This window comes from Perognathus longimembris, chromosome 25, assembly GCF_023159225.1.
Source record: "Perognathus longimembris pacificus isolate PPM17 chromosome 25, ASM2315922v1, whole genome shotgun sequence".
Classification (NCBI taxonomy): domain Eukaryota; kingdom Metazoa; phylum Chordata; class Mammalia; order Rodentia; family Heteromyidae; genus Perognathus; species Perognathus longimembris.
The window spans coordinates 10,485,522-10,546,469 of record NC_063185.1 but is presented as its reverse complement, the minus strand read 5'-3'; the positions used below and the strand labels follow the sequence as shown (position 1 = coordinate 10,546,469).

General features: G+C 40.6%; 1 protein-coding gene and 1 long non-coding RNA gene across 2 annotated transcripts; one reads left to right on the top strand and one right to left on the bottom strand.

Annotated features, from left to right (window-relative positions):
* Window positions 1-227: 227 nt before the first annotated feature.
* LOC125341793 (protein Largen-like) lies at window positions 228-57,438 on the bottom strand (the record flags this gene model as incomplete). The annotated part of the gene is made up of 2 exons (XM_048333879.1): window positions 57,145-57,438; window positions 228-947 (listed from the first exon to the last, which is right to left on the bottom strand). Coding segments are annotated over exons 1-2 (879 nt in total), but the record flags the coding sequence as incomplete, so codon positions are not given.
* On the top strand, window positions 25,789-55,345 carry LOC125342140. Its single transcript, XR_007209147.1, has 3 exons — window positions 25,789-25,996; window positions 26,410-26,688; window positions 55,156-55,345. It is a non-coding gene; the product is annotated as an uncharacterized LOC125342140 (long non-coding RNA).
* Window positions 57,439-60,948: the final 3,510 nt, after the last annotated feature.

Sequence of the window (60,948 nt, the reverse complement as noted above, 5' to 3'; positions counted from 1 at the left end):
GTCCGTGGTTTTGGTGATGCAAACGTTGGGGAATGATGTAAACTGAGGTTCCAAGCGAGGCACGGGCGCCCTCACCGCAGGATCCCCACGGGCCCTCCCTCCTGTTATTGCTGGCGTGGAAAGTGCTCGCGGCACGGCGGTGGTGATGCGGGAGAGCCCGGGCGCGGGGAGAGAGGGGAGGAGGGGGGCGCGCGCGGCGGGGGTCACACGGTGGTGGTGGTGGTGGAGGTGGTGGTGGTGGAGGTGGCGGGGGGCTTCCTCAGGATGGTCCTCGGCGGCGTGGGGGTGGCGTGGGGAGGAGGCACCGTGGCGGGGGTGGTGGGCGCGGGGTCCCCGTTCTCCAGCGGGAGGGCGGCGTGGGGGAGGAGGAGGAGGCGCGGCGCCGGCAGCAGGAGCACGGAGCGCGGCGGCGGCGGCGCGGGGCCCGGAGCGCGGCCCGGCTCGCCCCGCACGGGGACCCGGCCGCCGTGGTACAGCACGGTCTCGCTGAAGCGCACGCGCTCGCGCGTTGCGGCCCGTTCCGCGCGGGCCTCCGCGGCCTCCGCGGGGCCGCCACCGCGGGGGAGCAGGCCGCACGCGTCTCCGTTGGGCGTGAGGTTCGGCACCCCCCGCAGGCCGCCGGCGGTCCGCAGCAGGGAGCCGTTGGTCTTCACCGGGTGGGCGGTGGTGGGCCCCGTGCGCCCCACCGGGGTGAGCCGCGGGGGAGGCGGCGGCGGGCGCGGTCTCCGCAGGACGGTGAGGATGGCGCACGGGTGCGCGGGGGGCGCGCGGGGGGCGCGCGGGGGGCCGCCTGGAGGCTGCTGGCCCCCCCAGCGTCCCTGGGGCTTCTCGGCGCTGGAGGCGGTGGCGCCGCTGGAGCTGCTGTCGAGCGAGTCGGTTTTGGAGCTGTCGGTCACCTCGTCCTCCAGCCGCAGGTCCGAGGTCAGGGTGTCGATCTGGTCCACCACCTGCAGTGGAAAAGCAAAGGATCGTGCAGGACTTTTCATTTCAATCGATAAATAAACACACGGAATGGCTATCACTGTGTGTGTGTGTGTGTGTGTGTGTGTGTGTGTGTGTGTGTGTGTGTGTGTGTGTGTGTGTGTGTGTGTGTGGACTTGAACTCAAGGGCCTGGATGGAGGCTGTCTCTGAGCTTTGGTGCATAGTGCTGGTGCTCAGGCTCTGCTGCCGGGTCTTTGGATGGTTCCTTGGAGATAAGTTTTGTGGGCTTTGCTGCTGGAGCGGGCTTCAAAACGCCATCCTCAGATCTCAGCCTTCTTTGTTAGGCTTGCAGGTCTGAGCCACCAGCCCTTGGCTTATTTCTTGTATTTAAAGATACAAGTCGGGTGCTTGTGGCACAGGCCTATATAAATCCTAGGTACTCAGCAGCTCAGGGATAGTACCCAGACCCTGAGTTCAAGCCCCATATACATACGTTTTTAAATTATATATTGTGTATCAATGTAAAGCAGGCCCTAATCTCAGAGCACTAGGACCCTGAATATGTTTTCCTATTGTATTCTGATAAACAGGCTTTTAGGTTTTTAGACAGTATCTGTAAAATAAATGTCTAGAGGGTTATTTCTTGGGTTAAAATATGTGTGAAACCATTTTCTTCCTTACTTGATTTCCCCCCCCCCCCCCCCCCCCCCCCGTCCTGGGGCTTGAACTCAGGGCCTGGGCCCTGTCCTTGGGCCTCTCTGTGCTCAACGGTAGTGCTCTACCACCTGAGCCACAGCACCACTTCTAGCTTTTTTCTGAGTAGTTTATTGGAGATAAGAGTCTCACGGACTTTCCTGCCTGGGCAGGCTTTGAACCATGATCCTCAGATCTCAGCCTCCTGAGTGGCTAGGATTTCAGGTGTGAGCCACCAGCGCTCGGCTTCCTCACTTGATTTTTCAAGATGTCATTCCATTAAGACTTATTCAATTATTCATATCCATAAACGACCAAAGAGTTGGTGGCACATTCTGTAGTTTGAATTGCATTTGTAGAAATTAAAGTGGGAAGATATCTAATGAATGTGAGAGGTAGAACATTCGTGGCTCCTGGGTACAGTCTACTATCTTATCATATTAAATATCTGCATCAAAGGAAAAATGCTTGCCAGCGCTGAGAGATGTGAAGCTGAATTTCAGAAGTGAAAAATTACAATGGAAATATTGAACACTGTCATTATGGAAGAGGGAATTCAGTGGGAGAGCTGGGCCTTCACTAGACACACCAACAGGTAACAATGCAAGTCCAGCTGCTAAGCTCTCTGGATCACACTTGTGTTACAAGGGGGGAGGGAGGGGCAACTTGAGGAGGTGGCAGAGCTCCTAAAAAGGAAGCCTGAGTGGCCTGGTTGAAAGCAGATGGCGTCCTCTCAGAGCCTGAGAGTCCATTCATAAGAACAGCGCCTCCCCCCCCCCCCCAGGCCAGTGGAAATGATTTAAAGGACAGGGGGCTACCCAGTAAGGCTGCAGACTAGCTTCAGTTCCTGGGAGTGTCATGATAAAGCACCACATCTTTTAAAAGAATGTCAATGTGGGTGAAGCCTATTTAAATAAAACACTGTGGGGTTTTGTTTTGTAATGATTGTGTATTCTCGTGAAAGCAGGCAAGAGATTCAAGTGAGAAAATATGAACCCTCAAACATACTACCGCGAAACTATAGAATATTGAAGAATAATGATCAAGCATTTAGAGCATCAAAAAGGAATGTCTAATTCTTACAAAGTAATAAAGAAATTAGGCAAACAATCATTACACAGATTCTACATGCCTTAAGATATTTTAGAAATATGTTTTATAGTGAATGAAAACCACGAACATGGTTCTATACTTTCATTTTATGTTTATGTGAGAGAGATAAAACTTTCATCTGATAAAGACTGGGAGAGTATACTTTTTACAGTGTGGTATGAAAAACATTAATAAAGGTCAATTCGGTTAAAAGTAAACATTTGGGGGGCTGGGGATATAGCCTAGTGGCAAGAGTGCCTGCCTCGGATACACGAGGCCCTAGGTTCGATTCCCCAGCACCACATATACAGAAAACGGCCAGAAGCGGCGCTGTGGCTCAAGTGGCAGAGTGCTAGCCTTGAGCGGGAAGAAGCCAGGGACAGTGCTCAGGCCCTGAGTTCAAGGCCCAGGACTGGCCAAAAAAAAAAAAAAAAAAAAAAAAAGTAAACATTTGGCAGGGAGGATGTAAATGGAAGCATAGGCGAATATGAAAATTGGTAATTAGATAAATGAAAATGTAATGCAAACAATAAGAATATGTGGTTGAGGGCCAGGTGATATTTGAGGGTAAGCAGGAACATGAAATGGAAAGGCCAGATAAATGAGCAAATCAGTAATGAAGATAAACCTGCCATTATTAATGAACAAAAAGTTTGTAGTGAATCAGCTTAATATATGTAAAGAGGTTCCAGAATTTAGCTATAAAAATGAATATTGTTATAAAATGGTCAGAAAATAAAGCTATTCACATTATGAAATACAATGGTTAAATAAAAAGAGAAGATTGGTGATAGGTTGAAAGATTAAAAATAAAATCTAAGAAATAGCCGGGTACCTGTGGCTCATGCCTGTAATCCTGGCTACCCAGGAGGCTGAGATCTGACAATCGAGGTTCAAAGTCAACCCAGGCAGGAAAGTCTGTGAGACTCTTATCTCAGCAAACTACCAGAAAACCAAAAAAGGTGCTGTTTTTTTTTTTTTTTTTTTGCCAGTCCTGGGCCTTGGACTCAGGGCCTGAGCACTGTCCCTGGCTTCTCTTTGCTCAAGGCTAGCACTCTACCACTTGAGCCACAGCGCCACTTCTGGCCATGTTTTATATATGTGGTGCTGGGGAATCAAACCCTGGGCTTCATGTATACAAGGCAAGCACTCTTGCCACTAGGCCATAGTCCCAGCCCCAAAGGCGCTGTTTTATTTATTTTTTTTTACTATTGTTAAACATTTAACATCATTTCTATCAGCATATATTTGTTGTACCAGGGGTCACTGTGACATTTCCATACATGGATGTAATTTGCCACATTCAAACTTACCCCTTCCGTTACTCCTCCCTCATTTCCCCTTGTTAATGTAGTGGCCTATCACACAGGAGTCCAGGGTTCAATTCCCCAACGAGGAGGGCTTGTTAACCTTAGCCTGGCTGAGATCTAAGAATTGCAGTTGGAAGCCAGCCCAAGCAGAAAAGTCCATGAGATTCTTATCTTCCAAAAAAGCCCAAGTGGAGCTATGGCTCAAGTGATAGAGTGATCGAGTGCTAGCCTTGAGCACCAAAGGTCAGGGACAAAGTGAGCCCAGGCACCAAGTTCAAGCTCCAGGACTGGATGCGTGCGCACACGCGTGTGCACGCACACATGTCCAACAGGATTCACAGTTCTATGTTCATAATGCCTACAGAGAACTTTGACCATACTTACCCTCCTTCTCTATGGAACCTGCTCCCTCCCACTAGTACTGCCTGCAACAGCGATGTCTTATTTTCCTAAGGTTTTTAATTGTTCAAAAGCGGTTCACTATATTTCACAGTAAACATGTTTTATTCAGCTTATCCCCTCTATTTCTTTCCCTTTCTCTGTTCCCTCCATCACCCTATTGTTTTAAGCTTTCACTGAGTTTTTCTTATGCCATCTTCATATGTGGATACAATACTATTCAGTAGATTCAGTATTAGTCATTTCCCAGCACTCTCTTTCACTTGTCATTCTGTCATCGATCATTTTAATTTCTGTTTTCCTGGGATTTCTTTTTTTTGTTTGTTTGTTTTTTTGCCAGTCCTGGGGCTTGGACTCAGGGCCTGAGCACTGTCCCTGGCTTCCTTGTTGCTCAAGGCTAGCACTCTGCCACTTGAGCCACAGTGCCACTTCTGGCCATTTTCTATACATGTGGTGCTGGGGAATTGAACCCAGGGTTTCATGTATGGGAGGCAAGCACTCTTGCCACTAGGCCATATTCCCAGCCCTAGATTTTAAAATTTTTATTTATTTATTTTTGCCAGGCCTGGGCCTTAGACTCAGTGCCTGAGTACAGTCCCTCGTTTCTTTTTTTTTCTCAAGGCTAGCACTCTGCCACTTGAACCACAGTGCCACTTCTGGCCATTTTCTATGTATGTGAATCCAACACAGGGATTTCTTGTTTTAACAAGCGGTGTGCTCTACCTAAAGCTTCCTGAAGTGTGGGGAAAGAAAGAGACTCCATCATAATTTCCTTATCAGCCTAATCAATGTATACAGTCCGTGTAGTAGCATTTTGTGAAAATATATCAACATGATTCCATTATGCTAATCAAGAGGAGGCTGTAACTCAAAAGAATGGAATTGTATATAATGATATAGCTCTCAATCAATCTTCTTGCTTTTATATAAATGCAAATGGAAAGCCTCCTAGATTGTCTCTTATTTTTCCTGTCAATATTAAAATAACCAAAAAAATGTATTTTAAAAGCACGACTAGTAAGGTAGCAAAAGTAAAATTCTATAGCCAACTCATTATCTTCTGTTCGGTCTGTTGCAATGCATTTAGCATTCTTCAAGTGTGTATTTATTGGATATTTATAAAAATACACTATTAGAATCCTTTCAGCAGTTTCTCATTTCTCTTAAGATAAATGCAAGGGCTGAAACAAGACTGCAGTAATAGCATGATCGAGGTCCTGCGTTTGACGCCTGTTATTCATGGTCACAAGCTCTTGTCATTCCTCCTACTGCTCAGATGATGTCAAGCTCTCGCTGTGGGTTCTTGTAGGAGTCATCCTCTTCCTACGTCTACTTATGCCTCCCTGTTTGCTGGCACAACACGCACACACACAGGCATGCACACCTGCTTGTTAACTCTTGTCTCTTTCAGGAATTATCTCTGGGATCTTCACTTCAAAGCATCTTCCTGCATGCTTCGTCCCCATTACACTACTCCTGAGCTTTCTGACTTTGCCTCCCACCCTCCCTAGGAGAGAGTATTAATTACTTAATCAGTCCTTTAAGGTTTTTCTCCTTGGTGGGAGTTTAACCTTCCAAATGTCAGAGAATCCTGTACTTTTAGGGCCAGAATAGGAAAATATGCTGAACAAATCAATAACCATTTAATCAACAAACCAAAATAATGCTACAACAAAGTATCTTTGACATGAGATTGCCATTGCATGTCTACAAACTCTTGAGGTAATACATCTGGCTTTAAAAATTATAACATTACTACCTTTTCTCTCTCTTTTCATACACGTGCATATATATATACATATTGATTTAAAATTCATAATACTTTCAGAAGTAGCTCTATTGTAATAAAAATGTTGAAATGACATATCAACACAGACTTGTAAGTTTATGCTAGCATTTTATGATGGATGTGAAAAGAAAAATTTACATTTACATTATAATAATATTTCAACATGATTTTACTTTCTATATTTTAGATATTAAGGTAAATGTCCAGTGCACCATGTAAAGAAAGAATTTTGGTAAATTATTACATGTCCACTTTTGTGAATGTTTAGTTAATATAGGAAGAAGATAGGAAAAAGAGGAAGCATATAAAGACAAACAAAAAGAAATGGAGCTAAGGAGATACGAAAGCACCTAAGGATCTTTTGTACCATCCTAGTTAGTTTGGCCTTTACCAAAGGACATGAACCTCCAAGGACATGATCAAGGACATGAACCTCCATAAAAAGTTGACAGACAAGTGCTGGCAGAATTTAGGCTTGTGCTGTAAGTCAGTAAAACATTACCTAAAGCAAGTCAGTAAAAACTTTGCCATTACAAACAAACCCAGGGAGAATGATGAAAAATGAAGCTAACAGGGAGGCTGTATGAGATAATTTTGGCATTAGTGAGAACGTTTGAAGACTCTCAGAAGCCTGTCTTTAGCATATTTTTTGTCAACTCTAACTTAACTATGATGGGAATGTACTTAGTATGAATGAATGTGGAAACATTATCTTTGCCTTAAGTATGCAAGCACTATGATATTTCTTTCTGGGTTTGAATCCTCCTCCTTCCTTCCCTCCCTCCCTCCCTCCCTCCCTCTCTACCTCCTTCCTTCCCTCCCTCCCTCCCTCTCTCCCTTCCTCCCATGCAAATCCTGGACCTTGAACTCAGGGTCTGAGTACTTGTTCCTTAGCTTTTAACTACTTAAGGCTAGTGCTCTACCAATTGAGCCACAGCTCCAGTTCCAGCTTTTTGTTGGTTAAATGGAGATAAGAGTTACAGGGTCTTTTCTGCCCAGCTGGCTTCAAACTTTGGTTCTCACATCTCAGCCTCCTGAGTAGCTAGGATTACAGGTATGAGTCACAGGTGCCCCAATTGGCTGTAATATTCTTAATGGAGTAAGAATAGTCAAATTTTAAGAATGTGACTTTTATATTAAATTTAGGGAATCAGACTATATTAGATGAAAAATATAATTTTTAATTCGGAATTCTCATAGCATAAGCTTTCCAAGTATCTGTCTTCACTGTCACAGGGCTCAAAAATATTTTATTTACTTATTTATTTATTTTTTCCAGTCCTGGGGCTTGAACTCAGGGCCTGAGCACTGTCCCTGGCTTCTTTTTGCTCAAGGATAGCACTCTACCACTTGAGCCACAGTGCCACTTCCAGCTTTTTCTGTTAAGGTGGCACTGAGGAATCAAACCCAGGGCTTCATGCATGCCAAGCAAGTACTCTACCACTAAGTCACCTACCCAGCCCCTCTCCACATATTAAATACAAAAAGAAAAGCCCACCTCACATACAAAACATCAGACACACTACATATTTGGTTTATACTATCAATAACATTATTGATTATTTTCTATAATATCCCTTTTGAAAACTTTGGTAGCCACATAAATGGCATTGTCTATAATTTTACTCTCATTTGTTAAAGCTATTGAAGCCCTCTAGTGGTCAAAATTGTACATAGTTCTACTGTACCAAATGCAATTAGGCTGTCCCTGAGCTTGCTCCCTCTCTCTGTCTCTGTCTCTCTGTCTCTGTCTCTCTGTCTCTGTCTCTCTGTCTCTCTGTCTCTCTGTCTCTCTGTCTCTCTCTCTCTCTCTCTCTCTCTCTCTCTCTCTCTCTCTTTCTCTCTCTCTACCAGTTGAGCCACAGCTCCACTCTGGGCTTTTTGTTGGTCAGTTGAAGATGAGAGTCTCACAGATTTTCCTGTTCAGAATATCTCTGAACCCTGATCCTCCGATCTCAGCCTCCTATGTAGCTAAACTGCAGGCATAAGCCACCAGCACCTGGCAAGATAGTAACATTATTAAGAGAGGAATCTTAAAACACACCATAAAACACCAAATTATAAGTGTGGATAAAGTGTTTTGAAATTAAAAAAAAATTAGTAAGTAGAGGATTACTCACATGGACTTTAGTACACCTTATTTTCACAAGTGGGAAAAAGAATTAAAGGGTCTGAGAAAACATGGGCAACTTATAACATTTACCCCCTAGAGTTTGTTTTTGGAAGGCTAATGTTACACTTTTACCTAACATGTATGTAAGGAACTCCTGTAAAGTCACCTGAAAGTGGTTTGACTGCTTTTCAGACAGGTCTTGTGTTTTGCCCTGGCTGGCCTGGGTTTAAATAAATTTCTCCATGGTCTTCTGCATAGATAAGGTCACAGGTATATATGCTTGAGATAGGCTAGGTCAGTAACTTTTAACCCAGAATGTCCCCAAACAGTCATCTTCCTGATATCTGCCTTCTGAGTTGCCAGGATCACAGACAGGAGCCATTGTACCTGGCAAGAGGTAAATTTATTTAAAAAGATTGAGCCATTACATTTGGCAATTTAAAGTGCAAAATGCATTGGTGAACAATTGCCACTAGGCAATAGCTTACACTTCAAGGATGGCATCAGAGCAGGAGGGGAGTACAAGGAGGAAGGTCAAGCTAGTGTCTGACTTTCCCAAGGCAACATCAGATGACAGAAGTAGGAACAGCAGTGAGTTCCAAGTTCGGAGGGAAAAGGTGGCCCAAGGGCTGGGAATATGGCCTAGTGATAAAGTGCTCGCCTTGTATACATGAAGCCCTGGGTTCGATTCCTCAGCATTACATAAAATAGAAAAATCCAGAAGTGGTGCTGTGGCTCAAGTGGTAGAGTGGTAGTCTTGAGCAAAAAGATGCCAGGGACAGTGCTCAGGCCCTGAGTTCAAGCCCCAGAACTGGCAAAAAGGGGGAGGGGCCCAGCAGAGTTGCTATGAGGTGTGCAGACATATGCTTCCAGACTGTACCAAAGAAAACACTCACACTCCAAATGCACCTATCCAAAAGATGAGCTTAAAGCTGTGATGTCTGTGTCTACATATTCTGAGGAAAACACATGATTTCATTCAGTCCTTATTTATATTGCTGTTTTCCTTCAGTGTGGTAACAACTGACAGAAACTCTCAAGGATATGAGCAACCAGAGACTGTAAGATCTCTTGAACATTCTAGAAACATTTGATGTTTTTTGCTCAAGGCTAGCACTCTGCCACTTGAGCCACAGCGCCACTTCTGGCCATTTTCTGTATATGTGGTGTTGGGGAATTGAACCCAGGGCCTCACTTATACAAGGCAAGCACTCTTGACACTAGGCCATATCCCCAGCCCAAAAGCAGTCCTTTTTTTTTTTTTTTGCTAGTCGTGGGTCTTGGACTCAGGGCCTGAGCACTGTCCCTGGCTTCATTTTTGCTCAAGGCTAGCACTCTGCCACTTGAGCCACAGCTCCACTTCTGGCTGTTTTCTGTATATGTGGTGCTGGGGAATTTAACCCAGGGTTTCATGTATGGGAGGCAAGCACTCTTGCCACTAGGCCATATCCCCAGCTTCTAGAAACATCTGAAAAGGAGCATACAAACAAAAATAAAACACATTTCTTGACAATGTGCTTGACAGAAGAGGATCAGGCCACACATGAAAAAGTATTGCAAATCTACTTTCATTTCCTTTTATGTGGCATAATCACTAAGTAATAAAATCATCATTTAAAGTCAAGTATCAGTGGCTTACTCCTGTAATCATAGCTACTTTGGAGGCTGAGATCTGAGGATTGGGGTTCAAAGCAAAACCAGGCAGGAAAGTCTATGATACTCTTATCGCCAATTAATCACAAAAAAAGCCAGAAGTGGAGCTATGGCTCAAGTATAGCACTAGTCTTGAGCAAAAAACCCAGGAACAGCACCCAGACCTTGAATTTAAGCCCAAGGGCCAGTGCATATGCTTAAACACTTTAAAAAATCATCCTTTAAAATAAATTCAGAGGTCTGGGAATGTGACTTAGTGGTAGAGTGCTTACTTAGCATTCACGAAGCCCTGGGTTCGATTCCTCAGTACACATAAACAAAAGCCTGGAAGTGGGGCTATTGCTTAAGTGGTAGAGCGCTAGCCTTGAGCACAGGCTCAGAGACAGTGCCCAGGCCCTGAGTTCAAGCCCCAGGACTGGCGATAGATAGATAGATTCAGAAATACCAGTTATGTAGATTCTGAAAGCAAACATATTGTCCTAAGTAGCTAATTGTCAAAAGTCCCAGGGAGAATAAGCAGAAATGAGCTTCAGAAGAGGGAAGAGGGATAGTGAGCCCCCAGGACTGAGAGGTTGAGCTGTACAGGTATGTGGTTTGAACTGGAAAGTTTCTTTAGAAAAATATACCGGGGCTGGGAATATGGCCTAGTGGCAAGAGTGCTTGCCTCCTATACCTGAAGCCCTGGGTTCGATTCCTCACCACCACATATATAGAAAATGGCCAGAAGTGGCAATGTGGCTCAAGTGGCAGAGTGCTAGCCTTGAGCAAAACAAAACCAGGGACAGTGCTCAGGCCCTGAGTTCAAGCTCCAGGACTGGCAAAAAAAAAAAAAAAAAAAAAGAAAGAAAGAAAAACATATAAAAAACAAGCATGGGTTAAATATGTACCTATGCTTATGAATTTGCTGTTCGTTTCTTTCTCTATGCTTTAAAATATCCAGAATTAAACACACTAAAATACAAAAGCCTGAAAAACGTATTGCCCTATTTTACATTTTAGAAGTGGTGTTTCAGTGGTTTATGTGAAATAATTAAAATGCAGACTGTCAAAAAAAATGAAAATGCCCTGTCTTGCAGTGATCTATGAATTAAAAGAAATTAGTTACAAAATATGTTGCCACTAATATCTCATCTCAAGATTAACTCATGTGAGCAATACAGGGACAAAAACAAGAATTTCAAGAGCTTCCACTGCAGAGCCCTAGTGCCCCTTCTAGTAATGTGTGTCTCCCAGGTACAATCGTAATCTCTCTCTCTCTCTCTTTCTCTCTCTCTCTCTCTCCTCTCTCGGCTTGCATTCTACCACTTGAGCCACAGAGCCACTTCCAGCTTTTTCTAAAGTTTTTGTGGTGCTGAAGAATCGAACCCATGGCTTCATGCATGCTAGGCAAGCACTCTACCGCTAAGCCACATTCCCAGACCCTACAATCCCTTTTGCTTTCTCTACCCTTGAACTCGATACAAATAGATTAATATTTCATGTGCACTACTTGTCTAACTTTATTTTGCTGACTATTAGATGAATGAATCCTTTCTACACAGTTGTATGTTTAGATTTATTTTTCAATACACTTTATTTTAGAATATAGATTTACTAAAATATTGGAAAACTAGAACAGAGTGATGCCATATATCTATTTTCCCTATTATTATCATCCTATACTAGTGTGGTACATGTATCACAATTAATAAACAATATTTATATATTATTGCACTTGGCTTCTTTAGAAAAATTTTATTACTGTAAGTTGCACAAATGGGCTTCATTATGGTACTTGTGGCATGCATAAGATATACTTTGATTACATTCAGCCCATCTATATTACTCTTTCTTAGTCCACTGACCTCCTTCCCCCTCCTTTTTAACAATTTTTGGTGGGCTTTATTATGTTACTAGTATATTCATATACATATATTATACATACATACATATGTATACATATATTTTATACATACATACATACTTTTATAATACTCACTGTTCCATCACTCCCACCTAGTGGTTCCTTCCCTATATAGTTTCCCTATGTCATATATTAGTTGACATATTATTATCAACTAATCATTGTTATTCTTTTCACTAGCACATATTAATTGTACAAATGGGTTTTGGTTTACCATTTGTTTACAGGCATGTGATGTATTTTGATTATGTTCACCACCTCTATCACTCTAATCATTCTTCACTGTTTTTACTTTTGATTTTTTACACTTTTTTTTTTTTTTTTTTTTTGGCCAGTCCTGGGCCTTGGCCTCAGGGCCTGAGCACTGTCCCTGGCTTCTTCCCGCTCAAGGCTAGCACTCTGCCGCTTGAGCCACAGCGCCGCTTCTGGCCGTTTTCTGTATATGTGGTGCTGGGGAATCGAACCTAGGGCCTCGTGTATCCGAGGCAGGCACTCTTGCCACTAGGCTATATCCCCAGCCCCTTGATTTTTTACACTTTTAACAGGCTTCATTATGCTCTTCTCACTCATGCATAGAATCTACTTCATCACCCCTTCATCCTCTCTTTTGACTATCCCCTCTTATATACATGTCTTATTTTGAGTATTAGAGAAAACATGAGGTATTTATCTTTCTGAGTCTGGTTTAATTTGATGGTCTCCAATTACAGCCATATTCCTACAAATGTCATAATTTCATTCTTCCTGGTGGCCATGTACATATACCACATGTTCTCTATCATTCATTGGTTAATGGGCCCCTAAGCCAATTCCATCCTTTGGCTACTGTTGATAGTGCTGACAGTGCCAGTTTATCAGTTAGATTTCTTCACTTTTCCCCTCATGTCTTCCTTCTGCTCCAGGATGCATTCCAAGTCATCCAGTTACACATCACCATTCGCCTGTGGCTTCTCTCGCTTGTGACAGTTTTCAGACTTTGTTTTTCAAGAACTGGGTACTTTTGAGTATTATTGGCCAGGTATTTTGTGCAATGTCCAGTGGGGAGTTCTCTGATATTTTTCCTCATGCTTAAATTAATCAAATGTGCTACGAAAAGAAGACTGCATAGGTCAAACACATTCTTACCATGGAATATCAAGAGGGCTTACTGTCAATAGGACTTACCACTGTGATATTCAGCTAGATCATCTGGCTTCAGGTACAGCCTAGTCAACTTTCTTCAATATAAATGTATTCCTTCCCCCACCCCCCAGGCCTTCATCACTACACTTTGTTGTTACTGTTTTAATTTTTATTCTTGTTCTTGTTTTTGAGACAGGGGTTTGTCAGGTTCCCAGGGCTGGCCTGGAACTCACAATGCTCCTGCCTCACCTGGCAAATGCTGTGATCACAAGTGAATACCACCACTCTACATAGAACTCCATACTACACTATTTGGAAAGATGTACACTAAATTGGAAAACAATCATACGACTCCAAAACATCACAAAATTACTATACTATACAGACACCTACAGAGAGAAGATATTTACCATAGGCCCAATTATAGCATTCATATTGAATATCAATCCAGAAATCACAGACATGATTGTAAATATGTGTTCCAAGAGAATCATATACATTGACTGTTAAGAAGTGAAGATGCACTAAAAAAGCATAAAGGTAATTCAGGAACCATTGTTGTGCTAGTGTGTATGCTCGTACCTATAATCACAGCTTCTTATGAGTCAAAGTTAGGTTAATATAATAGCAAGGGCACAGAAAAATCTTTGATTTACTAATAGAAGATGAACAATCTTTTACAGAATTTCAAGTATAGCATGCGTTTTAAAGTAATTATCATTAAAATCACTGCCATAATTTTAACCCAAAAGAAAACAAGCATTCCTAAATATATGGGAAAATGTAACTGCAGAATATATCTTAGTCATTTCTCTAGGTTAATGTATACAATATTTATCTAGCAATGTTGAAAATAACATAGTATATTTTCCATATTGAAAATTTTAACATCTACTCTCACCTTTTCAATGAATGTAACCATGTGACAAATGGCCATCGTCTAGAATTAACTACATTCATTGTATGTGTAAATATAGTTCTCACTCTTTTATCTAAATTGAAGCAAGAGGCTGGATGACTCCTGAACTCTACATAGGATGTAGTAACAGAAATGAAAGTGATCCTCCGAAATAAATTCTGCTACCTTAATTCATCCCAAGGGAGAGCTATCTTGATCTTTATGCTATTAATGAATCATGTTGGCTGCTCTGACATACACAAAATCTGAATGATAAATTTAATCAGCAAGAAATGCCCTTTAAGTTTTCTAGAAAACCTAGTATTCCCTCATTCCATCACCTTAAAACCTATGAACTCACATATGAGCTTCCCTTGCCACACTGAGCTAACCCTTACTGAAAAGGAGCCAGCTGTCCTCACAGAAGAGGAGGTTACACAAAGGGGGAAAAATCAACTTACTAAACCTCTAAGAGTAGGGGAAAGGGGCTGGGAATATGGCCTAGTGGCAAGAGTGCTTGCCTCGTATACATGATGCCCTGGGTTCAATTCCCCAGCACCACATATGTAGAAAATGGCCAGAAGTGACGCTGTGGCTTAAGTGGTAGAGTGCTTTCCTTGAGCAAAAAGAAGCCAGGGACAGTGCTCAGGCCCTGAGTCCAAGGACCACCCCACCCCCAAAAAAACAAACCCAAAAAAGAGTAGTGGAGAAAACTGCTAAAATGCACCTCAGTTTTTATTTTACACAATGAAAATTAGGTCTCCCAGTACATTCCTGCAGGGGGCTGGACCCATTAAAAAATAGCTCTCAAAAGCTATTTGTTAAAATTTCAGAAATTTGTGAGGTGATTATTAATCAGAGCTATTATTAAAAGATATATAGGGGCTGGGGATATGGCCTAGTGGCAAGAGTGCTTGCCTCGTATACATGAGGCCCTGGGTTCGATTCCCCAGCACCACATATACAGAAAATGGCCAGAAGTGGCGCTGTGGCTCAAGTGGCAGAGTGCTAGCCTTGAGCAAGAAGAAGCCAGGGACAGTGCTCAGGCCCTGAGTCCAAGCCCCAGGACTGGCCAAAAAAAAAAAAAAAAAAAAAATATATATATATATATATATAAACAAATTGGTACTAAATCACACTAAATACAGTAATGAATATGAATATTCAAAGCATCTTTTTAATGCTTTTTGTCTTATCTATGCTGTTGAGGATATTTGCATGTATTGTCTATGCTGGAAAATTCGATATTATGTGTTCTTTTGCATCTCTTCCCAGTTCACGTTTAGTAATATCAGATTGGTGGTTTGAAATAAGACATAGAGAAAATATTTACACCATGAAAATAGGAAAATGCTATAGACCACTGCTTCTCTATTCCAAAGTATTAGCTAAATACTTGCCGGCACACAGTTAAACAATCGCCTTTGTAACACTCCCCAAACCACCTATCATTCAATGCAAACAACCAGTGATTATCTCCCAATCAGACAACCATCTCTTGGAGGAACACTTTCAGGTTGAATTTAACAGTTATGAATGCAAGAGAAGGTTGTGGTGCAAACTCATGCTAGAGGAAACTTGATTTAATCCTAATTATGCCACTCAAACTAAGGATATAATCATCTCTCCCAGGCTTGAATCTCTATTTAGTTAAAAAAAAAGTCATCACATTCCACATTAGTGAATTGTTTTGATGAGTAAATAAGACAATAAGCCCCCAACTATCTTAGATATTAAGTAAATATTAGCTGTTTTTCTATTGCATACCTAGATTCAGCAAAGCATCACCACTGTGAAAACAGAAACTGTGATCCCAAAAATCTCCTAATGACTACATGGCAGAGCATCTTTTTGTATATTCACATTTGGATATTAACATATCACAGTTCATAGGAGTTCTACATACAAGAAAACTAAATAAATATACTTACCAGTGTTCCTAAAACTTCTCATATTTTCCTTGATCTTCCAATTTCAGTTCATTGCTAACCCATACATCTCCACAATGCTAACAGTGTAAGGGCTAGGGGTGTAGCTCAGTGGTAGAGGGCTTGCTTAGCATTTGCAAGAACCTGGATTCGATTGCCAGCACCTTGGGGGGGAAAAAAAAGAAATTCCATCTAATAGTGTAATAAGTCCTCTCAGTTCTATCTCTGTAGCCCAGCTAAGTATATTTATTGCTACGTTATTACTCTGACAGTCAGTCCCTAAAGCAGAGCTTCAGTACCTGTTTTCCAAACAAAAATTATGTAAAATGATCATTTCATATCTCTTGTAAAGGCTGATTTTTGTAAAGAACTTTGAAGTTCTATTACAACGAAACACAAGACTAAGATACTTTTAAGGAAGGTCTGCAACATAATCTAGGCTATATAGAATTGAAAGGATTATAAATTTTTATAAAGGGATCAGAGGTTAACTTAAAGCAATAAGAGTTTTTAAATTGTATTTATGAGTAACTCTTCTAAAGACTGGAATTAGTAAAAAGAAATAAGTTGAAAAGTGATATAGTAAACTTCAAAAAAGTAAAGGCTGGTCAAAGGAAATATATCAAAACACAAACCCAAAATAAATAAGCTTACATTTACTAATACTTACATAATATAATTACTAATAATTCTAGTTATAAATAGTAATTTATTACCAGGGACTAAAATTTATCACTCAAATATAAAGTGAATGTGTTGAGGACATTTTTTTCTGGAATCTCTTTAAGATTAAGCAGAATAAAGTCAGGTACTTGTGACTCATGCTTGTAATCCCAGATACTCAGGAGGCTGAGATCTGAGGATTGTGGTTCAAAGCTAGCCAGGCAAGAAAGTCCTTGAGACTCTTATCTCTAACTACCAAAAATGCCAGAAGTGGAGCTGTATCTCAAATAGATTGCTAGGCTTGTGTGAAAAAGCTCAGCAACAGTAACTAGGCCCTGAGTTCAAGCCCCAGAACCAACACACACACACACACACACACACACACACACACACACACACACACAGAATTTCATCTATCTATAGTATTTTAACACTATAAAGGAAGAAGGAAGATTAGAAAGCATTATAAAGATAATCTGGCTGGGTGCTAGTGGTCACACCTATAATCCTAGCTACTCAGGAGTTTGAGAACTGAGGATCAAAGTTTGAAGCCAGTCTGGATAGGAAAGTCCTCAAGACTCTTACCTCTAATTGACTACCAAAAAAGCTGCACGTGGAGTTCTGGCCTATTCTTAAGCAAAAGAGTTAGGGACAGTGCCCAGGCCTTGAGTTCAAGCTCCAGGACTGGCACAAATTTTTTTTTTTAAAAGACTAATGTGTTGTACATAATTGATCAGTATAGTCCAATATATTCCAATTCCTCATTCTTTGCTTTTTCTATTATGGCCTTGTAATACTGGTTTTCTTTTCATTTTTTTCTCCTTCCTCCCTCCCTTCCTCCCTCCCTCCCTCCCTCCCTCCCTCCCTTCCTCCCTCCCTCCCTCCCTTCCCTCTTGGTTCATTTTTTCTTTTTTCTTTTGTGACACTGGGATTTGACCCCAAGGTCTCACAATCTACCATTTGAGACATTCCTCCAACCCTTATTGCTTTAGTTATTTTTCAGATAGGATATCACTTTGATGTTTATTTAGCATGTGCAGCCATTATTCCTGGCCTTAGGAAGTTCTAGTATAAAAGCAACAGCAGAAAATAAACACAAAATCTTATAAATAAGTGCCTGCAGTTTTGAACAAGTTATCAGAAAGATAGCCAAAAATAACCATAAGTAGGGTGAAGTAACTATATCTTCTGACATGTTCTTCATTGATCCCTGACAACTGTAGAGATTGATGTCATGTTTTCCCTATTTCTAGAATCTAGGACATTTTTGTATTTCAAGACCAATGAAAGAACTCCATTATACCTTTCAAATGCTGATGCATATTTGAAATCACACACATGTATACGTATATGTTATTGGATTTATCTTTCTGTTTAAAGGATTATGGATCTTGAATATTAATCCCTCCTCACATGATCAGTTTAATTGTGTTCCTTACACAAGGCGATAAGTCACCAAAGAGGAGGTAGTTGGCCTGTGCCTGAGGAAAATTTCTTAAGAAAGGTAACAACAAGATCAGAGAGACAAGTGGTGCATGGTCTCCCTGATATGCAGTTGTTAGATTTAAAATGCAACAAGGGGGCTGGGAATATGGCCTAGTGGCAAGAGTGCTTGCCTCGTATACATGAGGCCCTGGGTTCGATTCCCCAGCACCACATATACAGAAAATGGCCGGAAGTGGCGCTGTGGCTCAAGTGGCAGAGTACTAGCCTTGAGCGGGAAGAAGCCAGGGACAGTGCTCAGGCCCTGAGTCCAAGCCCCAGGACTGGCCAAAAAAAAAAAAAAAAAAAAAAGCAACAAGATATAACAAAGTAAACAGGACTCAAAATAACAATATACAGTGAGACCAAAAAGGGACAGTCTTGGGAGAAAAGTAGCAAATAGTACGACCCAAGCACCTCTTCATATGTGCATAAAATAATATACAGACTGAAAAGAACTCCAAAGATAAGGAACAAAGGACCTCTCACCGTTTTTAGAGGACTGTATATTCTTTACCTCACATATGATGTATACATGTGCACATCTGAGGGAAGCTGGAAGGAGGGCATAGAATGAGTGGGAAGCAGGTGAAAAAAAATATACAGCAGAGGGGCCCAACAGCTGTAATGGACACTGATGAAAGTGAGCTAAGCAACTCGATGGCAGTGATGAGAGGGAGGGAATGAGAGAAAAAGAAAAAGAGGGAACAGATGGTACTAAGCTAAAGAAGAGAAATATACATATCACCCAATCTGGAAGAAATTGTCTTATTAATGTTTGTAGAGTTCATAAGCTTTGTAGATTAGAATGACAATGTCCACCATTGAGAAGGTTAAAATGTGTACTGTGAAATTTATGTAGTTATTTAATCTCAGTAAAGGAAAAAAAAAAGTGATTTCAGCCAGTTACTGGTGGATCACACCTATCATTTTAGCTATCGAGATTGAGATCTGAGGATCACAGTTCAAAGCCAGCCTGGGCACACAACTCCAAGAGATTTATCTCTGATTAATCAACAAAAAGCCAAAAGTGGAGCTACGGCTGAACTGGTAGAGTGCTGCTTTCTTACTCAAGCTCTCTTGAAATAAAATCCAACCAGAAGAAAAGGAATCCCTGAGTATTTTCCACAGCCATGGGCAGATGAATGGATGTCTTTTCACTTCTCTGCAGGCATATACCATGTTCTCACACAGAAACTAGCTTTTTTTTTTTTTTTTTTTGCCAGTCCTGGGGCTTGAACTCAGGGCCTGAGCCCTATCCCTGAGCTTCTTTTTGCTCAAGGCTAGCACTCTACCACCTGAGCCACAGCGCCACTTCTGGGTTTTTTTTTTCTTTGTGCATGTGGTGCTGAGGAATCGAACCCAGGGTTTCAGGTATATGGGACAAGCACTCAACCACTAGGCCACATTCCCAGCCCCAGCTTTTTTTTTTTTTTTTTTTTCTGGCTTCTTCCCCATTACATCAGGACATGGGCAGTACTACCAGATGTGAGGTTTTTCTTTCTGTAGAAAGCTGGATACTTGAAAGGAAAGGAAGAGGAAAACATTTTCTTCCCTTGCCACATCTTTGAACGTCTTAGAAGATACATCATATAAAAAATGTCTTGGGCTGGGATGTAGCTCAGTGGCAAAGCACTTGCCTAGCAAGTGCAATGTCCTGGGTTCGATCCCCAGTACCAAAAAAGAAAAAGACAAAAAAAAATACAGTTAAAAAAAACCAAAAAAAAAGTCTTAATGATTATGCTCATCCTGTAGCATGGGGCATTTCTTGTGATTATAGATTTGTCTTCCTCATTAATAGGTTTGCTCCACTAGATCAGGAATTTTAACCGATGACTTTCCATCCCTTCAACCAACTGGTCCATTAGTCCTCACGATACATGTGCTGAATAAATAGGTATTACTTTCATGTTCAGAAGGCAGGTCATAGTCTACTCATAGCTCCTTTCCTGTAGCTGGTTACATAGTCTAGGCCTTACAATGGCCTCTTTTTCCAACTTTAAACAATGGGTTATTTCTCCCACTCATTGCCTCTGGGCTGCCTCTTGGCAATCAGCCAAGTTACTGACAATTAATTCAGAGACAACTGCCAAATGGAAATGGCCAAGTGAAAAGTGCCCAACCCAGAAGCTTGTTCAAGCCCAGACATTGTGGGTGACTGATAGGCCTTTGTTTAGTTTTGTTTTGTTTCTTTTTTTTGAAAGTAGTGAGGTCATTCATCTTTCCTATGTTTAAAAAAAATTATTTAGTTCATTTTTGCTTATGTGGTACAAGGGCCTCATGCATGCTAGGCAAGCACTCTACCACTAAGCCACATCCCAGTCCCCCTCACTATACTTTTAATAGGAATGAAAAAGTGGTAAACTAGCAGTACGTTCCATGTTTGACTTCACACCTAGGGCTCCACTCATTTAACACATACCACAATCCAAAATGTAAAGGAAATTCCTAACCCATGTGTAAGTAAGGCATTAAAAAACCCCCACCATATTTCCTAACATCATACTGTCTTCAGTCTTATTCCTCTTATAGTGAATTATAGATCTACTTGTGTCATCAGAAATATTGCCTTTGTGACAGTTATGTGTGCCTGTGCAAGTCTGCCTTTCCACTTGGAACTAAATTTAGCATCATCAATATAAAAATCCTTCTGGTTTTACTTAGAGCTCATAGAGTGGAATTGATTTAAAATGATAACAAGGCAAGGAAAAATAAAACTACGTTGTATAGAATTTTAACAAGCCTAGTCTAATCAGCCAAATTACAGAAAAAATGGCATGAATATACCAAGAAATTAATATATAATACTTTTCTAATTTGTTAGAACTGTTTCCATTTTTATTACCTCCTTGCTATCAAATTCAACTGCAGTTAAGACTTATTTTTCCCAAACAATTATAGGGGTAAAAAAACTGTAATAACTAAAAGACAAAAAATATTTAACATTAAAATTCACTAATTAGGGCTGGGAATATGGCCTAGTGGCAAGAATACTTTCCTCATATACATGAAGCTCTGGGTTCGATTCCCCAGCACCACATATATAGAAAACGGCCAGAAGTGGCGCTGTGGCTCAAGTGGCAGAGTGCAAGCCTTGAGCAAAAGAAGCCAGGGACAGTGCTCAGGCCCTGAGTTCATGGCCCAGGACTGGCCAAAAATAAATGAATAAATAAAATACACTAATTAAATCCAAACTAATCATTGACTATCTAATATCAGTTAAAAAGGAACTGTGATATATAATGTAGTCAAAACATGCAAAAAAAATCACTTAAAACAGGAAGTGTCATTCATTTGTTTATTCTGAGTTTATGGAAAGCACAGATGCTGAAGTAAATGACTAGATACTAGTGCCTGAAATAAAATCTGTTGTTTTCCAAGAGTAGCACAATGAAAATTGCAATGATTTCAGAATTCCTAGAAGTTAATTTGGCTTCAATTCTATAAAGATGTATTTCAGCTTCTCTAAAAGGATTGCAATACTTGTTACCAATCATATAATAAAAGAGGTTTGTGAACTCAAGGTCAATCTAGGCTTGCCTCGAACATCAACAATCCTAATAAACAGAGCAATATTAGCCAAAATCATCTCATTAAGTGCCCAAAACAACACAAGCTATACGGTTACAAAAGACAAAAGTGAGTAACACAATCAAACATACTAATGTAAGAGGCACAGTCAGGTTTTGGATGTAAGCATTCCACACCCAGAATCCACTTGAATTGTATTGAACTACTTCTCATTAAGACCCAGAAACCAGACCATTTCCGTGTGCAGAATCTCTATGGGAATGAACTGGAATAGACATGAGAGTTATATAAAATGACCAAGGAAAGGCATCTAGGCATGGTACATGTGATTTTTCCAACACATCTGCTTAGGTTAGCTCTTGATATTTTTGATCTTATGAACTTTCTACTTTTTTATGTCTTTTTTTCTTTACTCAAGTGTCTGATGTTTGCAATACTTTCTTTTCTTATTCTCTATCTTAAAATAACAGCAGAGACAGCAATTTTCAACGGTTGTATATGCTGTAAATAGGTGACAATAACAAAAAAATTCTGCTTTGAAGCACTATTTCATATAACCTTCATTTTCTATGAATAGATTATTTATACATTAGTCCCTAATTCCAAGAGATATAAAGTATGTTGCATTTGTGAGGTGAGTCCATTTTTACTGATCTTTCTCCTTACTGCATACTCTTTAAATTTCTGCAAATAAAATGGTACTTTGACACTCAGTCCTTTAAAGAACACAAAGGCAGTGCTGGGAATATGGCCTAGTGATAGAGTTCTTGCCTCATATACATGAAGCCCTGGGTTCGATTCCTCAGTACCACATATACAGAAAAAGCCAGAAGTGGCGCTGTGGCTCAAGTGGTAGACTGCTAGCCCTGAGCAAAAAGATGCCAGGGACAGTATTCAGACCCTGACTTCAAGCCCCAGTACTGGCAAAAAAAAAAAAAAAAAAAAAAAAAAAAAGAACAAAAAGGCAAAACACAAAAAGTACTACATATAGCTTGTGAGAAGTTGCTAAAATATGAAATGCTGACTTCTAAAACTTGAATACTGTTGAAGTGCAACCAAAAAATTTTTTCTCTATGTCAAAGTGTGATACAGAGGTGTTACAGATTCATATGAAAGGCAGTGAGTACATTTTGTGTTCTACTTGTTACCTCCTCCCTCATTCCCCTCTCCCCTTCCCCCTTCCCCTCTCCCAAAATTTTCAAAGTTCTCAAAATTGTCTTATTTCCTTTTTTGGCCAGTCCTGGGCCTTGGACTCAGGGCCTGAGCACTGTCCCTGGCTTTCTTTTTTGCTCAAGGCTAGCACTCTGCCACTTGAGCCACAGCGCCCCTTCTGGCCGTTTTCTGTATATGTGGTGCTGGGGAATTGAACCTAGGGCTTCATGTATGGGAGGCAAGCACTCTTACCACTAGGCCATATCCCCAGCCCCTCTTATTTCCTTTTCTTAGGGTATATAGTTTTCATCAGTATAATGATAAACTACTTTGAATGATGACTACTATTTAAATGGGTTTTATTTTCAGTCTTCAGGGACTAGAAGTGTGAGTGAAATCAGTAGCTACAGTGAGTGATGATTTCTCTCCTGCTCAATGCAGAAAATTCTTTATATACTTCAACCAAATTTATAGATGCTAGTAATTATAAGAATACATTGCTAATTCTTTATCCCCTATTTTCACTAGTCAGCTTTCTATCACCAGTGAGTTTGTTTTTAGTATTCAACTAAACTCAGTAAACAGATACAAATTTAGGTTAGAATCTTCTTATATAAAATAATAGCTAAATTAAGGGATTCTGTTATTGCTTGGTAAACCCACTAGCAATCCAAGAGGAGTAAAACACTTCAACCAAGGGTATGACATTGGGAATTATATGACATATACAGAAGGTCACTTCTAAACATACCACCAGCTTTCCAACTTTTAGTCTTAAACAATATGTACATCATCTTACTGCCTTCTAAGGAAAGAAAATTACTTGTTATAGACTGTTGAGATTTTATTCCAGTAGAAAAGTGGAGGCTTTCTCCCCCTCCCCTCGCTTTTGCTGTAAAAGTCAAGTCTGGTTCATTAAATCAACTGTGAAGTCTTTAGTTACTAGGCTTAAACAAGGGTTTAGAAGCTCAGGTTGAATAAGCGACTTTCTAAACTTTGTTTGGCAAATTAATCTTAGTACTAGAATCTGGAATTCTCTAGGTTTCTCTAGGTCTTACCCATCATTCATATCTATAGATGGACTTTTAATTCTTTTTTTTTTTTTTTTTTTGCCAGTCCTGGGGCTTGGACTCAGGGCCTGAGCACTGTCCCTGGATTCTTTTTGCTCAAGGCTAGCGCTCTGCCACTTGAGCCACAGCGCCACTTCTGGCCATTTTCTGTATATGTGGTGCTGGGGAATCGAACCCAGGGCCTCATGTATACAAGGCAAGCACTCTTGCCACTAGGCCATATACCCAGCCGGACTTTTAATTCTTTATTCTAATATAATAACCTATTTATCCTTACTTTTTTCTCAGTATATGTTCTGTTTTACATGACATTAACTTCCTTTTTTACGAACTGCCACAGTTGAATTTAGTTAAGATAAGCACAATAAAACTCCAAATAACATTTCCCTCTTGTGTTACAACATTAAATTGAATGTTTTATTCATAACACAGCTTCTATTTGAAAGTATAATTACTATAACCTCAAAGATAAAAATGACTTGAAAGGTATTCTCACATTTATTATTAACTGATATAGATAATTTGTTTAAAGGAAATACAACCAAAAAAATCAGTACTATTCTCAGGAATTTATCTCTATGTTCCCAAATGAATTTGGACCAAAGAATGTAACTAATTTAAAACTGTAGCTACTGTATCTGATATTACTAGGTATCCTTTATTTTTGGTTTTACATATAATACATTTGCTTTTCAAATCCAATAGTTGACTAATCATAGCATCGTTCAGATATTACAAAAAATGTGGAACAATAGGTATCTATTTAACATAAATTGAGTGACAGAGACTTTAAAAGCAAAGGTTAAGAGATCTGGTTGGTCACACTCTAAAGATGCTAAATTCAGAGTACAGCTGGAGGCCAGGCCTGTGAAGTTGCACTGCAAACCTGTGCTTCTGCTTTACATCTTTGATAACATGCTTGCCATCTACAGTTCCTGTGGTGTTTGAACTGTTTGACTTAGGTGTGAATAAAAAAAGGATAAGATCTTGGGCCTGGGAATGTGGCTGAGTGGTAGAGTGCTTGCCTAGCATGCATGAAGCCCTTGGTTCAATTCTTCAGCACCACATAAACAGAAAAGGCCAGGAGTGGCGCTGTGGCTCAAGTGGTAGAGTGCTAGCCTTGAGCAAAAAGAAGCCAGGGACAGTGCCCAGGCCCTGAGTTCAAGCCTTAGGACTGGTTAAAAAGAAAAGAAAAGAAAAGGGTAAAATCTTAAATCATCCAACATATTCAATTTTTGATTTGGTAGTTCATTAACTACCTTCTAAGCATTATTCTGGGTCAAGACTGAGAAGGCAGAAATGGAGAATAAAGTCCCCTGTGAGGGGCACAACTTTCTCAACTTATTGCAACTTCCCATATTGTTACTGATTTTCTTTATACTAACAAACTTAAAGAGTTACTAGAAGAAAGCAAAATTTTATATTTGAAGCTGTTCCATGTACTTAACTTCATCATTTGTCCATTCATGAATACATTCAGCAAGTATGAACACTAACCATGTGCTAAGAACTTTTGAGTTGTTGAGAATATGGTAATAACTTACATGAAATGCCTGTCTACACATTAATTTTGCACACATGGATTATATGTCAGTAAATACTTGTAATGCTGAAATGTAAAATTCCATTTAGAAATGACAATCTAATAATAGCATATATTATTACTTAGTATTAATTCTATGGTTAAAACATTTAACAAAATCGAGTCAACAAGAAGACCAGTGAATTTTTCTCTTCATGTGTCATGTTAAATTTGCACTAAATACTTCTCACAGAGATCAGATATTCATAGAACTATGCTAGAGTAGAAAGAGAAATGGCTACAATACATTCTCTATATTCATATTTCTCATGCCATTTACACACCTTGGCTCTCCATTTCCCTAAAGAAGTCTTCAAAACAATACAAAACAAATATAAAAATTAGGAAAAAAAAGCCCTGAGGGATTAAGAAAGAGAATACAGATTTTTCTCTTGTAACTTCACAGAATGAAAAGAACTAATGAGGTCACACCTTCAACACACATAATAAATGTGTACAAATGTTGCTGTGGTTTTCTGCAGTGACAGTACATGTCATAACCTTCACTAAGAGAAGGTCTCAGAACACTGGGGGCTTCTGAAACAAGCTGTTGAACCTGGATAGTTCCCTAGGAGTCAGGTTTTCTCTGCAACACATTCAGCTGAACAAGATGCAATGGTGGGTGACCTGAATTCCTCCAACCTCTATTATTGCCCAGCTTTCTTATTATAACCACTTTTTCCATCCTGACAAGGTAGATGTAGTTCTGATGCCTGTTTGGGAGTACCTGGCTTTACCCAGTGGAAACACCTATTACCAAGCCATTCCAGCCATAACTTGTAATTTTACTCAGCAAAAGAACTTTCCTGGGCCAGGCACTGGTGGCTCATGCCTGTAATCCTAGCTACTCAGGAGGCTGAGAGCTGAGGATTAAGATTCAAAGCCAGCCCAGGCAGGAAAGTCCATGAGATTCTTATCTCCAACGAACCATCAGAAAACCGTAAGTGGTACTGTGGCTCAAGTGGTAGAGCACTAGCCTTGAGCTGAAGAGCTCAGGGACAGCATCCCTGAGTTCAAGACCCACAACTTCCCCCCCCCCCCAAAAAAAAAATTCCTGCTAGCTACAAGCTGAACAATTTCTTTCCTTACTCCCCTCATGTATTTTAGGCACTCCCAGATATGACTAACAAAACTAAAGTGGAAGAGGTTTAAAAATTATCTGGCATCTGTTTGAACTGAATCACTAAACTGAATTCCAATTACTCGGGAAATTATTGTCCTTTTGGAAAGAATACATCCAAACTTCATGCATGTCACCACCTACTAGGAAACAGCAGAGGCAGATCTGAATTTGTCAGAGGGAAGAGCACCAGCCTGAATTCTTGACGAATGTACATTTACATTTTGGGCCTTGGCAGAATTAATCAGCATCCATAATCCATTTTGGTAAGTCCGCTTTTGCTTATTTTTCATACAACAAGACACACAAAAGCCCAGAATGCAAGAACCAAACGTGCAGTAGATGGCTAAAGAATCCTGACAGGATTTTCATGAAGCTTGCCTGTTATCTTGTTTCCCCGGTGATCAATGACAGAGATTGGTAAAATGTATCATGTGAGCAGGGCCACAGTCTGGTTATACAAGAAAAATATGTCTCTAATTAAGACATCAGATTTATCTGAGAACCCAACCTTCCTGCCAATAACCCTTGAGCTCCAAATATCCATCAATTGAATCTGTGTGTGTGTGAAATGCTGGGATAAGCCAGATTCTATTCAAGTGATAATCTGTGCACTGGCTACAGGGGAACTTACATCAGGGAGAATCAAAGGATATCTACTTATTGGTTAAGCATACTTAATTAAAGCTCAGTTCTTGGACTAAGCAGCAGCAAATACTGGAATCTCAGCCCAGATTTCTCAAGTGAGCCATGTGCTTGCATATAAACAATCGAAATGTTGTTTTGTCCCTTTTTAGTAGCCTTCTGAATGCTTGTGTTACTGGCCTTAAAGAAAAAAAAAATCCATCAAATTCCAGCTTTTACAATGCTGTTGGAATTTAATGAAGCAGTCCCAGGAAAGCCTACAGAACCTAAATGGTCACCTGCATGTAAATTATTTGGCACTGTCCTTATAGAAATTAAGTCATGATTTCTAGTAATATGCTTAAGACATTACTGAAAAAAATAATATCCCACAAAACAAGATAAAGTAAGATTTAACATTTTTTTTGTTTTGTTTTTGTTTTTTGGGCCAGTCCTGGGCCTTGGACTCAGGGCCTGAGCACTGTCCCTGGCTTCTTCACGCTCAAGGCTAGCACTCTGCCACTTGAGCCACAGCGCCGCTTCTGGCCGTTTTCTGTATATGTGGTGCTGGGGAATCGAACCTAGGGCCTCGTGTATCCGAGGCAGGCACTCTTGCCACTAGGCTATATCCCCAGCCCCAAGATTTAACATTTAAAGAAGAAAAATAGTTTATATGTTTCCAAGTTTAAACTAATTTCTACTTAAGTACAACCATACAAGCAATCATGAATTCCAACTGTAAAACCTAATGTTTCTTATTTATAAAATACGGATCAAGTTTTTTTTTTTTTTTTTTTTTTTTTTTTTGCCAGTCCTGGTCCTTGGACTCAGGGCCTGAGCACCTTCCCTGGCTTCTTCCCGCTCAAGGCTAGCACTCTGCCACCTGAGCCACAGCGCCCCTTCTGGCCGTGGTGCTGGGGAATTGAACTGAGAGCTTCATGTGTAGGAGGCAAGCACTCTTGCCACTAGGCCATATTCCCAGCACCGGATCAAGTTTAAATTGTGACTATTCCATTAGGTGACTATTCAGAAATTCATCACCCAAAGCCGGGCAACAGCAACCCTAGGTTCAAGGCCATCCTGGGCAGCAAGTTTACAAGACTCCTTCTCATCCTTTAGTTAGGTGCAGTGACACATACTTTCATCCCAAACTACACGGGAAGCTGAGATCGGGAGGATTATAGTTCTCAGATTAATTTTGGACCAGTTATTTTCAGCATTTAATCTTGGACCAGTTATTTTCATAGTGCAAGGGAATTTACTCAACCCACAAACTGTGGGAGAATATAAGTATAGCTGAAGTACTCTGGGTACATGTACGAAAATAGATCGATAAAGCCTATGGAAATTTCTTTAGAAGGGAGAGATAGATAGATAGATAGATAGATAGATAGAGAGAGAGAGAGAGAGAGAGAGAAGGGAGAGTGATAGAAAATGAATTTGATCTGGGTAAATTGTAAATTTAAGTTAAATTAAAAAAATTTTTTTTTTTGCCAGTCCTGGGGTTTGAACACAGGGCCTGGGCATTGTCCCTGAGCTTCTTTTTGTTCAAGGCTAGCACTACCACTTGAACCACAGCGCCACTTTTGGCCTTTTCTGTTTATGTGGTGCAGAAGAATCGAACCCAGGGCTTCATGCATGCTAGGCAAGCACTCTACCGTTAAGCCACCTTCCCAGTCCCTTTAATTTAATTTTAAATTAATTTAAATTTAAATTGTAAAATGTAAAACAAAACTGCCCTGCACAACTAATAGATTCTAATAAAAATTTAAGAATTAGGAAAAAGCATATAAATTTAAGTTAGTCAACATAGTGGAAAAAGTGTCTAAAAATACACATGATAAGTCAGTGTGACAAGAACATATATGTCTGACATATAAATGATCAACACATGAGGAATTCTTAAATCAGCTAGTGTAAAAAACACAGAAGTAGATGTGAGTTGCAGATCTACTACAACTAGCATGCCATGGTTTTTTCATTTTTTACTTTCTATCCAATTTCCAAATGTTTCAACTATTAAGATAATCCCACGCATCATTGCAAGTTGTAATGGTGAGAAAGGACAAAATTAAAACACTTTGAGCAAGAATCTACAGTATTTAGAGGCATATAGCTTCAACAGTTCTAAGTGTTTTGAACTAAAGCAAGATTACTCAAAGTTGTTCAAACAAGGCATGAATTATCTAGTGAAAGTGTCTATTTTACTGCCCTCTATGCTACTCTGAACACAAATGTGATTGATAAACTGTAAGTGTGGAGATGGGGGGCTTGGTATTATATAGAAATTCCTATAATTCTGAAAATTGTTTCAAGATACTTTGACTCTTTGTGTCATGCATGAAACCAACAGAAATAATTCTATAGGTAATTCATAAAATGGACAAATACATTATTTGACTATGCCTTCACCCACAGTTATTGAGCTTATTAAATTAACTAAGTAAAATATCCAGTTTGCAGTTCACTTTACAATATAGGGACAAATTATAATATTTACAGAATTCAAAGAAAACTATCATAAGTCAATTGGAGTTGTATGCATTATACAGGTGTTTATATAGTGATTCGTGAATGAAGAGAGATATATAGGCCATGCATCCATACTTTCTGAATAAAATTCTCTGCAAACCAGGGAATTACTGTAAAAAGGATAACTCACACATGCACAGTGTATGTGTGTGTTATGCTGACATCCTATTGATTTAAATTTCAAATAATAAAAACTCATGTTTATCAAGCAGAGTGGAATTATTTGTATGCAATATTTTAAAGTATGGTTATTTTTTTTTTACACAGTTTGAACAACTGAGCTTTCCTTCCCTGTGGGGCAAGGGCAAATAGTTGTTTTATTTGTGGGAGAATTTTTGAGAGAATGGAGACAACAGCTGAGTTACTTACTGAAGCAGGAAGGCCAGGAGCTAGAGTTCAGGTAAAGAAAGTTTCATCCCCTCCACTTTGTGGGCTGGGAAATGGCCCAAAGTCTAGAATCTTGCTTGTTCCATGCCATTGTCTATCACACAGCATATTTGAGAAGAATACATAAAGCAACTCATGAGGATATCTTCAAAGAAACTGATCACATAAACAGTCCACAACACATACAGCTATGAGCTATGAAGTCGTAAGGCAGAATTATTAGTCTTGGTTTTAAATATTTGCAGAATGTTTCATACTAGGCTCCTCATAGCACACTAGGAATACAGATGTGTCTGTTCTAGAATGCAAACAAATTATTCTGTGCCCAGAAAGACTGAGTATCAAATTAGATGTTGTATGTGCAGTAAAGAGTAATATAAATGCTATGTAACAAATTTCAAACAGCGTTCATATAATGCTTTTTATTTTTATTATGTTTAAGTAGTTGTACAAAGGAGTTCCATTCAACAAAGCAGTTTGTGAATGCAATATATCTTTTATTGTTTTGTTTTGTGACCAGTCCTGGGCCTTAAACTCAGGGCCTGAGCACTGTCCCTGGCTTCTTTTTGCTCAAGGCTAGCACTCTACCACTTGAGCCACAGCGCCACTTCTGGCCATTTTCTAAATATGTGGTGCTGGGGAATCGAACCCAGGGCTTCATGTATACGAGGCGAGCACTCTTGCCACTAAGCCATATTCCCAGCCCCTGTATGCAATATATCTTGATCAATGCACCCATGTCATGATTCTCTCTCATCCCTCCCAACCCTTTCCCTCAGTGTTCTTAATTTTGTAGGATATGCATTGAATTTTATGACTGCATTATTCCCTCTTCCTCTCTGCATGGATCTAAAATGCTTTTTAAAATTCAAGAACAAGAGCAGGAAAAAAATTTAGCAATTAACGTTTCAGTCTATTAATCAACTGTGATGTACTTTCACCTTCATAGATCAATTTATTATCTTGTGTTTAATGAGAATTATGCAATGGCAACACAACCTCAAAGATTCCCACTCACTACGGTTTATAGTTTTTGATGTCCTCTTGTACAATCTGCCTATGCACACTCTACATCAGAGCTCCAGAAATAAAGGCACTATGTCTATTTGATTCAGCTAGGTTTGCAAGAAGATACTTCCTCTATGCTAGCCTTCACGTTGCGGCTCCCTGCCCCTCTCCCATGCCCCTCATCTGTAGAAAATATGTTCCAAGAGCCCTGGTGGATTCATAATAGAACAAACTCCAAACTCCATAATTTAATGCTCCCTGAGGTTAAAACCTATGCAGCTTGATGCATCATAGTGAAAGTAACATCCTTACTTTCCTTCTCCATAATTCCATTAATGATATTTACAATCTTTCTGTGGATTTTAGCTCTCTCAGTGTATAACTGCTTTTCTTACTAAAACAAGAATTTTCAGCTAATAACTTAAAAGAAAAATAAAACCCTCAGCTTTTCTTAGGTATACACAAAATGCCAATATCATGACTCCTGTGTTTTAGAGCAATTATGAAGCGCACTAAAGATTACTTGAACACAATTACTGCAACAGCAGTCTAATAAGTCACATTGCTACAAAGCAACCTCTGGGCAGACCGTAGATACAACCCAAATCCCCTGGACTAAGGAAAGATTCATATCTAAGATGGGCCAAGCAAGGTGGCAAAAATATCTCATTATGTTATGTCAAATAGCATACAATTTAAAAAACCATTGACTCGTTCATTTCTGGACTTTTCTGTTATATATTTAATGAGTTAATAATAGGACCATACTGTGTAGGAAAAAAGGAAAAGGTAGGGCCTAACTGGAAGCAACAGAAAGCAGGACTGGAAGAGGCTGATCTTGTCCCTGGCTCCTTCCTCTTTCTCTGCTTCTTTGGTGAACTCTCTCTGCAGTGACATTCTGCCTCACCACAGTGGGGCCACCCAGTGACCATGTTCTGAAAAAACACAAGCTCCATAAGTTATTTCTTCTCCCATAGGTCATTTCTCTTAGGTATTTTGTCACAGCCTTGCAAAGTGTCTAACATATTTTCCATGTGAGATTTTTCAATTTTGTTGGACCCAAGGTCACTGAAACCATGAAAAGTGAAATCTCAGATAAGGAAAGATGAGTGTATTTACATTTCACTTCCCTCTTCGTTTTTGTTTTTGTAGTTTATTACATTGTTTACTCTGATAATGCTCACGAAAATTCCTCCAGGAGACAAATGTGACTCAGGCCCGCCGGGCTTGCCAGATCTAGGTAATTTTTAGAATTCTCAGGTAGAATGACAGATTGCATTTTCCAAGCATGGTCTTGTGTCATTCTCTATTTCTCCCTCTGTGTCTCTCTAAATCTCTCTGTCTGTCTTTCTGCATCTGTCTGTCTGTCTGTCTCTCTCTCTCTCACACACACACACAGACATCTTCTTCCATATTCCTAAAATATGATTTAGGAAAATCTCCAGTGACATGTGAGATGTATTTTAGTAAACCAGGGTGGACCTTTATAGCTGTGTCTGTCAACACAGATGCAGTCCTGGTGCACATATTCCCATGTTATGATAAGAGCCCATTTTCCTCTGCTTGGTTCACCCTGACCACAGCTTTTTTGCTGTCGCCATTCATCTACCACGAGGTAAGAAAGCACAGGATATATAAAAACAGCCTGTATGAATGTGGACACAGACTCCACATGTGGCCATTTCAGTGTAGACATTTTATCCACTAGCCACAGAGGTGTGGACATTCTAATCAATTGACACAGAGGTGTGGAGCGTGTAATCCATACAGCAGGGTGGACATTACCAAGCCACAGCAGTAGCAGGTCTCCACGGCCATATCTGTGAGACAATGATTCTATAGGTAATTTCAATTCCTAACATTTGAGTTTTTCAAAACTCAAAGAAACAATAGGTAATTAGTGCTCTTTTCAATCCACTGAGCTTCAGATGATTTGTCATGGTAATAGATAACCAATATAGATCTGGCAGGCAGCTAAGACTTTGGAATATCAATTGATAATTACCCTTCAAGCAATCTCAGATTCTGCAGGCTCTTTGAGAAATTTTTATTGGCAGAAAATAATGACTCTATAACTGTATTTCTCTGATGGGACTTAAAACACTTCTTGGTATTATCATTGCTATTTTGTTCTTAAACTTTTGTTTTTGTTTTGTTTCTTTGTCGGTCATAGGGTTTGAACTCAGGGCTTAGGCACTGTCCCTGACCTTTTTGTGCTCAAGGCTAGTGCTCTACCATCTGAGCCACAGTGTCAATTCCGGTTTTCTGGTGGTTAATTGGAGGTAAGAATCTCACAGACTTTCTTGCCCAGGATGGCTTTGAACCACAGTCCTCAGATCTCAGCCTCTAGAGTCACCAGGATTACAGGTGTGACCCACCAGCACCCAGCTGTCATTTTTGTTTTTAATAAAATCTTTTTTTTTTTTGTGCCAGTCCTGGGCCTTGGACTCAGGGCCTGAGCACTGTCCCTGGCTTCTTCCCGCTCAAGGCTAGCACTCTGCCACTTGAGCCACAGCGCCGCTTCTGGCCGTTTTCCGTATATGTGGTGCTGGGGAATCGAACCTAGGGCCTCCTGTATCCGAGGCAGGCACTCTTGCCACTAGGCCATATCCCCAGCCCTTTAATAAAATCTTGTTTAAAAGAAGATACATGGTACTGTAATTCTCATACCTTTATACCTCATACTGTCCCATAGTGAGAGCTTGATTTAATTATTGAGGTTTAAATTTCTCTATTTAAATCTCAGTTCCATTAAAGTAATTTGATTCAGACATTTGTTCCCCTGAAGCAGTCTTCTATTATTTGGGTTATTCTTTGTTGTTGTTGTTGTTGTTTGCCAATACTGGCATTTGAACTCAGGGCCTCATTTTCTCACTTGGTGTTCTCACTCAGCTGGCTCTCTATCACTTGAGCCTTGCTTCTGGTTCTGGGTTTTGGGGTTTTTGTTTTCTGCTGGTTAATTGGAGTTAAGAATCACATAGATGTTTCTGCTCCGGCTAACTTTGAACTGAGGGCCTCAAATCTCAACCTCCTGTGGCTATTGGCTAGGACTACAGGCAGGAGCCACCAGTGCCAGGCTGAAACAGTTTTATTTACTCTGTGTTCATCTTTGAAGAATCTGGCTTTCAACCCCCTGTCAACCATATGGTTCATTTTAAGTCCTCACTGCTAAGTTACCACCAACAAACATGTCCACAAAGCCTTCCTACAACATGCCAATTACAAGAGCACTCTATCTGATAAATAACACATCTCTGATGCCTACATAAGTTAATATCTGCTCAAGGCTAGCATTTATTTACCTTCTTATCTCTACTTCAGTTTTCCCACCTATGAAAGGCAGATAACTATAATCCATTCCTAAAATTGCTAAAAACAGCACTTTCTAAGTTGAAGCATGGGGATTATGTATTATTATTAATCTGTTTACAGCTTATCTTCACCATTGTATCCACTCTCTTTCAGAGGTTATTCCTCTTATAATATGTTCAGCCAATCACTTAATACTATGTGTATTATATGCAGCTAGAAGAACATGACATTAAGCTTACAGATAATTTATTTGAAGGACAAAAAGGATATATTATAGATAGTAAATACAAGGCCCAAAATGTTCAATGCCCAAGACTAGCAAAAAAACTTAAAAAATAAAAAAGAGGAGGAAGATTTTAAAATTCAAGGCTGGACTACAATCTGAAACACACTCATTCAAGGGGAAAAATACCTAATCTTCTAATGTCCTATGCAGAATTTATTAATTGTGACAAAATGCATGCAAACTTCAGAAGCCAAGTCATGACAGTTTCCCAAGAACAATAAGCAGTTTTAGCAATTAGTAGTAGAGTGAGTATTCTTTTCCTCACGAAAATGAGAGCCTTTTCTCCGAGCTACTGAAGGAAAAATAGTAAAGTAATTTTGTCAATCTCTTGGCACCCCAAAAGATAGAGATTTGTGATAATTTTACTGTCAAGGTCAAGTAAAGATTTGTATTTGAGAATAGCATAACGGAAAGCTTCAGAAACCTGAAAGTGATGAGGTACAGAACATTAAAAGCTGATAATGTAATGCTTGCTTTGTGACAAACTAAATCCCCATTTGAATACTTCTATTAGTATCAGAAAGATATGGAAGAATTTAAAAACAATTTTATGGTTATGTGAACATCGGAGCATATGAAAGACTCACAGGGGAAAAATAACAGAGATGATTCAACTCAAAAACCAAAGATACATAATTTGTCTCCAAGAAAATGGCAATCTAAAGAGTGAAAGGCATATAATTCAGTAGTTTTCATATTTCAACTCATTTGTAGCAATACTATATAAGATAGTATTCCAACACATCATATCTAAACCTTAAAGTTCTATAAAAGAACAAGAGTTTCTAATAAAATATGTATTTAGATATGAGATTAATCCTTTTGACTTGAGAAAAAGCTCTATGGATACCTATGTTAATATTGCATCATGTGTTATAGTGAATAAATAAATGTCTACAAAGAGAAATATGGCTAATTTACTCAGTGCAATAGTAAATTATTTATAAAGAATGATAGTGGCAAAACATTTCTAAGGTAGAACATATAATGAGGTTACAAGACAGTAATAGCACATATATAATAGGATAACAGAGCCATAGTTGAACAAGTGTAGGAAAGGCAATAAGAACTAGAGGGAATGCATGCAAAGTTCTTTGGATTTCAGAAGCTGATATTGTTTTTTTTTTTCACACTTTTGTTTTTTCCCCCCAAATACCTTCTTATATAATGAGCACTTTAAAATTAATTATGTCCTTTTACCTTCCTCTCTCTTTGCTTCATCTTTTTATTCCATTTCTTTTTCTCATTTTTATTAATTCAGAGTTTGATCTCTGAAATCCAAAAGAACTGAATTTTGATCATTTTCAGCCAGTTTCTAACAGTGCAACCTTATAAAAGTAACATCATTGATTTCTAAACTGATGGGCATTAGCATAACAATAGGATTTCCATTTCTAATTGAGTTAATGAAAACAGACTCTGGCTGGGAATATGCCCTAGTGGTAAAGTCCTCCTCTTGTATACATGAAGCCCTGGGTTTCATTCCTCAGCACCACATATATAGAAAAAGCCAGAAGTGGCGCTGTGGCTCAAGAGGCAGAGTGCTAGCCTTGAGCAAAAAGAAGCCAGGGACAGTGCCCAGGCCCTGAGTTCAAGCCCCAGGACTGGCAAGAAAAACAAAAAACAAAAAAAGAAAACAGACTCTCATATGCCTTACCAACATATGGCTGACCTGTTGTATTTTTTTTTTTTTTGCCTTCTTTTGGAAATGATCAGTAACAGGCAAAGGGTACATCAAACATTGCCTAACTGCAGCAAACATTTGTCAGTCCTTTCCTGTTGCCTTGACTTGCACAGAAAGATTTCCAGAAATTCCAGGAAGCAGTCCTTGTGATGAAATGGTATGTCCCCAAACAATCAGAAACATGTCCACATTTCAATAACAAGAAAACTTTGCAACTAGGATTTATCTTGACGAAAACATTGTCAGCCTTACCTATTTCCTCAGAATGGAACTAACATGGCTGCCAATCAAGTAGCAGGATGATGGGGCATCAAGGCTCTCCTTGGCCCCTCTCCAGTTTATATTTCAGAGTTCATAGTTTTTAACTGACCGGGACATCACACAGCAGTGATGTCTCAATATGAACACCAAAAGGTCTTTTGTAAAGGAACATTTGGGAGAAAATTTAAAATATCTACTTGCTTGGATTTGTTTGTTAAAAATTCCAGGCATATCCTTGGGACACATTTTGCTTTTATTTTACCTCATGTGAACTTGGGGAGACCATGGAACGTTTCAATTCTTTTTAAACCATTTCCTACAACCCATCCAGGCATTACAAAATATTCTCTCTAGAATCTGGAACCAACCCAGATGCCCCTCAGTAGACGAATGGATCAGGAAAATGTGGTACACTTACACAATGGAATATTATGCCTCTATCAGAAAGAATGACATTGCCCCATTTGTAAGGAAATGGAAGGACTTGGAAAAAATTATACTAAGTGAAGTGAGCCAGACCCAAAGAAACATGGACTCTATGGTCTTCCTTATTGGGAATAATTAGTACAGGTTTAGGCAACTCATAGCAGAGGATCACAAGAGTCCAATAGCTATACCCCTTTGAACAAATAAGATGATGCTAAGTGAAATGAAATCCATGTTATAGAAACGATTGTTATATCACAGTTGTAACTACTTTCAACATGCCATATGTAACTGTAGCCTCTATTATTGTTGATGTTCTTGTATCACCTTCCTGTGGTTGTACCTACACTATCTCTGTAATCTTATCTGAGTATATTGGAAACCGTGTATACTGGTATTAGAACTAGGAAATTGAAAGGGAATACCAAAATTGAGAGACACAGGGTAAAAAAAGACAAACAACTACAAAAGCAATACTTGCAAAACTGTTTGGTGTAAGTGAACTGAACACCTCATGGGGGGAAAGGGAAAGGGGGAGGAGGGAGGGGGTATGAGGGACGAGGTAACAAACAGTACAAGTAATATATCCAATGCCTAACGTAGGAAACTAACCTCTCTGTACATCAGTTTGATAATAAAAATTTGAAAAAAAACAAAAACAAAACAACAAAACATTCTCTCTATATAGGAAAAATAATCACCTAAAAACAATGCTTGTATTAATCCAGGTTATCCAGAGAGACAAAACCATTAAGATTTTTACCCAGCATAGTATAAGGTTCTGGCTGTTCTGGACTCAGGTCTAGTCAGAGTCCTAAAGCATGAGAACTAGGAGAATAATAGTGTCAAGTTCCAGGATGGTGTCAATTGTATCAAGATAATAATGTCAGGATCAGGAGGCTTACAGTGCTGTTTCCATTAGAACCTGAAGCTGATGGAGACTCCAGCCTAACAATCAGGCCGGGTTCCCACTCACTCACCTGTGCTCAGCCTCTGCTCTGTTCTAGACTTCTACCTAGTGGATGAATGCCTTCTACACGGGCATAGGAAGGTGATTCATGAAGCCTGATAATTCACATGTGACATCTTATCCACAGAGCCCTCACAGACACACTCGGAGCAATGTTTGGCTATTTGGACCTTTCTTGGCCCAGATAACTGAAATGGACACATTCAACTTACCATCACAGTGCTACATTTAGGGGCTACTGGATTTTCACTAATGAAATTCTGTGTCAAGTGAGGAACTTCTTTAGGATGCAGTTAACAGATAAGAGGTGCACAATCGGTAACTAAGTATCACATAGTTTGATTTTCATTTATTCACTGATGAAAGTGGAACAAGAGATAATGCAGATGGTTGTTTCTTTCCCAAGGCACACACGCGCATGCGCGCACGCACACACACACACACACACACACACACACACACACACAAAAGCAAAAAAAAAATAGACTAGTAGGATTACATCATACTAAAAGGCTCGGTGGAAAAAGGCAACAATCATAAATATGTTATTCTAAAACGAAAACATGGGCAAAACACAAATATTACATGCTTAAATCCCAATCAAGTTTACATTCCAAGCTTCCCTTCTCCTAAAAAAGCATGTGAACTTTCATCCCTTTCTGATAAACATACATCAAAAATGCAGAAAATAGAAGACAATGAGATGCTGCTGCTAAGTGGATGGTTTATAGATTTGAAACAAAAGCAAAAAGGTTTTAAACATGTGGAAGCCACTTGACTGGCTCAGTCAGTAGAGCATGAGGCCCTTAAAATATGCTGCAATTATACAAGCGCTCTGATTTTGCTTGGGTAATCTGAAGCAAAATCGTAAGCTTGAAAATGGAAAACAGTAAATAAAGCAGAAAGTGGAAAAACAAGAATATGTGAATCAATCAAAAATAGCTACAGAAAGTAAAAACAGCAATAGTAAACAATGAGCCTAATGCTTATAGCAAAAACAAAAAAAAAAGAAACTGCTAGTAGCCATGTACATGCTGAACATGAATCCCGGGATCTACGTGTGTGATGCACGTCCCAGTAACCATGTGGATATGGCATGCAAATCTAGTATGATTTGATGTACATTTCTATGAAAAAAAGCCCATAGTATAATATTCATATTTTATGTAAGAAAACAGATTATCTCTGTCTGCATGACATGGCTAATAAGTGAATTTAGACTCATTAGACTCATTGTTGTTGTTGGTTGTGGGACTTGAATTCAGGGCCCGGGCTCTGTCCCTGAGCTCTTTTGCTCAAGGCTAGTGTGCTACCACTTTGAGCCATAGCTCCACTTCCAGTTTCTGGGTAGTTCATTGGAGATGAGGGTCTCATGCCTGGGTTGGCTTCGAACTCTGATCTTCAGATCTCAGGCTCCTGAGTAGGTGGGATTACAGGTGTGAGCCACCAGCACCTGACCAAAGCCTATGTCTTAATGTATTATATTGCTGTAGCAGTTGTTAAAGTAGCTCAACCACTGTAAACACACACACACACACACACACACACACACACACACACACACACAGATAGAGACAGAGAGAGAGAGAGAGAGAGAGAGAGAGAGAGAGTTCTGGAAGCCTGCTCTGTGGCTGCTGTTACCAACAGTACCTCAGAAAATAGAGACAAGCCAGTAGCTCTATCCAAGCCCTAAGTCATAATGGCAACCACTTGGGTCTTCTAAGAACTTGCTCTTGAAGTCACAAACACCAAGTTCACAATTGTCTGAATGCTATGTTGGTAGGACTATGGGAAGAGCCTGAGGCCTTGGGACCACATGCAGGAAGAAGACTTTGCTAAGCCCCAAGACTCCTGCTATGATTCTCAGCACCTGTGTGAAAATGTCTGAGATCTTTCAGATAAACCAGCTGATTACCTTAGTTCAAATGACCCAGGCTCAGCTCACATGGGAACGAAATTGTCCACCCTCATTCATGATCGATAAATGTATGGTACATAATAAAACTGTTGGTACACCCATCAATTTTCGGAACAATGTTTTCTAGAGTAGTAGATCACCAGCTCTATCTCTCCCAAGGATGACTTTAAATGACTTAAATTCATCTAAGTGAGTTCTGATCCTCCTAATTCTATACTCGGTCTTTCATCCTTCTCTTCGCAAAGCATTCAGAACAGTTATGCCTTTTATGAGTGTGAATTAATTGCACACGATGTGCAGTTATCTCTACTGTATGCAGAATTAGGTTCCTCTAGGTGTGTGCTAGAACTAGTATAGCATTGTTATATAGTAGCTCTAGTTTTAGTTTTTCAAGGAACCTCCAAACATACTTCCATAATGATGACAATAATTTACATTACAATCAACAGAAGAGGGAGCCTTTTGCCTACATCCTTTGAGCATTTGTTGGTTGTCTGTGTGTGTGTGTGTATACACGTGCGTGCATTCTTAAATGCCATTCTAAGATGGAATTTTAGCATAGATTTGATTTGCACTTCCTTTGTTGCTAGCTGTTGAGCATGTCTTCATGTTTTTATTGATCATTTATGCTACTTTTTTTTTGAAACTGTTTCCATCATTTCTGTATTCACAACCTTCTAGCGATTCTATCTCACTGACATTAATAATGAGGTCCATAAGGCCTTTATTAGTCCCACATGACATGGTCCTCTCTAATATTCTAAACTTGTATTTTACTAGTCTTTTTTCTGCCACTCCTCTGAGGCCATGTTGGTTTCACAGAAGATCCTAGAACACATAAGCACACTGCCACAGCATTTGCAAATGAATTTGATTTCTCTACTCCTTTTGTCCAGAAAAAAATCAAATTCCTTGTTTCTGACATGGCACACACCTTCTATCCATTCTTTGCTAAAGACCACCTTCCAAGAGAAGACTTCAAGGTCATTATGGATAACATCCTAACATTCCTAGCATATTCCATGGCCCTACATTATTCCATTCCCCCCAAACACTGAATGTTGCTATCTATAGTCTTCTTTTTGCTTGTCTTCGGTCTCATGCCATTTTGTGCAACTGTATTGGCATTATTCTGAAAGACTATGTATTTTTATTTGCCAGTCCTGAGGCTTGAATTCAAGGCCTGGGCATTGTCCCTAAGCTTCTTTTGCTTAGAGTGGTAGCACTCTACCACTTGAGCCACAGTGCCACTTCCAGTTTTTTCTGTTTATGTGGTACTGAGGAATTGAACCCAGGGTTTCATGCATGCTGGCAGTCACTCTACCATGAAGCCACATTCCCAGGTCCTATCCTAGTGTATTTTAAAGGACTGTGCTTTGAATTTGTTTCCTGATGGCATAGCTCTAGTCAAGTAAATAAAACATAAAAATGAGGACATAAAATAATATTTCCAAAAGGATTCAAGTCAAGTCAATCAACTTCAGTCGCTTCTGTGCCCTAAAACTCCCCCCCCACCCATCCACCCACAGACTATTCTGGCTGGCATAGAAAAGTGTCTGATGTCAACATTTCTTCCTACCCATTTTTAACTCTGACTCAGTGAGAGCCCAGATCAGCCTTCCCTTTGGGTTGTATCTACCTCACAGAAACTGCTAACAATAGAACTGTTTTGATTTAGGATGGAGACCCAGCAGGATGCTCAAAATGCCACAGGACGCACTGGTGCTGCCTGGAAAGGCCTGTTGGCAGGTATGACGTGAGACATATGGAAATGGCTAAATCCGGAAAATGTGGCAGATCCTGAAGCCAGCAGCGTCCCTTGCCTTGGAGGGTGAATATTAGTCTAGGGCCCAACACATTCCTGTCTCTCAGGTGCCTGCCGTCATGGTAACCAGCAAGGCTGGGTCCAGGATTCTCATTCAGCTGATTTACATTTGACTTTTTTTGATTCATTCCCGAGACAATGACATTTTGACAGAAGTGAAAACAAATTTAAAGCACCTACAAAGCCGTATTGCTCAGCAAAATTAATATTATGTCAATACTAATGTCATAAAAGGATGATTGTAAAGCATATCATAGTCATTGCTAATGTTTTTATTTCTTTCCTGAGAGATGATATAAAATGTTTTGGCTTCCACATACAACAATTTGTGTCTGAAATTGTGATGTGGGGAACAATCTTGGGAAGCAGCTGTCCTGAGAAAACTCAGAAAAATGAGAATTGTTCTCCAAAATTTCTCAATATGGAGAGAGACATTCTGAGTATTGAGACCTTTTACATCAATATTTCTTGAATAAGATATCCTTAAAGGAAGAAATGTTATAGATACAACGTGGAAATCAGTATAATAAGGAAATACTTTTCAACTGAGAAAAGTATATAGGTCTCAACTATACAACCTCTACATGTGAAGGCAGTGAACCTTAATCCACACAAGGAGACAGTTCTTCTATTTCTGTAAAATACTGCTTAAAACAGATGATAGGACACATGGTATCTTTATTATTAACATCACAATCACATACATGTAGACATGTCAAACCTTGTTATCCTTAATATGCGATGGAGCTCTTTTTTTCTTGGGATGAGTGATCAGATGGGACTACCTTAGCTGCTCAAGACATTTCTAGGGAGAGGTGCCAGGCTCAGCTAGGTGACACAAAGTTCCCCTGGGCAGCGTCACTAGTAGTTTCTGTCCTCTGTGGTATTAACCATGTTTCAGTTTCTCAGTGATTTACAAATGTTTTTACATCACTTTAGAAAGCAACGCCTGTTGGATAAAGGAGGGAATATCTAACATACTCTAGTTTAAAAGGAAAAGAAGATCGATTAGTACATGAGTACTAATAAATCTCTACAGGATTTATTGCATATATAAACTTTATGCAGTTAAAGAAAATTCATTGAGCTGAGAATGTGGCTTAGCAGTAGAGTGCTTGCCTGGCATGCATGAAGCCCTGGGTTCAATTCCTCAGTATCACATACACAGAAAAAACTGGAAATGGTGCTGTGGCTCAAGTTGGTAGAGTGCTACCCTTGCGCAAGAGAAACTCAGGGACAGTGCCCAAGCCCTGAGTTCAGGCTTCAGGAATGGCAAGAAAAAGAAAATCATTAATACTCCTTTATCACAACCAGGAGGAGAGACAGAATCCAACCAGAATAACAGTGTGTGGACCCCAAGCCCCAAGCCTACAGAATGCCTGAGAACTGGGATAGGAGTGGTCTGGCTAGGGGATGACAAGCAAAGGAGAATGAGCTCTGAAATAAGTTAGAAAGACACGCGGGAAGCGAGTACCACCTCCAAGTCTGCATTTATCAGAATGTCATTGAAAGATGCACCTTAGTTGGCACAGGTGTTTGTGGAGGATTTGGGGAGGAATGTATGCTTGATACCCTAGGCAGGTGATGTGCACACCAACAACAGGAGGCCTCTCCTTTTATGATCCACATTCCAAAGTCCATCTTCTTATTACAGGAATGAAAAGACATGATTCTAATACCAGATTGCCCTGTTCTTTTTTTTTTTTTTGATGTTTGCTTCTGCTGTTAGAAACCAACCACCTGTAATATACATTTCTCCTTCCCTTCAAAATGTCATATGCTTCATGCAAGGCTGATTCTGAGAGTTAAAAAAAATAGTCATATTGCATCCTATGACCAAGATGTGGATACAGATATAATTGCATGGGACATGGTTCTTTTCTAAAATGAAAAGAAATATAAAATAAACTCTCACAGAGAGGTTCTGTTACACAGAACTTTTCATTTTGGCATTTCAGGTAAGGAGCTACTTACTGTCAAGCTAATGTGAATTTCTACTGTCACAACCTTTCTATTTATCATATCTGTCTTATAAACAAACATATATTAACAAGCTGTTATGTAGTACACTGGATGATATTACTTAGTATTTAAATGCACTTTCTAGGATCACAAAAAGTTATCAGCCAATCCTGACTACTTTGTTCATAATACCATCTCTTCAGAGGCAGGTGCAAATCATTCTCTCACTTTTCCAGTTGAGAATTTAACACAAATTCAGTCTAAATTAGTGACAAAAATCAGGACAGGTTTTTTTTTGTTTGTTTGTTATGTTTTGGTCATGGAGCTTGAACTCTGGGCCCGGGTGCTGTCTCTGAGCTCTTCAGCCACTAGTATCCATCCCTATTGTAATTTCTAAGCCACAGCAGCCTCCTATGTTACATATCTGAAAGAGATTGCATCTTATTACAGCAGACTAACATGAAGAATGCAGATTGTCACATGTTTTCTCTTGTGTTATTACAACAGTTGAAAATTGTCATCCTAACTACTCAGTATGCTGAGCTCTGAGGATTGGGGTTCAAAGCCAGTCCAGGGAGGAAAGTCCATGGGACTTTTTATCTCTAATTAACCACCAAAAAGCCTAAAGTGGAGCTGTGGCTCCAGTGGTAGAATGCCACTTTTGAGTGAAAAACCTAAGGGATTGCACTAAGGGACAGGCCCTACTTTCAAGCTCCAGTATTGGAACAAAAAAGGAAGGTGGGAAGAAGGAAGGAAGTGAAGAGAAAGGAAGAGAGGGAGGAAGGAAGGAATGAATAAAGAAGAGAAAAAAATGAAAGAAAAAGAAAAATCCAACAGCTCTCAGTGCACAGGGTTTTATGTAACAGGAAGCTAAATTCTAAGCAGTCCAGGAATGGTGCAACAAGTACAAGAAATCTGGAATAACTGTTCCACATTTCCTACAGTAAGGTGCTATCCTTAGTCCTACTCAACCTAGTGCATGACTTTCATTGTCCCAGTCTAAAGGTGATGCTTCTGTCAATGTTATAGTTCTTTTCTAGCAGTTGAAAAGGGAGAAAAAGAGGTAAGAGACAGGGTATATTCAAGTGATTTCATTCTGTTTAAAGCCCTTTGCAGAATCTGTACCTATAATTTTATGGAGATGGCACTATTCTAAAAGCAAGAGAGGCTGAGAGTGTGGTTATTTAACAGGCACATTGTACCTCGAAACCAAAATGGTATTTGATCCAAAGGGAGAGGGAGTACAGGACAATTAGGCAACCAATAGTGTCTGTCCTGCTTTGAAGTCCAGTTGTCTCAGTGTACAGACCTAACAAGATATAGTTTTGAGGGTCTCTGAAAAGGAGAAGCAGTTTATATTGATTCCTTCCTCAGACAACAATTGTAACCTCAAAGATATTGGAGCTAAAGCTTCCATATGTAACACCTCAAGCTGACACTTTGAAACAATGAATGGACATGCCTTTTCTTATCATTACCTAGTTAATTGTTATGAAAGAAAATTAATTAATTTATGACCTGGGACTTGAACTCAGGACCTCGGCACTGTCCCTGGCTTCTTTTTGCTCAAGGCTAGCATTCTACCACTTGAACCACAGCGCCACTTCTGGCTTTTTCCATATATGTGGTGCTGAGGAATGGAACCCAGGGCTTCATGCATATGAGGCAAGCACTCTACCACTAGGCCACATTCCAGCCCAAGAAAATTTATTATTTTTTTAAACAAATATGAAGTAAATCAGCCCAAAGCAATGAACTAGACTCTTTCTGCTTTGTATTTATTCATGAGGTCTGCATCAAGATGTCCAACATTGAATTATTTCTACCCTCATGCTACAAAGAACTGGGCACATCGGGCCTGAGAGGCTGGTCAGGTGAGTTATCTATTCTGAATGCAATCACATTTGCTTCTTGTAACTACAAGGCATAGCACACTGAGTGAGAAACGCTACGCATAAATTAGGAGTGATTCGTACAAAAAAAAAAAAACAAACCCTTGTTTTATCATTTAAGTAGCTAGACATGTTCATTAAAAATAGAACTACTTTTTCTTTTTCTGGTTATGGAGCTTGAACTCAGGGCCTGGACCCTGATCCTGAGCTTTCTTTGCTCTAGGCTAGTGCTCTACCACTTGAGCCACAGCACCACTTCTGATTTTTAGGTGGTTCATTGGAGATAAAAGTCTCATGGCCTTTCCTGCTTGAACTGGCTTTGAACTTCAAGCCTCAGATTTCAGCCTGCTGGGTAGCTAGGATGACAGGTGTGAGCCACCAGCGCCTGGCTAGAAATACATACTAACACTCAGGTGTCTGTCATACAAAATGCCATAAAGAGTATAATCACTAAATTTAAACTGATATATGTAGGACATTATGTTATGTACCAGAAAAAGTACAAGGATGAGAAACCTTATGTTTCTAGCTTCTTTGGGACTTCTGGATATGGTTTCCAGGAAAAACGAAAATAGTCTTATCCTTTAGCACAAATCACTCAAATGGGCTCCTGTCCTTTGTCCATGCACTTTTTCCTCTGTGACCACACCATCATTTTCTCTCTGAGACTCTGCCCTCAGATTCGATGTCCATTATCTGTGTCAGCCTTGTGAAGAATGAGTCACTGCCCTCTTTTAAAGTGGGAAATAGTTTGTAAAGACTGGATTAAAAAAGTTTCTTTTTAAAATATCATCTCAGCACATGACAGACTTCAAAACAGGCAGCCTCAAGAGAGATGAGTAAGATCAGCTATAGTGCCACAATTTCTTCAGTAACTTGCCAGCTCCATGGGTAAGAAACACCTAGTAGGAAATCAATCTTACAAATCCCTCTGTCTTGGCTCCACTAGAATTCACTAGAAGAGTCTAAGCAGCACAATTACTTTACAAATGGTGTTTTCCCAAAGAAATGTGATTGACTTGAGTGACAATGTTCTCAGTTTATGAGTTTTCTGAATTTTATTACTTTCTTCTTTTAACATGCTGTAGGGGGTTATGGAAGGAATTCTGTATTTCCCTGGAATGACTATACCTACTCCTACTTTTAAGCGGGCGTTGACATAGCATTAGCAAATGTATTCTTCCTATCCCTATAGGAGAACATATAAAACTAGGGAGACTCAGGGCTGGGAATGTGGCTTTAGTGGTAGAGTGCTTGCCTAGCATGCATGAAGCCCTGGGTTCAAATCCTCAGCACCACATAAACAGAAAAAACTGGAAGTGGCACTGTGGTTCAAGTGGTAGTAGTATAGGTGTGGGCCCCCAGAACCTGGCCAAGATATTTTTTTCATTCCTTTTCAATGGAATGGAAAAAAGCAACACATTACAAGTAAAAGTTCGCAGAATCTATTCACACACATACACACACACACACACACACACACACACACACACACACACACACACACCAGCAGCATCATTGGCTAGCAAAGTATTCAGTAAATTACAGAGCTCAAGCAACCTAAGAGAGCTACTGTTGGGTGATAGAATTCATTGGTCTTTACAAGTATTAGTGATTCAGGAAGTGGATATTAAATTCTCGTGTGTTTTGGAGCATACTGTCTGTGATTAATGAAACAACCACCATTTCCCATGTTGTACCATATTATTCTGTATATTAAAAAATGTAAGTTTCCCCTAGGTTATACAACTCAGTCTGTTATGAATAAGGTTTTTGTACCAAATATAAATCACCATGAAAAATGTTACAGTATGAATGGTGAGTCCATTTTAAAGTCAATTTTAAACAATATTAATCACTGTGACATAATATACTTCCAGGGAGTGAATAGGGTTAGGAAACAGTGTTCCAGAAAAATCACTGTGGTTTAACTTCCTCTGATACTGAGGAACTGAAATAGCAGGCATCAAATGGTCTCAAAAGTTATAGTGAACTGAACAAATAAAAGTCACATGTGGGGCTGGGAATATGGCCTAGTGGTAGAGTGCTTACCTCATATGCATGAGGCCCTAGGTTCGATTTCGCAGCACCACACATACAGAAAAAGCCAGAAGTGGCGCTGTGGCTCAAGTGGTAGAGTGCTAGCCTTGAGCACAAAGAAGGCAGGGACAGTGCTCAGGCATTGAGTTCAAGTCCTAGGGCTGGCAAAAAAAGTCACAGGTTTATAAAAATGAAATCTAAACACTAGTGTCTGATTACTGGCCTTTTGATGATTAGCTGGAGTCTCATAGACTTTCCTACCCAGGCTGGCTATGAACCTCAATGATCGTATTTTAGCCTCCTGAGTAGTTAGGATCATAGAAGTGAGCCACCAATGCTTGACAATGAGGAGATTTTTGTCCCTTTATATAGTGACACTCTGCTACACATCATTAAAGAAACGCAAAGTGAATTAGAATTTAGACAAACAAGCATTCCACAGTTTGGGAGTAGTAAAGATATATACTCTTCTAAGGGAAGTAAACTGATGATGTTAAACCCATTTGATTCCTGGATTAATAGACATAGATACTAGTTCTTTTCTTAATTTTTTTTGTAGAGCTAAGACTTCTTGCTGATCCTAGAGTTCAAACAGGGTCTAGGCTTAGCCTTATTGCTAAAGGCTGGAGCTCTACTACTTGATCCACAGTTCCACTTCCTGCTTTTTGGTGGCTAATTGGAGATAAGAGTCTCATGGACATTTCTGCCTGGGTTGGCTTCAAACCCCAATTCTCTGATTTCAGTTTCCTGAGGAGCTAGGATTATAGGCGTGAGACACCAGTACCCAGCTATGAGCTAAGGCATTTAAAGACTGGAACTTTTGAAAGTAGCTAACAAAAAGCTAGCAAAAAACATTTTTAAGGGCAATTAATCACTTGTTTTTGTGTCTTTATATGAGTTGTTGCCACTCTCCTACCCAAGAGTCTGTACACGTACACTTGTTCAAAGGTGTGATTAGAATCACCAGTGCTAGAAGGTGATTGATTTTTTTTTAACTTGGCATTTCTGTCACATGTCATGCAGTTTAGAATCTTAAGGTCAGTGTTGATACTGACAAAGGGGAAAACTATATACCCATGTGTCTGTTAGCCTTTGAGCTGGTACTAGAGAAGAGAAACTGCTAGAAATCACCAAGTTTGTGCTACCCAGCCAAGTATAGCATATGTTATCTGTAGCCGAAAATCTATTTATAGTGTGCCAAACTGTATAAATAGTAGCTGAGTCATGGAACATAGGTATATAATTTTACTCATTTCAAATATTCTACAAGTAAAACCTCATTAAAAGCATGAGGAAGAAAAACAAAGCTTATGAACACAAATCCTGCCCTACAGTATTAATATTTCATGCCTGAAAGTGGGGTCATGGGATTTCTTAATTAATCCATTACTCCATTTCTTAATTTATTTCCGTTCTTAAAAATTATTTCTTCTACCACAAGAAGCAACATTTGTCACAAGTTTACAGCCACCTTGCCAATATACTTTAAACTGAACATTAATTAGATATTTCTTTTTTCCCCCCCTATGGTTGGTCATAGGGCTTTAACTCAGAGCCTGGGCACTGTCCCATAGAGCTCTTTAGCTCAAGGCTGGCATTCTACCACTTAAGCCACAGCACCACTTCCAGTTTTCCTGTGGTTAATTGGAGATAAAAGTCTTACAGACTTTACTGCCTGGGCTGGCTTTGAACTGCAATCCTCAGATCTCAGCCTCCTGAGTAGCTAGGCTTATGGGCATGAGCCACCAATGCCCAGCTAGATATTTCTTTGTTTTTCACTTCAGATAATGTTATTTTCTGGCACTCGTTTGAACCCCACGTAGTGCTGACTTTGGGTTTCTAGGTACTACAGGAAACCTTAACTTAGAGCAGTTATTCCTGATGATCTAATTTTTAATATAATGAAAGCATTTTATTCATGTTACATGAAAAAAGAAACAAGACTTCAAAAACATTATTATACCGTGTGTGTGTGTATCTGTGTGTGTATTTGTATATGTGTGTGTGCCTGTGCGCACGTGTCTATTCTGAGGCTTGAACTCAGGGTCTGGGCGCTGTCCTTGAGCTTTTTTTGCTCAAGGCTAATGCTCTACTACTTGAGCCACAGCTCCTCCTCCAGGTTTTGATGGTTAATTGGTGAGAAGACTCTCCCAGACTTTCCTGCTGGAGCTGGCTCAGAACTGTGATCCCCAGATCTCAGCCTCCTGAGTAGCTGTTCCTTTCTTTCTGAGCCATATTGTAAAGCTCTGTGATAGCCTCATGAAAGTTGCTTTACTATAGCAATTACTCATTTCAAAGTGTGAGCTGCAAATTCTAAATTACTAATAATTAAATTTTGCCTCCATGTAATGCTTTTTAAGTGTATCCACAGAAATGACTTACCATGAATACAATAAATGCATAGTAATTCCAAAATTAAATGGTTTATTAGCTTCATTCTGAATTTAAGAAGCAAGGACCACAGATATACTGACATTGGGAGTAAACATTTATTAAAACTTTGTGGAAGCAAATGCAGCAGTGATACTCAGTGGACATTACGTTGCAAATGAACCATACAACTTGTGGGTGTGGATAGAGGGAAAAACTGGAAGAGAGTGAGGGAAAGGGTGACACTGTCCAAAAAGCCATGTACTGGACCTGACTTATGTAACTGTAGCCCCTCTGTACATCACTTTTTTTTGTTTGTTTGTTCGGTTTTTTTTTTTTTTTTTTTGGCCAGTCCTGGGGCTTGGACTCGGGGCCTAAGCACTGTCCCTGGCTTCTTTTTGCTCAAGGCTAGCACTCTGCCACTTGAGCCACAGTGCCACCTCTGTCCATTTTCTGTTTATGTGGTGCTGGGGAATTGAACCCAGGTCTTCATGTATACGAAGCAAGCACTCTTGCCACTAGGCCATATCCCCAGCCCCTTGTACATCACTTTATAATAACAATATATTTTTTAACTGAGGAAGGCATTTGGACAATCTGGATTGAAAAGTTTTGAACTTTTGAATCCCTGATTTCTAAGAAAATGTAAGAAAAAATAAAAAAATGAGGACAAGTAATAAATCTACTAGTTAAATGCCTGGATTGTGACCAAGGATATATGATATCTGACACTGCCATTTCATATTTCCATGTACAAACCAAGTGGCTTTGGGCAAATTAGTCAGCCTCTGGCCTCAGTTCTCTCATCTGTGAAAATGGGAAACAAGAGTAATTTCCTCTCCTGTTTTGAGGGCAGATGGTTTAATGCCAGAAACACAGCTAGAGCTAGATGCCAATGGTTTAAGCCAGTAATCCTAGCTACCCAAGAGGCTGAGATATGAAGATCCAGGTTCTAAGCCAATTCTGAGCATAAAGGCTGTGTAACTCTTATCTCCAATTAACTAGTAGACACACTGAAGGAGGAGTTGTGGATCAAGAGGCAGAATGCCCTGCAAAGGCACCAGGCCCTGAGTTCAAGCCCTAGTATGGAAAACAAAAAGAAGAAAGAAAAAGAAACACAGCTATAATGAAAGTAGGTTGTATCTATTAGCTAAGTTTACTGTCAAATATATTCTTTCTAGGAATATTAATAACTATAAAATTAGAAATAAGTAGAAAACCCAACATTAAGGGATAGAACAACTTATAGCCAACTTTGTCATGGTCATGGCCTACTATTATTCAAGAAAGTAGAAAATACCTTTGTATATAGTTAATAATTTGACATGACTTCACCTATGTTCAATATGTGTACAAAAAACAAAAAAAATAGTACAATGGTTAGCACAGCTGTTTCTGAATAGTATTAAGAATAATATCTACTCTCTAAAATGTTCTGGATGTTCTATAATATTCACAAATTACTTCTGAAATCAGAAAAGTTTTGAAAAGCAGGACCTTTATTGCATATTTATATTGGATTGCAGCTTCTGATGTCTGTATGACACCAGAATTCCCTCAGAACTGAACTTTCAGCCTCTTGGAATTTTATCCCTTAAATCTCAAAAAATACCCAATACATCTCTCTATAGAAGGTTTTGTAGTTTGTTTGTAAAAAAACAAAATATGTCTAGCTCAAAATCACATTGCAATCTCTTTTTCTACATTCAGATTTAAACACCTGAAATCCTCAGAGCAGCAAAGGTAGAAAAAACATAATTTAGTAACAATGCAACCTATTACTTTGGTTTTATTATCTATCTGCACCATTGCCTGAAGCCCAGATCTATTACTTTAAGACTGTTTGAATTTTATCAGGTAGTTTTCTGAGTGTTGAATAACTTCATTCATGGGAAAGAGAGAGACAGAGAGTGAGGGATGGTTATTGGCTATCTCAATGTTCTCAGAATCCTTTTCCTCTCTCTTAGTAACATTCTAAACTATCACTCCTGTAATCCTAGCTACTCAGGAGGCTGAGACCTGATGAGGGCATGTGAAAGCCTGCTTGGGCAGGAAAGTCAATGAGACTCTTATCTCTAATTAACCACCAAAACCCCAGAAGTGGAGCTGTGGCTCAAGTGGTAGAGTGCTAGCCTTGAGCACAAAAGCTCAGGGACAGCATTTGAGTTCAAGCCCTAAAACTGGCACACAAAAAAGGAAAACTTTCTAAGTATTTTGCCACTCAATCAATAAGCCTGTTTTAGAAATTAGACCGTTGTATGAGTAGCCTGGGGGAGTTATTCCTACTATTAAATGAATTGTTATATCCCTTCCAGTCATAACTTGAGAATTTGGAACACATTCCAAGAGATTACACTCTATACTTTGTTCTAGTGGAGTTTTATATGCATGGACTCATTAACAAAAACACCATTAAATAACCTATACAATAAATTATATGTATAAGAAGGAATGTTTAAGAGTAAAATTGTTTTATTTCCATCAACCCTAGTACAGACTGTTTCTTTGAGGTTTTCAAATTTTTCAAAATTAAGCTTAATATGTTTTGTTTTATGACATTAGAGGAAAAAAAGTCATGGGTACTCTCCAGTCCACAGTCCCACTGCAGACACTCCACCCACCCAAGGAATGCAATTGCTGAGAAATTCTAGTCAGTGGCAGAAAAATCTTCACCATATCCAGGCCTCCCTGAGAGTCACATCTACTCATAAACCTTCCCTCAAATAGTGAAATATATATATATATGTACATATATATAATTATGTGCATTTGAGTTTGTTCAATTCATAATAGTATGGTGACTTAACATTAAAAATGAAGTGCTGAAGCCCCACTTTGGGGCACCTACCCAAAAGACTACAAGCAAGACTGCGCTAACGCCACCAGCACAACTATGTTCATCGCAGCACAATTTGCCATTGCTAAAATATGGAACCAACCCTGATACCCCTCAGTAGATGAGTGGATCAGGAAAATGTGGTACATATACACAATGGAATTCTATGCCTCTATCAGAAAGAATGACATTGCCCCATTGGTAAGGAAATGGAAGGACTTGGAAAAAAATCATAGTAAGTGAAGTAAGCCAGACTCAAAGAAACATAGACTCTATGGTTTCCCTCATTGGGAATAATTAGTACACGTCTAGGATAATCCTGGCAGAAGATCACAAAAGTTAAATAGCTAGTACATATGAACACATAAGATGATGCTAAGCAAACTGAACGCCAAGTTATGGAAATAACTGGTTTATCATTGTCGTTATTTTCAACATACCATGTGAATTATGCCATTTTATTTCATCTTTCTTCCCCAGGGTTTTGCCCCTAATGCCACTTTGACAATAAATTTTTTAAAGTGAAGTGCTGAAAATTCAAGATTTAGAAAAAAATCCTGAACCAAGGAAAACAAAGCAGTAATGAATTTTGGTTTTGGATAAAAGCTGCTTATCAAAGATTCTGGTCTCTCTTAAACAAACAAGACCTGCTATTCCATATTAATGCCAACATTTGATACAAAAGTTTACTAGTGATATCTTCAACCATTAAAGTTGGTGAGATTATTTGATAACTATTTAAAAAGCAGTAGCTGTTCTTTTTTTCTACATTTCTTTTTTTTTGGCCAGTCCTGGGCCTTGGACTCAGGGCCTGAGCACTATCCCTGGCTTCTTCCCGCTCAAGGCTAGCACTCTGCCACTTGAGCCACAGCGCCGCTTCTGGCCGTTTTCTGTTTATGTGGTGCTGGGGAATCGAACCTAGGGCCTCGTGTATCCGAGGCAGGCACTCTTGCCACTAGGCTATATCCCCAGCCCTTTTCTACACTTCTTAGTCAGAAGGAATCATCAACACCATTGTATTTGTTACGAGCCATTTTGTCATCAAAACTCTAGGCTTTCATCACTATTACTTTTTCTGAGAAAAATGTGTAGAAAAACAAGGATTAATCTAGATCCATTATTTTAACCATGAATCTGAATAAACTAGAAGTTTCTCAAAGTCTGTACCTTATCTTTCAAGTTTCTTCTTTCTTCACCAGAGGACTCTCATCCAATGAAGTATATGGCAAGTATAAATTGGTGAATAAATTCATATGAATTGTTTTCATTCTTTCTCTATTGAGAATGGTCATCAAACACAGTAAGGTTGTTTAAATTTCACTAGTGTTTTAAGGAAGAATAAACGTATCTCAAAGTTTTGAGCTCACTGAGACTATAACAACCATGTTTTCATCTTAGTAGCATAATAAAGAGTGATTTGGCACTTGGGACAAGATAAGTGCTAAACCATATGGTGAATTATATTTACGGGTTTTCACTGTAGCACAGGAAACTGAATGACTCATGATGAAGTTTTGAACTGCTTTTTGTATTGTGAATAAATTTGATATTACTGAAAATTCAAGTTCTTGAGGTTTTACTCAACTATGGAGGGCAGAATAAAACACTTAGTCTTTCTAGAAATCCTGTATTTCTTCTTAATATATGATCCAATAATAGCTGCTTATAGCTACATAGGTAATCACAAAAGGTCACTCCTAATAACAAATCTTCCTATTGGACACATTGATTTCATTTTTACTTGTTAGTAAAGTGTTTCAGAAAGCTACTAGTATGTGCAAATCTACTTTATTATCTGAATTCAGATAGCTGCAAATGTCCTGACATCCTCTACAAGGAAAAGTAACACTAAAATAATCCCAAACATCCAATGTCATTGGTGCAGGGTTTATGCAAAGATAAAGTACAGAATATTTAAAAATTGCATTTTAATTTAGAATAAAAATCCCCTGCATATCACATGGTATGTAGCACACACATGTATGTGCATGTGTAGATTCTGGGCTTGAACTCAGGGCCTGGGCACTGTCCTTGACCTTTTTATGCTCAAGACTACCACTCTACCACTTGAACCATATATCTACTTACAGCTTTTTTGGAGGGAGTAGTTAATTGGAGAAGAGTCTTAGGGACTTTTCTGCCAAGGCTGGCTTCAAACTTTGATCCTCAGATCTCAGCCTCTGAATAGCACCCAGCCATAATCACTGGTTAATTTTTATTTTCATTCTAAGTTAATAACAGCTTGCTGACAATTGATATAAAATATATATCATGGTCCAAAAACCATATTAGTAGCAATATGGGAATCAAAATCCTAAATATAAGTAACATTACATACGCTATGCCACTGTAAACTGCCAGAGAGTATGAATTGTAATAAATTCCCTCTTTTTCCCCCAGTAAAGATCTTCGAAGAAATGGCTACTCAGGAAGATTAACGGGCTTTGATTTGCAACTTTGTGCTTCCGTCGAAGAACCAGAAGGGGTTAAAATGTTTTCCCATGCCTGGCTCTGCTCAGCCTTCATGGCCCATAGAAGTGTGGAACTACAGAATCATACCGTGTGTCTTTCTTTGACTTGCCACTTATTCTGTCCCAAATAATGAGTGAAGTGAAAAAAAAAACAAAAACAAAAAACACAAGGAGGATGTTCAGGCCTAAGCTGAGAGAAGTACTCTTAGATCCTTTAATTCAGCCTGGAGATGACAATAAACACATAGGGCTGCTGTAATATCCCATTATCGCCCTCCTAAGAAACCTCATAGCCATAAAACATAGTCCTGTCAAAAAGAACAGGCCCCATGTTTTTGAGGCCACTGTAACTGAGGACAGCTCTGGTGACCTCCGCAGTAATTGCGCTGTTTGCTGAGCAACAATTCAAGGGACTGGACACACCAACTCCCGGGCAAGGAAAGGACCATGTCAACAGCCTTCCAATTCGATAACCAACGTGGAGTTCGGCTCGGAGAGGTGATGATGGGACAACGACTCCTCCACATTTGCACGGGAAATCACAGCACAGTACTTTCCAGAGACATCATCCCGACAACTCGAAACCACCTCTCCCCCTGGCTTCAAAACCACAATCACAATGTTCGCATTTGCTTTTAGACGAGCAACGGCCCATTCCTCCCTTCTCCTTCCACGGGACCACCGCCACCTTCTTCCATGCGTGGTCGGTGGACGCCCGCCGCCCTGGGAAGCCACCAGCTCCTGGCGCCCTCGAGCCACCGCCCGGTTCTCTTGAGACCCCACCCCTCACCTGCCCCGCCGCCGAGCCCGGGAAGCGGGGGGGGCTCCCCCGCGTTGGGTCCCGCAGCCCAGCCCTGGCGCCCCGGCTTCTCCTAAGCCCCATGCACCAGCCCTGGGAGGAGCGGGCTGGGGAAGGAGGGGACGCAGTGGGGAGGGGGGGAGGGGGGAGGGAGGAGGAGGGAAGAGAAAGGCGAACCCAGTCCCCAAGAGCCAGGATGCAAGTGGCAGGACCCCCCCCCCCCCCCTACTCCCAGTGCACACAAGCCGCAGACACGCGCACATGTATGCACACACGTATGCACACACTCAGGCGCGCACGCACGTGTGCTTACACTCGCCCGCGCACCCCGACCCCAGAGGTTCGATACCTAGTGGGGACACAATGTGTATGTGTATGGGGGGGGGGGGGGAGGCGGGGGAGTAGGAGAGACACCCGGGGAAGGCCCTCGGTGACCCGGGCCGCTTCGGAAGAGCGGGGCAATGAATGCCTGGGGGATTCGGAAAGGAAGTCCCGGACCCCGCTTGGCCGCTGCGGGGCGGTGCGCCGAATGGGAAGCGGGGAGGGAAGCCAGAGCCGGGGTTCCCTCGCTGCTCTCCCTGGCCGGCCCAGGGCCCAGGCGTGGGACCCAGGCGCCTCCCGGGCGGGTTTCGGGGAGAAGCCAGTCAACAAGCCAGACTTGCCGAGGACTGGAAAGCTGGGGGGTTGGGGGAGTGGGGAGGTGGGGGAGGCGGCGAGAACGGCGCACCGCTCGCCCTGTTCCCCGGAGCGCGTCTCCCTCGGCGGGCACACCCCGTCAGCCTCCCCACCTACCCTACCCCGGGTCCCCACTCCCAGGCATATAGTTTACCTTCGTCTCGCCACCTCCAATCCCCCCCCCCCCCCCCCAGTGTCCACCGACCACGACACTAGTTGATTTCTTCTGGATCAAAAACAAGGAAACGCACCAACTCTCTCTCTCTCTTTTTTTTTAGGAGTAGCCAAGTCGCGCACAGTCCGACTTTGGGGGGGCCCAGGAGTTTGGATACCTGGGGGTCCAAAGCGAAAACGCGCCGCCTCCCCCGACTCCCCCCCCCCGCCCCCCCGCTTCCCCCGATCCAGAGCGAGCAGGGGCGCCGAGCTCCCGCCGCCTGCGCTCACCTCCTTGAGTTCTTTGGCCACGTCCTTCAGGTCGCCCAGGACCAGTTCCAGGTCCTCCACGATCATCTTGATCTGCTCCTTCACCTTGGTTTTGGGGGCTACGGGAGGTCCCTTGGTCGGAGCGGACGAGGTCTGGGGGCCCGCGGACGTGGCTGACATTCTTTGGGGAGGGTGGGGGGAAACCCACGCGAGGCACAGGTCAGGACCAGCGGGCGGGCAGAGGCTGCGGCGCGCCCCCGGCTCCGGCGCTACTGCGGCCGCCGGCGCCCAGGGCTCCCCGCATCTTGGGCGCTCGCGGGGCCGCGGCGAGAGGCGGCCTTCCGCGCTCGGCCCGGCCGCCGCGCCGTGGCGCTGCCATCTACTCCGAGACGCCCGCGCTCAGCTCGCCCGGGCACCGCTGCGCTCCGCCCGCCCGCCCGCCCGCCCGGAGCCCCCCGCCTAGCGCTCCGCCGGGGGCCCCCCCCCACTCCCCCCACCTCACCCCCGCGCGAGCGCGCGCCTCGGCCCCGCCGCCCGCTGCCTGCCGCTTGCAGTCCGCGCGCCCTGGCCCCGCCGTCCGCAGCGCGCGAGTGCTCTCTCCCCCGGAGGTGGACAAAGGTGCGGGACGGGAGGCGACACGGATAGTCCGAGAGGGACAGATTTCCCCCCCACTCCCTACCCCCCCACCCTGGCACGTTCCACATGGGCCCCTCCCCGGAACACCCAGGTCCCACATAAAGGAGATGAGGCTGCCTCTTGCCCGCCCCGTCGTGGTTCCTGGATTGATTGACTTGTCACCTCTGCCCGCCGGGGTGTCTGGTCAGATCTAACCGGGGATTCTGTCTGCTCCCAGAAACCACAGCGTGAGCCGGAGGTCTCTGGGTGTTAATTTGGTCGTGGATAAGTTCTCAGGATCACTTTATTGAACAGATTGATCTCCAGTCATTAACGCAGTGTTTGAAAGGACCTCTACGGGCGAGGGGTGGGTGGGTTCGGAGGGGGGCACCCTTTATCCTGGAAGGGTTCTACAAAGAGGTAGGCTCTCCTTCTGCAAAGCAAGCACACAGGAGATGACACCAAAGATGGTCTCGGCTGTACTTTTGCGTGCCAGCCCTCCCTCTACCCCCCTTTTAACCGTTCTTCCTCTTTGGCTGGATGATCTGTGTTGGTGTGTTCACGACTTGGAGAAGGCACTGATTTTATGTGGCCCTCCTGGGGGAGCTAAATGAAAGTTTGTCTCCAACTTCTTTGCCTCTGTTTTAAAGTCTCTTGCAACTAAATAAACAGGAAATAGGTTTATGATAGTTGTGTCAAAGTGACCCAAGCAGGGAAATCAATGAGAAGACAGCAGCTTCTTTTTGAAGGTGGCTACCACTCTCACTAGCTAAGATTTTCTTATCTTTTTTTTTTTTTTTACTGGTGTGTGTGTGTGTGTGTGTGTGTGTGTGTGTGTGTGTGTGTGTGTGTCCTGAGTCTGGAACTCAGTATCTAAGTGCTGTCCGGGAGCTTTTGTGCTCAAGGCTAGCGTTGTACCACTTGAGCCACAATTCCACTTCCTCCACTTCCACCTTTTTGGTCAGTAATGAGAGATGAGAGTCTCCCGGACTTCTTTGCCCTAAGCTGACTTCGAACCGTGATCCTCAGATCTCAGCCTCCTGAGTAGTTAGGAGTATAGCCAGGAGCCACTGGTGCCCGGCTACTAGCTAGAGTTTTACCTCCTTCAGTGGCAAACTCATGGGCTTATATTAGCTACTAACCTGGCAGGCTGGCTCTGTGATATTTACCGAGTTTACATTCCCTCAGAATATTCTTTTAAAATGCTTCCCAAGTGAAGAGAATCATGACAGCTCTACTCTTCACAGTCATTCAAGCTCCTAAAATTACTCTCTTTGGTTTAACAATTCTCCTTGAAAAAGTTGTTTGGAAAATTGTATTTGGAATACAGAGGGACAAAGCATAAACATTAGAAGTCAGAAATGTTGTCAAAAGAATATAGCATATCACTGGGAAATGCACTGAAAAAATAGAGAAAAGAAAGATGGGAAGCAGATAATGCTAAACAGAAATAAAATCAGAAAAAAATTAAAAGAACTATTTTGCAGTAATCAGTAATGTGCTTGAGGTCTCTGAGTTAGGCAAAATAGGTTTTCTTTAACTTCCCATATCTACTCCTTTAGGGCTCCTTAAGTTTGAAATTTTAACTCCTGATAGTGATTTTAAAAGTCTGGAAAATTCCAAGTATAGTAATTTTAGATGAGGATACTAGAGATGAGGAAAGGAAGTGATGTTTTCTTCCCCAGTGACAAAACAATTCTCTCAAAATGTAAATGTCTATGCAACTCCAGATCTCTGTCCCTGAAGAAATCTGTTCTCCTAGGATACCCATTGCAACTTTTGAACCAAACTAAGCCTGACTGAAAATCAAATCACAGCTATTACTCTGGTCTCATCTGGAATAATGAAGACTGATACTGAGCCAGTATCAGTAAAAGAAAGCAACTGACAGGCTGGGAATGTGGCTTAGTGGTAGAGTGCTTCCCTAACATTCATGAAGCCCTGGGTTCGATTCCTCAGCACCACACAAACAGAAAAAGCCAGAAGTGGTACTGTGGCTCAAGTGGTAGAGTGCTAGCTTTGAGCAAAAAGAAGCTAGGGACAGTGCTCAGGCGCTGAGTTCAAGCCCCAGGACTGGCCAAAAATAAAAATAAAAGAAAGAAAAAAGAAAACAACTGACAGTTTGATAACATTTGTTACAAATAGAACATATATATGTATATTCAATTACATATATACAAATACATGCATATACATTCAAAATTGTAGTGTAAATGTGTGGCATATAACATTTTAATATCTGCAATCAATTAAGTTGATCAGATCTTGATCTCTGCTGTATTAATAATGTTCTGTTCTAATTCTATCCAATTATTCTAAAACATTTCTCTATGTACAAGATCTTTTTATTTTTCAATAAGTATTCCAATTAAATTTTTTTTTTTTTTTTTGCCAGCCCTGGGCCTTGGACTCAGGGCCTGAGCACTGTCCCTGGCTTCTGTTTGCTCAAGGCTAGCACTCTGTCACTTGAGCCGCAGCGCCCCTTCTGGCCGTTTTCCATATATGTGGTGCTGGGGAATTGAAGCAAGGACTTCATGTATACGAGGCAAGCGCTCTTGCCACTAGGCCATATCCCCAGCCCCCCAAATTAAAATTATTTTTAACTTAGTCTGTATGTTACATACTGTGATGGAGAGAACAGTAATTTAAATGTAAAGTCTTTATTTCTCGTTATATGGTCATCTCCTAACAATGTTTCAGAAAAAAAATTGTAAAAAAATTAATCCTATGACACTGACTTTTCCATATACTTAGCACTAGCTAAACTAATAGTTGAGGAGATTATTGCTGTGATGGTTCTAAGTCTATAGCTCAGCTTTATTAATGCCAACTACATCAGCCTCCACCCCCCTCCCCGCAGACTCTACCACCCCCGGGTAGTAGAGCTGTTCCTCTTTAAAACTACTGTGTTAAAGGTATGTCTCTCTAAAACAAAAGTTGGCAGGAATGTGGGGGGAAAGAACCCTATTGCACTGCTGGTGAGAATGTAAACTAATACAACCATTCTGGACCAGGACCAGTGGTCTTGAGTTTCTTTTAAAAAACTAAACATGGATCTTCCCTAAAATCCAGCCTTACTACCAGAACATCACAAACCAGGATACTGAAAAGACAATTGCACATCATGTCCATTGCTGCACTATTCAGAATAGCCAAGATAGGGAAACAGCTCAGATGCCCCACAATAGATGAGTGGATCCCAAAAAGGTG